This window comes from Homarus americanus, unplaced genomic scaffold, assembly GCF_018991925.1.
Source record: "Homarus americanus isolate GMGI-L3 unplaced genomic scaffold, GMGI_Hamer_2.0 scaffold19318, whole genome shotgun sequence".
Lineage (NCBI taxonomy): Eukaryota > Metazoa > Arthropoda > Malacostraca > Decapoda > Nephropidae > Homarus > Homarus americanus.
This window is the reverse complement of record NW_024732238.1, coordinates 4,787,104-4,846,858: the sequence shown is the minus strand read 5'-3', so window position 1 is coordinate 4,846,858 and position 59,755 is coordinate 4,787,104. Positions and strand designations below refer to the sequence as shown.

The 59,755-nt window shown below is 37.5% G+C and overlaps 5 protein-coding genes across 7 annotated transcripts in view; 2 read left to right on the top strand and 3 right to left on the bottom strand.

Annotated features, from left to right (window-relative positions):
* Positions 1–4,758: 4,758 nt before the first annotated feature.
* On the bottom strand, positions 4,759–26,587 carry LOC121868358 (ubiquitin-associated domain-containing protein 1-like). Of its 3 annotated transcripts, none has more exons than XM_042368874.1 (9): positions 26,516–26,587; positions 24,938–25,276; positions 20,512–20,773; positions 19,118–19,278; positions 18,430–18,641; positions 17,452–17,674; positions 16,784–16,882; positions 15,952–16,084; positions 4,759–14,022 (listed from the first exon to the last, which is right to left on the bottom strand). In XM_042368874.1, the coding sequence occupies exons 2-9, from the start codon at positions 25,067–25,069 to the stop codon at positions 13,256–13,258; spliced, it is 1,989 nt and encodes a 662-aa protein (XP_042224808.1). In that variant the 5' UTR covers positions 25,070–25,276; positions 26,516–26,587; the 3' UTR covers positions 4,759–13,255. The 3 variants fall into 3 exon arrangements, with proteins under 3 accessions (XP_042224808.1, XP_042224807.1, XP_042224810.1); XM_042368873.1 differs by lacking the exon at positions 26,516–26,587 and adding an exon at positions 25,646–25,762; XM_042368876.1 differs by lacking the exons at positions 24,938–25,276; positions 26,516–26,587 and adding an exon at positions 26,276–26,297.
* A 2,644-nt stretch (positions 26,588–29,231) lies between these two features.
* Positions 29,232–35,808, top strand: LOC121868357 (DNA-directed RNA polymerases I, II, and III subunit RPABC5). Its single transcript, XM_042368872.1, has 4 exons — positions 29,232–29,452; positions 32,424–32,518; positions 33,804–33,939; positions 35,457–35,808. Exons 1-3 carry the CDS (start codon positions 29,408–29,410, stop codon positions 33,910–33,912), a joined length of 249 nt encoding a protein of 82 aa, XP_042224806.1. The 5' UTR covers positions 29,232–29,407; the 3' UTR covers positions 33,913–33,939; positions 35,457–35,808.
* A 4,410-nt stretch (positions 35,809–40,218) lies between these two features.
* On the bottom strand, positions 40,219–44,365 carry LOC121868220. Its single transcript, XM_042368531.1, has 4 exons — positions 44,128–44,365; positions 43,454–43,583; positions 42,992–43,145; positions 40,219–42,814 (listed from the first exon to the last, which is right to left on the bottom strand). The coding sequence occupies exons 1-4, from the start codon at positions 44,363–44,365 to the stop codon at positions 41,477–41,479; spliced, it is 1,860 nt and encodes a 619-aa protein (XP_042224465.1). The 3' UTR covers positions 40,219–41,476.
* A 3,779-nt stretch (positions 44,366–48,144) lies between these two features.
* LOC121868356 lies at positions 48,145–52,834 on the top strand. Its single transcript, XM_042368871.1, has 6 exons — positions 48,145–48,295; positions 49,432–49,573; positions 50,071–50,176; positions 50,771–50,955; positions 51,557–51,656; positions 51,905–52,834. The coding sequence occupies exons 1-6, from the start codon at positions 48,220–48,222 to the stop codon at positions 52,040–52,042; spliced, it is 747 nt and encodes a 248-aa protein (XP_042224805.1). The 5' UTR covers positions 48,145–48,219; the 3' UTR covers positions 52,043–52,834.
* Positions 52,835–56,550: 3,716 nt separating this feature from the next.
* LOC121868355 (WSC domain-containing protein 1-like) overlaps positions 56,551–59,755 on the bottom strand; it is a 4,181-nt gene continuing 976 nt past the window's right edge. Inside the window, exons 3-9 of the mRNA XM_042368870.1 lie at positions 59,357–59,499; positions 58,890–58,980; positions 58,605–58,741; positions 57,983–58,142; positions 57,508–57,596; positions 56,969–57,122; positions 56,551–56,859 (exon numbers count right to left, since the gene is read on the bottom strand). Coding sequence (XP_042224804.1) covers positions 56,664–56,859; positions 56,969–57,122; positions 57,508–57,596; positions 57,983–58,142; positions 58,605–58,741; positions 58,890–58,980; positions 59,357–59,499 — 970 coding nt within the window. The 3' untranslated portion in view covers positions 56,551–56,663. The remainder of the gene's footprint in view (positions 56,860–56,968; positions 57,123–57,507; positions 57,597–57,982; positions 58,143–58,604; positions 58,742–58,889; positions 58,981–59,356; positions 59,500–59,755) is intronic.

Genomic DNA, 59,755 nt, shown 5'->3' with positions numbered 1-59,755 from the left:
CACTTAGTGCATGCTGCTCTGTGGAAAGTGTGGCTAGGATTTACTTGGCAAAATAAATCTAAAATAACAGGATAGGTCAGGCCATGTGTTGTGGGGGTAACAATATTTTATATTAAAAAACTAGTGTCAAGAAGTTGAGAACTCAAATGTGTTCCTCAGATTCTTAATCTACAGTGCATTACACCTCTTTTGATTTGCACTGAACAAAATACAGTAAGCTATTATGGAATAAGCACACACACTATTCAGTTTATAGAGGGTACTGTAATGTGCTTTTGTTGTGTTGATGAGCTACATTTTCTAGAAAATGGACACAATAACTGCAAACAGTTCATAAATAGTCATTTACCAAGTTGTCTTATTGTATTAAAGTGAAATCATCTAAAAAAGAGCAAATATTCATCGAGACACAGACTGCTTATTTTCTTGATCTACAAACATGAATTAAACATTAATTTCTCTTAAAAGATTAAAATACTGTATATGAGTACAGAGGTCTGAAACTGCATAAAGCCTGTTGATACAAAAATGCTGACAGCCATATTTTGTGAGATCAACTGAAAATCCAGCACCAAGCTACATTGATGACAGCCAGTGTCCATTACTGTAATAACAGATGTAACAACACATATTACTATATGTAACTCGGTTTTGTGATGATAATTTTTTTGAGTGATGACTTGTTTTTATCATAATGATCCCTATCACTAAACAGGTCATTAATATCAACCTCAAATTATTCGGACATCAAATATTGTTGGTTACTTCTTCCCATAGGCCTACCATGAGTACAGGAACACCCCGGTTAACAAACAGGATAGGGACTAAAAAGAAATCCCATTAAAGCGGTTGATCAGAACAATGTAATTATTACCCTGTAGGTTCCGAACTGCCTCACAAAACCCCAATTTTACTAAGATTTCCCCGACAATAAAAGTATATACTGTACACAACTGTGACTATCATAATTACTTTACCTTGGACCCTCTTGTTGCTATGCTCACTGAGCATGGTGTTTGTTGGAGCATTCCCTCCCAGCAAGGGGGTTAGTCAGTCTCTTGCTACTTTGAATCCAGGCATTAACTTTTCCTCCCAGGTAATGAAGGTCTTTTCTGGCATTTTCTTATAGAAAACTTGTTTTGTCCACATTAAACACTTGGTGAACACTGTAACTTTGTCTGAAAATTGTTTGAGTCATCAACCAGTTAAATCCTAAGAAACAGCCAATCTGTGTTGAAGTCTCTCTCTTCTCTGCTTGCTTGATAATGTCCACTTCTTGTTGCAGTATCAGCAGCCAATGCCGTTTCTTGGCAACAGGTGTATCATCCATACTTATTTACTATGCACTGTACAGTCCCCTTCCCTAGTACAGTGACCCCTCGGTTAACGAACTCAATCCGTTCCAGAAGGTCGTTCGTTAACCGAAAAGTTCGTTAACCGAAACCATTGTTTCAATGGGTTTTTGGGTAATTGGTTCCAGCTCACCGAAAATTTCCTAAATTCAACAAAAATGGTAGAAAAGTTCACTTACTTTGAGGTGTATGAAGGCTCCTGGATGATGATGATGGGAATTAGAATGGGGGTGGAGGAGAAGGAAGAAGAGAAGGCATTGGGGTGGAAGAGAAGTCACCCCATGGCACCATTTCACCCATAAAATTTTAGTTCTCTTGGTGTAATTCAAGATTATTTTCTTTAAATCAACACTGCACTGCATTATATATTGTCAATATGTAAAATATATTTCAAAATGACCAATAATTAGCTTGGAAACACAGAAAAAAAAGCGTTTAGTTGAAGCGAGTCTCAAGCAAGATGTTACCTCCAGTGAAAACAGAGAGACTAACGCCTGTTTGCTGTGTTAAGAGGCTGGATGCCGCGCATTAAACTAGTCACTTTACCTTCAATTATGTTCAATAATTGTTAAAATGACTAAAAAATTCAATATTAAACTTTTAAAATTATTGAATAGTATAAACTTCTTGATATTTACTAAAATAGTAAGGAATTTAAGCCCTAGAACTGATTAATGTATTGGCGGACTGATACTAAAGCTGGTTGCCCGGTCAGTGAAAGCAAAAACATGTTGAGGTCGGTTCGCAAGAAATTCGTTAACCGAATTTTTGTTCGTTAACCGAATTGAAGATCCATATGGAAGGCAGTTTGTTAACCGAAATTTCGTTAACTGAGGCGTTCGTTAAACGAGGGGTCACTGTAAGTTTACAGTAGCTCATCTTAGAAACATTTCACAAATCATTACATTGAGATATTTGTTTTAATATTGTTTAACTTTGATTCAATAGTATTGCGAGTTTCCTTTTGTCAAATGTAAACAAACATATGGCTGCGACACTGCACAAAGCCTGACAAAGCTCTGTAAATGCTCAATCTATCCTTCTGAAGCTTCAACACATCCAACCAACCAAATACAATATGCTAGTGTTGATCTGCTGGGGCTCATGGTCCAGCTCACAGTTCCAGAATGACTGCTATCATAAATTGGGAGATGAAATCCTTTATATTAGACATTGAAGACACAAATGGTATTAATATGACATTCAACATATTTTAAGCAGCTCTAAAAAGAAATAATAATAATTGTAAAGTAGATACATGATTAATGAGATTAATCCAAATCAAAATGTACTGTACGGTATTCTTCTTGCAAGAAACTAATAATCAGTGCTTAAGTTGATGGTGTGATGGATATAGAGTTAATGGGAAGATGAAGTATGTTCCGTATACCGTACTGAAATAAAAGCAAAGTAGAATCACCTGAATCTGGTTCAGAATATTCATCAATTTCAGGTTTCTTTTTACTATAAATGAAGTACAGGTAGAGCTCGGTCATCAAATGCTGTCTCTTATCCGGGTGTCACTTTGACACCTCTCAATTTACGCAATAATTATGTTCTTGAAAATGGTCGTGTAAATAAAAATCATGTACTGTAAATCAAACAATGTAAATAGTAGAGATTAAAGGGTTTTGTTATTAAGAAGAAAGTATACCCATTATTATACCCGTGAAAAACTATACAATATACACGTACCAGGAAATATAAATACTCCGGGCCTCTGCTTATCACAAGCATGCTGATGAGAAAATTTGCGTGAATTTGGTGTTCGATTCACGTGCTCAACGTTAATTTCATTCTCTATAATCAAACTTCAGGAATTTATAATCTTAGATGCACTGATTAATGTTACACTCTTCTCTGTACTATCACTTACTGTAGTCCATAAAATAGATACACTAAGTCCAAGGGAATGCTTAATATCAGTTGTTCGTTCAGCTCTCTCATGATGTTTGAGCACATGCATCTTAATCTCAGTGGTGATGGCCTTATGCTTCTTAGCTCTGCTGATACCAGGAGAACTTAAAAGGGTGCTTTGGTGGCATGATGCAAGGGGAAAAATATGTGCAATACAGGGGGTATATAGTCTCTCCCCGACTTATGACATTTGTGACTTACGGCGGTCAGTCATTATATTAAAATATTTTACATTATTTTCGAGTCTAGACTTTGGGTTGTAATGTCTAACGACGCCTTACGACAATTTCGGCTGGCACACTGCCACGAGTGTACAGCCTTCACATCGTATCCCGCTCAGTATGTGTATTAAAATGGTAAAAGTTTTACAATTATTACCTGTACAGGGTCCTCGGTTAACTAACTCAATGCCGTTCCAGAAGGTCGTTCGTTAACCGAAACGTTCGTTAACCGAAACCATTGTTTCAATGGGTTTTTGGGTAATTGGTTCCAGCTCACCGAAAATTTCCTAAATTCAACAAAAATGGTAGAAAAGTTCACTTACTTTGAGGTGTGTATGTAGAAGGCTCCTGGATGATGATGATGATGATGGGATTTAGAATGGGGGTGGAGGAGAAGGAAGAAGAGAAGGCATTGGGGTGGAAGAGAAGTCACCCCATGGTGCCATTTCACCCATAAAATTTTAGCTCTCTGGTTTAATTCAAGATTATTTTCTTTAAATCAACGCTGCACTGCATTATATATTGTCAATATATAAAATATATTTCAAAATGACCAATAATTTGCTTGGAAACACAGAAAAAAAGCGTTTAGTTGAAGAGAGTCTCAAGCAAGATGTTACCTCCAGTGAAAACAGAGAGAGACTGACGCCTGTTTGCTGTGTTAAGAGGCTGGATGCCGCGCATTAAACTAGTCACTTTACCTTCAATTTTGTTCAATAATTGTTAAAATGACTAAAAAATTGAATATTAAACTTTTAAAATTATTGAATAGTATAAACTTCTTGATATTTACAAAAATAGTAAGGAATTTAAGCCCTAGAACCGATTAATGTATTGGCGGACTGATACTAAAGCTGGTTGCCCGGTCAGTGCAAGCGAAAACATGTTGAGGTCGGTTCGTAAGAAGTTCGTTAAGCGAATTTTTTTTCGTTAACCGAATTGAAGATCCTTATGGAAGGCAGTTCGTTAATCGAAATTACGTTAACCGAGGTGTTCGTTAAACGAGGGTCACTGTACTATGTATTATTTTTGTCGGTTCAACTTACGACCTGGTCCTCGGAACGGAACCCCGTCGTAAGTGGAGGAGAGACTGTACTGCAGTACAAGATACTGTAGCAATCCATGACTATAGACTGCATCCATGCAAAGCTGCATACCCACATCATGTGTGCTTCTCATACAGTGCTAGCAATGCCACACCACTGCACTGACACCCCAATAATGCAAATGGATCACACACACATTACAAGGATATTCTAAATATGACATGAAACAAATACACTTAATCAAGAGGTCTCTAAGGTAAAGTGTAAAAATGCTCTTCAGAAATAAAGGTACACACATCATGGGTCTAGACAACACTGTTTACTGTCTTTGTTTAGCACAGAATGCTCCCAAATGTCTGTCAGCACCTCAGCATCTTGTGATGTTACAAAGACCGCAAGAAAAAATGTTGAAGCTCCGCAGTTTTCATTCATAAATTAATGCAGAGGATTTTTTTCTTTGTATTTTCATAAATTTATTAATACTGTAATGGGCTACCTGTATCTATAACAAATACTGTGGCCTTATTACACAATACAATAATCATTGATTTGCAATAAAAATTTAAACAGAGGATGCTAATGACATTATAATGATATTCTGCTTTAACAATTAAGCAAGTACAGTATACAGTACAGGTACTTCACATGTATTTGTTCAGTTTTTAAATTAGTCAACCCATCTGACTGTCAGTGTAATGGTTGAGCTTATCTGTACTTCTGATGATCAGTTTGGTCATGCCAGTGTATTCAGTTTTGGACCAACGCATATGCCAGGCAATATAATGAATCTCTCTTGAAGTTTCTCATACTGTACATTAAAACCTGGTAAAATTGTAACATTATGTTCAATACCCTGTATGTGACATCTTGAATTTACAGTTAGAAATTATTAAAGTTATGGGGTTATGTCACAATAAATACAAAAACTAACATACAAACTTCAAATAATCTTCTCATAAATCAGTATTGGACAATTTTACTAAAACACAATGCATGCAAAACATTAAATACTAAAAAGAAAGGAGGAGAAAGAGGAAGAATTTATGAACTGTATTTATTGACACGAAACATTTTGGCAAGTAGGTTCCCCAGTTTTCAATAAGTCTAAAACTATATACAGTATTGAACTCCATCATCAAAACTTTCTTCCTTCCATCATGATGTCACCATAATTCCAATATACAGTATCAAGAAAGTCACAAATCTATTATTACCTACCTTATGTACATAATGGCCACCCACTAGAGTTGGCCATGCTGAGGGAAGGAGGCCAGTGACTTGTGTAGGATTCCTCCATTGCTCTTGATAATTTTGTCTAGGGCAGGTGTCACAGTAATGTTAGCAGGGTTTACACTGGACAGTGTGGTTCTCTCTCACCGAGTGTAAAGTTTGGCTATGGCTTGGATGGTTATTAATTCATGTTTCAGTCAGAGCATATTGTTGTAATTTTATAATTAAAACTTTAAAACATGTAATTAAACCTTTAAATGTGTTAAAAAAAAATTATAATTACAACTTTAAATTTGTACAGTATTATAAAACATCAATAAACAAACCATTATTTACAGTAACAATAATTTATGGTGAAGTCAAAGACAAACACAGGTAATTGTACATGCTGTCATCATACAGAACAGTCGTAAAGCCAATATATTATAATTTAAGCACTTTTTGTTATCTTAATACGAAAACTTAGTAAGCCTCTGCTTTATCATGGTAATACGTCCCAATGGTTACTGTAACGTAACCAACTGCATTACTAGTGGAACTTAATCCTGTGGAAAAGCAGGACTAAATTTAAAAGTCATGAAATCCCTGCTATAATTAAACATATAACTTAAGGGAAATTTAAATCACTATCAAAGGCGGACATGATACTAACAAGTCAACCCCCCCACCATAAGTTACATTCCTCAATTAGTTTGCCGTGATATAGCAGAGAATTATTGTCCCTGTATTTCTACTTAAGGATTTTCTATTTAACCATTTCTTTTGTTTTTCACATTTTAACCTAATTCTGTACATAATTACATGACAGACGTTTTGCTCCAATAATACAAACTAAGGATCTCAATCTTGGCATTTTGGTCACATTATAGCAAGTCACAAACATATGAATAGCAATTCTCACCAGCACAATTTTACCAGGTTTTTACTGTACCACATTGACAAAACAAAGAACCAAGGTTGTGTATTTCAAATTGCTTTGGTTTAAAAGAATGTGTCATGTTACAGAAAATCTGAAAACAAACAAAAACAGAACTTGTTTACATATATTGCATCATTCACATTTATAATCCTGAACTTAAGCATTTTCCCAACCTACTGGATACATTACCCATACAAATATTGTTCCTGAATTGTAATGGACTTAATATTTCCTTATTATAAGGTTGTCATAACTAGTGAAGGAAAAAATTACTTCTAATTTTTAATGTTAGTACAGTGCAGTACTTACTGGGAAATGCCCTTCTCTATTTTGTTTTTTCTGATACTGTGTGCAGTACAGGTAAATAGTCAGGTATGAATAATAAAGTTAAAGGCGCAGTCACACTCGCATGTTCCGTTATCAAAATCATTGAAAAAGTTTTGACAGGCAATAAATTGGCGATTTTGTCGACCCAGTGGTCACACACCCAAAAGATCTATTGTACAGGCTTACCGACTGTTTCAGCAACCAAAACAAACAAAGGCATGCAAGTACTAAATGACTACAGCATTATCACTGTCTTAACATGTGCAGTTTAATTAAAGAAGTTAAACACAAGAAAAACAAGGTGCGGTTACCTTCATGGCTAGCAAAAGGAGACAGCTAGTGTGTGTGTACCATAACATAGTGCAAGAAGTTGGTCTGGGAGATCCCCAATTGTTCTATGATTTTCATGGCATGAGCAAGGCCAAGTTTTAGGAATTAATATGCCAAGTAATGCCATTCATAGCTAAGAATCCAAATTTACTTGGAGAATGTAGAGTTGAAGATCATATTCCCATGTTGTCGTTTCGTTGTCAAATGAGGTCTCTTAGTAAATTCTATTTTCGCATTATTTTTGTAATTTTAGCTTGTACAGTATTTATTTACACAAGTAATACAGAAAAGATGTTTCAAACCAAGACAAATTTCAGGCATAAATCAGGATTATTCGTGAAGGATATATTCTGAAATGATACAGGTATCCCTCGTTTAATGATCATTCACTTTGCGATTTCAAATTTTTACATCATTTATTATGTAACAATCTGCAATTTTAAATTTATCAATCTTCGATTCATGGGGAAAATTTCGGGAGGGAAGTGGGAAAAATGGGGATTGTGTGGTCCAAGTGTGCCTCTCTTAATATTACCACTACTACTGTACTACACAGTTTAGGGTGTATATTAACATCCACTAAGGTAAGGGACACCCAGGTTTAGGGCATACATCTACTTCCTTGAAAATTTTAAAATTCCCGCTGTCTTGTAAATAGTGTAAATACTATACTGTATGTAATTTGTCATTATTTTAGGGTTCAACATCGGCATAATATGGTGTTTACCGCTTGTCGTTTGATTGTTGTCTTCCGTATATTATTGATCGCTGGGCATTGTATGCATTACTATTATTGTTGTGACTTTTATGGGTTATCGAGAACTGTACATATACTGTACTATTGAGATATTGTGTAAAGTGAGTGAACTTTGTGATAAAGTCAGATAAGCGTGCAACTGTTTTGCCTTCCTCATCAGAAAAGTCCAAGCTCTCCCGCAAGTCATTGAGCTTGGTGAGGGGGCAAACTTCATTGCGAAAGCGCTTGGCCTAGTGCAGTCAACAATGTCGACCATCATTAAGAAAGCACTTGCAGTGAAGGCCGTCGCTGAGCACATAACCATGGCCAGTGCTGCTAGACTTACAAGGGTGGACTTGGTGAGTGTTACTTTCCTGTAGTTTATTATTATTGCAGATTCTACATATTTTCCCTCATTTTGCTAATTGGCAATCGTTTCACTCCACACGGAACACGAGACAGCTGGGAGATCCCCACGCCACCCCCCCCCCTCCACTGCTCTGTGGGCTAACTGTCGAGCACATGAGAAATGTTTATTACCTTTATGCTTTTGACCTTATAATTTTTTTTTCTACATTCTGTATGAACAATTGTGTATGCATGTAACAGAGTAAAAGAAAATGAAAAAAATTACATATATCTACCTAAAATTACGAGTTGAACAATAACGAGTTGAACAATAACATATCTCAGCTTCACCCACTCTCAAGTGCTACGGCGTGGCAGGTCCGAGACTGGGCTGCACAATAACGTACCGTCTTCACAAATATTACTTCTCGTTAACCCTCATTTAGGATATTTCCTGTTTAGCGATCATTTCATTTAGCATTTAGTTTATCAGGAACGCATCCCGATCACTAAACAAGGGATACCCTTACTTCAGAATTTCAAAAATCAATACAGGTGACCAAGAATCATCCGAGTCAACAACTTTCAAATGGCGAGAACCGTCGACTATTCTGAGCGTAAACTGTCACTATGGCGATGGGGTGTTGTCTGTTCTGATAGACAAAGTTGCTGGAATTGTTGATTTCCCATCAGTATTTGGCATGTGTGACCACGTCAAAAGTTAAGGTCATACCAAATACTTAAAGTGAACTATGGCTGTTAGCTTCTGCAAAATTTGTACAACTCTTATTGATGTGATTGGTAAAGCTATAAGTTTTAAATTCTGTAGTCATCTAACTGAATCTAAAAAAAAAAAATGAAATACACCACACTTTTTCATTATGATACACATTTTCACTGTTTCTGGTTACTGAAAGAGTCATAATTAACATCCAAAAGCATTTCAATCCAAGATTTTACCAAAAGGAATGCTCCTACCAAGGTTCAACAATACTGGACCTAAAGGAATTGTGGTATTTACAAGATCTATGTCTATAGAGAGCCAGAGACCCACAAACACCCAGATAACCAGTAAATTCTCATCATATAATTGAACTGTTTCACATTAATATAAAAAGAACTTTAACTAAATAAAAAAAAAAATAATCATCAAACAAGCAAGTCAACTCTTATGGAACTTTCATTCAGGTTAATTTATTGGAAGCTTAAAACTGATTCAATGCACTATTTGCCAAAATTGTTCAGTGTAGTACAGTATAAGTTTTTGGCAAAATAATACGTGTCCCCTACTAGGGTATGTCAGTCATTTTAATTTAAACCCATTTAATGTGTATAATCGTCTTGCTTTCCTCTAATGTTTGATTACAAAAATCTTCATTGGCTTCTGCGAAATAGCCAGGACTAGAAAATGAGGACAGACAGACAGAGATAAATCTTGTTCGTTCCAAGGAAAATTAAAGAACTAGTAATTAAAACAAACACAAAGGAAATGGATACTTGACACAGGGAAGAAAATATATAGGTTGGACTAAACATAAACGGATTAACTTACTGTAATGAAAGTCAAAACATATGGATTAAGCGAATACTGTACTGTATAATGACAGGTTAGTTATTATCAAAGATTATAAATGGTTAACCTCCAAGATATATGTTGGGATTCTCCTGTACATGTCGATGTTCAACAAATGTAATGTCTCTCAAAATATAAACAACTGTGTTCAAAAAATAATTCATTTATATTGAGAAGTAGTAATTTTAATGATTTTACCAAGAGGTTTTTAAACACACATGAAAAGAACAAAAACAACATAAAACCAAACTATAAATCCCTAATATCATCTATTTCTACTACAGGTACTACTATAAAAGCTACAGTGCAGAACTATAAATTTTGCATCCTAACATGTGGTCACACAGACCATTCAATATCTAAAGATACTTTCACTCACCAGCAGGTAAGCTTTGTCTGTCATGCTATCGAGAGATCTGCTCAAAACCGAGTATCTTGAACAATACTCTTGGGTGGTCTTGGAATGTGAGACAGCTACATTATTAAACACTCAAGTACAACACATATTTTGCACAACACAAATATTTTTTCACTACGTTACTTGTTAGTATCAGGTTAGCCAAAGTTCACACCCACAAAACTCAATACATCACAACAACACTCTTGAGAGTGAATTGTAAAGTAATACTTCCTGAAGAAAAAAAAATTATATATATATATATATATATATATATATATATATATATATATATATATATATATATATATATATATATATATATATATATATATATATATATATATATATATATATATATATATACACTGCAGTCATATACGATATCAATGCGTGATACAAAATTGACCCTTAAACTTTCCATTTTAAAATTCATCCAACGGTTACATCCTACCTGGTGGGATGCCCCTCCACACACAGTGGGATATGGTATAAAGGATTATAGCCTAGTTGTTTCTGAATGCCTAGTTTTAAATGACAAAAAACTCTTTTCACACAACATGAAACACTGTAGTGAAAAATGTATCTCAATATGCCATGGTTCATTCACTGATCAGTTGTCCAAGTGAAAAAGTAGCCAAATCGAGCCATCATGTATCAATTAATTTTAAATAGAAATTGGAAATCTAAACATTATTATACAAGGTTTAATAGTTTTGTTAATGTGTACTGTACTGTGCAAATACATTATCTCGTCACCTCGCCCCTTACAGCATCAGCTCCTCGCATTGTTTCATTTATTTGTAACTGTACAATTTATTTTATTATTACTGTATGTACATTATAAGTATATTATTTTATGTGACAGCTAAGGCAAGGCGCAAAAATTGAACCGAAAACAAATGAATAATCGAACAAAAAAATTCGGGATTGTTGAATAATGTCAAAATATTCTGAACTCGGTTAATTCGTAATTTTCAGTAATTTGAGTAACTCGGAGACCCTTTTTTTTTTTGCATTAACGAGGGTATAATGTACCCACCACAGTGTCATACATCATCTGTCTCTGGACAATTTGTCAGAATATGTCTAGTTCCGGCCTTGGTGTGAGCAGACCCTAATGCGATTTTTTTATTTGACGGTACATCTCCTAATAAATGTATTTGCATAATGCACATTTTATCTCAATGTCATCTATTCTTAAAGCAGGGTGGGGAAGAGCGCTAACAAAAGAATACGTTAACAGATAATTTCTCACGAATCAAATGAAATTTAGGTTTCCTTTTTCATATACTGTACTGTACTGATCTCCATTATACTTTACCCTAACTTACCAAGCCTGAATTTTCAAACAAATTCCAGCACAGTAATCATACAACCCATATACAGTAATGCACTTTTCCAGTCTTCATCAAGAGCTGTACTGTACTTCTTATCACATATCCAGGAGATAATCCAAACATTAATTGTAGTCTTCATAATGTCCATCACTGAACAGGGAGTTTGCATTCACTAGATGTCTTCTTTTTCCATGTTTATGCTTCATTCATTTCATTTATCTTCTTGATTCCAATGCTAAATCCGTAGTCAGTCTTAAGACATTACTGTATGTTCCTTGGATAATTATACAGCAGATTCGACCATTCACAAAGGTTGGGAACAGGCCTCCTACAGATGGTTAATTTCCATGGATTGTTGGACTGTGTAGTAGTGAAACAGAATGACAAGTTAACAAAATATTAATCACATATGCTACTGAACCTTTCTAAAGGATATGCTTCAACTTGAGTTAATGGCAAGAAGTTGAAGGCATGTATGGGTGTTGCATGTCATCTTGATGTAGGAGAGAGATACTTGTTGCAGGTAGGCAGGAGGTACTGTAGATGATTCATTTACATCAACAATCTTGGGACAGAAGTTATGGTGTTCAGCCAGTTTCTATAAATCTCGTGTAAATGTCAGATTCTTTTACATTAGCAGAAGCTTACCACTTTGGTGTGTATACTGAGCTGCACCCAACACATCACATCTTCTAGCTAACAGACTGGACTGATGCATAAATGCTGCAGATGTTTAATTAAATTGTGGCCAGGGTTGGGGTGGCCAAAATCCATGGATAGGTAACATTTGTTTGTTGCAGACAATAGTCTACAATAGCTACCCCAAAATGAATTGGTGTCTTTCTAAGTTTAAGTTCAGTACAGTACTCTCTTTCTCGGAGAGAAGTTACATGCTTTTCTACTTATAAAAGTTCAGTATAATCAGCAACTTGTAGGTGAGTAAGCTGCTACATAGGTACCACTATAAATGACTTTAGCTCTGAGATTATGTGTAGAGGAAGAAACAGATGAAGCTAATCAAAGCTATTCCAGTCAAAGTGAAAAATAGCGTCCAATCCCACTTGTTGTGCCGCCTTCAACGAATGATCTATCAAATTGCCCAGATGCTTCTCCTTATCGACAATATCCAGGAAAGTGTTATTAGCAGAGTACAGTAGTTGTGATTTGGGTTGTTGTATCCTACATATAGGGTCTTGCATTTTGTAATGTTAAAGAGCATTTGCTAATCTTGAGACCATTTGACCAGCTCATTCAGGTCTTTCTGCATTATTGTTACTTCGTCTTGATTTGCTACTTTCCCAAATATCTCTGTGTTGTCTGCAAACTTGACAATGTAGTATGAACAATAAACACCTTTCACTTCACACTATCTAATAATTTTACACTCATTTCACATATTTCTTTTGCTATATTATCTCTAAACCTTGTTTAAACATTAAATTATTAATTCTGAATATCTTGAATCAGTATAACGTATTTTTTATTCTACCCTTCAAATGAAAGTACGGTGATAGTGAATCTATGTTTCCATATCTTGTGCATCTATCCCCGGTTCACCCATTTCTACATCAATACTAACAGTACTCGGTAGTGTGGTATACTGTTCTAAGGGCAAACCATAAATAGGGGTCTGGCCTGTAGATGATGAACCTAAAGTCATTGTTAATTCTGGGGTAACTCCATTAGGGATTTCAGTAGTACCCCTGACTCCTACTGTTCCTCTGATGGGAGAGCCAGAGTGTGACATTGGTTCTTCTCTATTTAATGGTAAATGATGTGAGGGTATTGGTGAAGAGTTTGGAGATGCATTTACTCGAGGTGTTGGAACTGGAGAAGAACTAGGTGAAGATCTACGTTGAGATTGTGCTGATGAGGAATTACTGGGAAGCCAGTCTGTGAATGAAGTGTGATCATTTCCCGAATTTCGCAAATGAGAAAAGGGCGAGTACATACTCGTAGGTATGGAGGATAACTGGGGGCGAGATGGACCATCACTGTTAACTGGGAACATGGAAGAGTTAACAGATGGGTAAGAACTAGTTCTGGATGGCAGGCCCGGCCTTCCGAGAGTACGACATATACCAGTCTCTGATGACGATGTTGATGACCATGATGATGTGGATGTTGTTGATTCTGTAGAACCTGAGGAAGCAGGTGGTCGACTTTGGCTCAGACTGTGCTTCTCAGCATGATAGATCCTGAGCACTTGACTTACAACAGGATGGGTGTCTGGATCACTCAGCCACATATTTGCATTATTTGGACTCTCATACAACATCATCAGAGCTGAAAAATAGGAGAGAAAAGTCCAGTGGTATTGCATTTTATGAAGTAAACAATATAATACTCTTTTACATGTCAAACACATATCATAACTTCAATTGCAGTCATTAAACTAGAAGCAGATTGGTTTTAAAAAAATAATGCTGGATAAATTTCCTTTAAAAGGTGAATAATAGTAGTTATAATAACAAAGCTTCAGGAGTCTGCCCATAAAGTACAAACCTTTCATCCTTGAGTACTAAAAAGGCCCCCCTAGTAATAATAACTACAGTAGGTTGCAGACCTCATCACCAATAAACATAATCAGTACGTCACCTTGTGACCTTATGTACTGTGGGTGATTAGAACATCAAAAGAATAAAATAATGTTTTTTAAAGTTTTTCAAAACAAAACCTGGGATGGTCAAAATTCAATAAGATAAAAGTTCATAACTCTAAACCCCTTTAAAGGTCGATTTTTTCTATTACACAATTTTATATGGGAGGCCTCCCAAACAATACAGCAAGGTGCAGACCATATACAGTCCTGTATTTTACACTTCCATTCATTCCCCATACAGTATATAAATATGATTCATGAACAATATGAATGCATTTTTTTCTTCATAACAGCTTCATCTCCAATAGAATTGATAAAAAATTCAATAATTAATAATATGAAATGCAAGTTCATAACTTAAACCCCTTTAAAGGTCGATTTTTTCTATTACACAATTTTATATGGGAGGTTACATTCATATTTTTTCAAGGTAAAGTGTTAAATTTACTGTATGATTTCATTATTAGATATGAATGTAACATTTATTTAGACTGTGCTATCCTTTGTGTTAGGCTAACTACTAAATTTTTTCGATTTCAAATCTGCACCTAACCCTATTTTCTCCATAAGCCCTGTTATTTCTATTACGCTAATTTCTATAACACGATATTTTACAAGAACACAATTATCGCGTTATAGCAGAATCTACCTTACTGTACAGTATAATCATATTTCAGAACATTTATTCGCTAACTACTGCACATTACTAGATAATGTGAATACTGTATACATAACAAAATAATATAGTACTGTGAAGTTGGCTTTCGCAGAATTATAAAACATAAATCTAGCAAGGATGGTAATCTCTCTGTTCCTTGTAGAACACTCGAATAAGGTGGGGTACCACACCAATTCCAGTGTCCACGTGAAATGAACTCCGGTTAAATAATCCAAACAGAATTTGTAGCAGGGGATCCTTAAGGCCTTGGGACAAGTTGGAAATAATGCCACTACAAGGCTTTAAAACACACCTTATCAGAAGGAAGCACCTGTAGCACAGCTCTTGCATAATCACCTTTTTACCCCAAGTTAACAACCTAAGTGTGGATGGAACACCATACATTTTATCTCACTCAATTTCAAACCCATGCCAAGGAAACATGGCATGTACTTGCAAGACGTGACCTGCACTTGGTAACACAGCTCAGATGGAGTGAATCGACTACAGCAGGATAATTTGCGAGTAAGACACTTAACAAAGCGGGTATATTGTGTAATACTAAACCATGAAGTTTAATGAGACAACCTCTTGGTGAATTTAACAAATACATTTTCAATATACAGTACTGGCTAAAACTACATTAACTTCCTGGGTGTAGTGGAAATAAGAATGGGATTCCAAAGGTCACTCCTACCAAAGGTACAATAATTGAACAGATTCAGTTTCTCTGAACATGTTTACAGATATACAATATGTGTTTACCTGTTTAAGACTGATCTAAATGCAAGGTCTCATTTAACAATGAGATGACAATGATATCTATTCCAGGGGAGTGAAACCAGCTCTCTAATTTCTACAGTAATAATACCAGTAATAACAAAAATAAGCTAACTGAAATTCACCTGTATAATCCAAAACTACCAGTCTAATTAATAAGAATTAAAAATCTTACCAAGCAGAGTCTTAGGCTTTGGCAGGGCAAGTTGTATAACTGGGGAGGCGAGGATGGCCGAGATAATAGGAGAGTCACGGTCAAGGCCCTGATCATCGGGTACCAAAGGTCGATCACGTAGCAACAAGTCACACTGAAAGGAGTATAGTACATTCCTGTAAATATATTGTGTGCCCATAATACTGCATAGTATATATTTGTTAAATCCAATCACAGGCATAATTTATCCAATCAAATGTAATTAATTTAGGTATAATTATTCCAATTATAGGTACATTATAATCAATCCAATCACAGATTTAATTAATCCAATCACAGATTTAATTAATCCAATCACAAGTATAATTAAACAAATCAGGACTTTGTCCAAGCTTTTAAGGCCTTTAGTCATTTTTGTGGAACACTGAATTGTTCATTGGATTGTACAGTCACCTGTACTTATACCTGGTACCGTGGCTGGCACTATGAGATGTGGCAACTCTGTTGAATGCTTATCTAGCATTCATAGCCCCTGATCTTATGACCACCAATAAGCTTCTAAGGATGTTTCAGCAATGAATCTTAACTAATTAATGTAAAATTTCTCTAAAAATTGGCAGTGAAAAAAATAAGTATTTCTGAAAAGCACCAGCCACCATTTGTATGAAGTTCATTCAAACAGCTTGAAATTTTTAAACAGAAAATCCAAGAAGACATAAAATGAAGCCTATCAAGTTTTTTACTCTGTACAGAATATTATTTGAGGTTATCCTGTTAATGAGCTTGGGTGGGTAATTGTGTAGTAGTTTTAAAAATCAATTCCAACAATTAGATAAAAATAATTACAACTTACTGCTGCACTTTGTTTATTCCCAGTGACACGCAAAGCATTTATTATGTCTTCTTCCTTGAATCCCATTTGAAGGAGTTTCTGCACAGCTTGTGGATTTGGCTGGAAGAAAAATACAAGAAAGTTCTGAGGAGCTGTACATGATATGGCAGATGATGAAAAGAGAAGCCCATTACATAGTTCTTAGATGTTTTCATATAAGATTTATCTTAGTATTCTAGAAGAAAAAAGCACATCTGAAGTGACAGTATTGTATGTTGGGTGAATAGGATGTAGAGAATATAAAATTCAGAAACAAGAAGATATGGAAGTGAAATAAGTGTGAGAAAAAGAGTTGACAAGGGTGATATAGACATGTTGAGAGAATGACCAGAGAAAGATTGGTAAAAAGTGTAAAAAAGAGAGGTGGAGGGTAAAACAAAGGAGATGAAAGGAGGGGATAAAGTCTGCATCTTAAATGAGGGAAATGGACATCCATGAAGTAGCAATATTAGTGGGTGACGGGAGCACAGCATCTAGTAGCTTTTGGTTGACTATATATATACAGCTAGACCCCGACTTACGACTGCTTCGACTTACTCCGTCGGGACTTACGACCATTCTCTCTCTCTCTCTCTCTCCAAATGACACACGCATTTTCTATATATATATTAAAAAACGGTAATACAAACCTGAAACCATTTCTTCCTGTACTGAAGAAAAGTGTTAAGAACTTTCTCTGCTGGGTCCTGAGGATGGTCATTCGACATATTGCTTGCAGAGCTTAAATGGTCGATGGTACCATTGTCTTTACTGTCAGTGCTGGCTCCACTATTAACACCAACTATGCCATCACTTTCACTATGTTCCACGTTACCTTGAGCTAAAAGCCATTCCATCGCTTCCATAACATCTCTAGAAAAACAAAAATAACCTTAAGCATAGAATACACTCATTGATACAAAAGTGCAGTTTTTCAGGACAATGATGTCTCACATGTACCTAACAGCAGATTAAGTCATTAGTTCTTGTGCTTAAATATACACTATAGTCTTCCCCTTTTTTTTCATTCGGTAAAGCCTTTCCTGCCATATTACAGGGTGGCCGCAACCAAGAGCAAACATTTGCTATAATTAATTCACTCCTAATGCTTTACAGTAAGAGATATGCTCTGTCATGGTGTCTGACTTCCACAATTTGGCCCAAGGATACATATCTAATCTCATCCCTGTCACTTCACACTAGGTAAAATTATCCAATAGCATAATGAGTTTCCCCCCCAATAAGTTAATGCCATGTTTTCCACTAATGCTTACCACTCCTTCCTGGACAGCCATCCCCTTCCTATTTGCATTTTCTATTTTTATTCTACATCTCATATACAGTCATCTATTTTTCTTTAATTCTCCTAAGCAGTCCTTTCTCAATCCAATATTCTTTTTAAGTAACTACTGTATTGTACTATCATCCTTGGATACACTAGTTACTCTCCAACACTTAAGCAATAACCCTAGATTATTGACTGATGGTGAAGAGGATAAAGTAAAACATGGCATTCTGAGATCCCACACTAGTCCCAATATATTCATCTTTTCATATTAAAAAAATAAATATAGTAAATAAATAAACATCGTTCTATAGTAAACTATTGATACATCATCACATCTTACCTCTTGTCCTGCAAAGCCTTAGTGGCCTTAGCTTCTGGGAAACCCATTTCAGTAAGTTGTCGCAGAGCATTACGGTCAACACGGGGACGATGACGGCGGTCCAATTTGTCAAGTATCTGATTGAACACTTCATCTGACTCTGGATCAGCGCTGATAAGGCGGACTGATGCCTCAATCATTGTAACTAAGATCTGTCGAAACTCTGTCTGGAACTAAAGTAATACAGGATATTAATCACTTTGAAGTATTATTCCAGGGATGAGAATGAATGGCATATACAGAAAACCTGCAATAATCCAGACTAACTGGGGGGAAAGGTCCAACCAGGTAATATCTGGAACCATTTTAAAGCCATTTCTAATATACATTTTGGGTCATTTTATGAAAAATTACAATAAATTCTCAGAGTTTGAATGTGCAACAATGAAAAATTTGAGTAATTTAGAGTGCCACACTATATCAAAAGTGCAGTCCTGTATTGAAACACACTATACAGTATCAAGGGTCTATTGTAACTAAGGTACATGTAATGAATGAATTGTTAGTGATGAGGACTTGGAATTGTGGAAGCAAAAACAGAAAGAAGAGAGGTAGATATGACAAATGATGGAGGCAGTACAGTAATATGCACACATTATCAATTTCTACACCCTTTAACTAACATTAAACAATAGTGTACAGTACTAACATCAACAGATGGATGTGAAGCATCTGGGTCACGATTGTCATTTTTCTTTGGAAGTTGTGTTGTGGCAGTCGCAATTTCTTCCTTAGTTGGTGCTGCAGTTTCTTCAGCTGTTGGTTCTTTAACTGGTGGTGGTTCTCGTCTCTCCACAAGTAGCAGTTCATCTGTTGGTGAACAGTTTTATAGGTTAAAACATTCACTTTATTATTAATATGTAATAAAGGGAGATGTATATCATGATGGCCTTGCAGCTAAAGTGCAGGCATCCTGTCCTAAGGGTAACTAGTTGGCCCTCAGGACACCCTAGTCAACCCAGCTGTGAATGAGTAACTAACTTTAGACATGGGAAAGTGAAAGTTGAGTGCAGTCCCAGCCAAACTGATTCCTTGTGTGCCCAAATTTTGGCTTAATTTACACGGTGCTGTATCTTCACTACCCTAGTGGGCCAGTAGGCCTATGAGACCCACTTCCAAACAGAGATAAATAAATTAAGTGTGATATACTGTACAATGATACAAAACTAAGATTCATATATTTAAAACTTCTCTTCCACATTTTACATATAGAGCTACTGGTATATGGGCAACATGTGTTCAGGTACTGTATATACTTTACAATAATAAACTGATGATTAAATGTACCCAGAACATGAGCATGACAGATAAAAAGAAAATATGATAAGTGGGAGGAATACTAAAAACCCAGTACAGTATCTGAAAATGTTCATGGATTTTTGCATTTCATCCATCCTTCATTAATCCTCCTTCATCTGAAAGCACTGCTTTAGTTTCAGAAGTGGCCTTGTTTGCTTCCTAATATAGTAACTACTTGGGATCAGCCACATTGTGTAGGATGCTATTCTACACAGTAATTGCTGATCCCAAGCATTTTTCACCTATTATGGATGATGGTGATTGTGATCATGATAATTAGCAACAATAAATATAGTAAACAATTACCTGCTGACAATGATGTCTCTTGAAACATCTATGTCCAATAAGTCTCTGGCTAAGGTACCTCATATTCTGTTGCTCAAAATTCCTGCTACTCCTGAAGATGCGTTTGTTTTGTTGATACGTACTGTATTATACATTTCTGGGATTACCTGGAGATTAGGCACCCCAGCTTACTGGTATATCACCTGATGAGTGAACACACAAATGACAACCTAACCTACCCTCCCTCCCCACCAGTTTGCATTAGGATGTTAATCAAGTGATATAAGATGGGGTATTTAATTTTCAGGTGATCCCAGTAATTTATATAATCTTGATGGACATAATCATTGACTCCAGTAACTTATGAACTGTCAATGTTGTTGACTTAAGTTAATAGAGAATTTAAAAAATATGTATATACAAAACTTAAATTAAATAAACTTCAAATACAGTACTTACCATTATCCATCAACTGCTCTAACTGGATTGAATTTGTTTCAGCGAGGGGTCTAGCTTCCCTGACTAAAACTAGGCGATAGGTGCGATTTCCAATAGTAGTCTTAGGGCCATCCATAGTGGCTCTTTCTTCCCCTCCACTGCTTCCCACTGCCTCCTGAGGAGTGAAGAAGTGGCATACAGCCATCTTCTTGACTCTTTCTACAGTCATTTCTGTGGGAACTTCCAAGGAGTAGTCCCGTCCTTCACTATTCAGAACAACCAGCTGAGGAAGACAGTCTTGTTTAACATACTTGACAAAATTTAAGAATATTTTTCTATGGGAGATTTAGTTTCAACAGAAGTGCATGTATCCCTGACAATTCTGTCCTGGCATGGGGCAAATGTGGGAATGGTGTTAGCCATCCAGTGTGACCCTATTAAACATCACAAGTTTTTCCTGTATTAATACTGGACAATAAAGTTCATAACAAAGAACATGACTGTCTGTCTGCATGATTAGTCAGCTATTATCGTGAAAAAAAAGCTAGTGGGTTCCCCATCTCCTTGGCAAGAGGCTAGGCTGCCAAATTTTTTTTTAACAAGTGCGGTACAGTATTATCAAATTTAAAGGATAGAGTACTAATTTAGTGCCGAGTGCTCTAGATGGGAGAAGGCCATAGAACAGGGAATTTCAACATAGCAACAGTGCAAAAGTAAGATTAGCAATTGTTTCCCTTACTTTGACAACGCAACTTACATACAGCTCCTCCGACTTACAACCACCGGCACTTACAACCTGCCTCAGTCGTACGAAAATTTGGTCAAATTACGTATTTTCGAGTCCCAAAGTCAGTACACAGACAAAATTTTCGTTTGTAATTCACTTTAAAATGGCTGGCAAGCTTAAAAGTGAGTGTTTTGTGGTGCTGAGAAGAAAAAGAGACACCCATTTTAGATTTTCTATGTACAGGTATTATTTAAGCATTTCCGACTTACGACCTGGATTTGGGTCCCTAACCCCGTCGTAAGGCTCATGGTATCGAGGGGAAAGTTTTAAATTGGATAAAATCATGGCTCACCGATAGAACGCAGAGGGTCAGCGTAGATGGTGTTAAATCTGAGAGGGGTCGTGTAACCAGTGGGGTTCCCCAGGGGTCAGTACTAGGCCCACTCTTGTTCATAATCTACATAAACGATCTAGATACTGGGATCAGCAGTGACATAAGCAAGTTTGCGGATGACACCAAAATAGGGCGGCAGATTAATTCAAGGCAGGATGCAAATGCATTACAGGAGGATCTAAATAAACTGCAGGGGTGGTCTGAAAAATGACAAATGAAATTCAACACCAGCAAGTGCAGCGTACTTAATATTGGAAGAACAAATACTGTCAATGTATACAGCCTTAACAACATCAACCTAGAGAAGTCGACTTGTGAAAGAGACCTAGGGGTACTTGTATGCCTGGACCTACGGCCTAAAAAACAGTGCGTTAATGTTCGAAATAAGGCAAACAGAGTATTGGGTTTTATATCTAAAAGTGTAAGTAATAAGAGTGCAGAGGTCTTATTGCAGCTATATCTTGTGCTAGTCAGGCCGCACCTCGATTATGCGGTTCAGTTCTGGTGCCCTTATTATAGAATGGATATCAATTCACTAGAGTCGGTGCAGCGAAGAATGACGAAAATGATTCCGGGACTTGGAAACCTTCCATATCAGGATAGGTTAAAGAAACTAAACGAAGAGTGCGGGGAGATATTATAGAAGTATTTAAGTGGGTGAAAGGAATCAATAAAGGGGATATAAAGTTCTTATAATATCCGAGCAGGATAGGACTCGAAGCAACGGATTTAAGTTGGATAAGTTTAGGTTTAGGAGGGAGATAGGAAGGAACTGGTTCACAAATAGGGTGGTGGACGAGTGGAACAAGCCTAGCAACTACTATGTAGTGGGTGCTGGAACGCTGGAAAGTTTCAAAAGGAGACTGGATAGATTCATGGATGATAGAGAGTGGTAGTAACTCTCGACAGGAGCTGCCATGCACAGGCCAACCGGCCTATTGCAGACTCCTTATTTTCTTATGTTCTTATGTTATATCATTTCTCACTCTTGATTTTTTTTCATTTTTGTATTTGTTTATGGTTGTTTGTTATTATTATTATTGTTACCTGTATCATTACTATTTTATTTTTATTTGCATATTTTTATTATAAATTCTATTTACTATGAATTATTATTATTTTTATTATTATTACATTTTTGCCCCCCAGGCCCCAATGTGAGTCAGTGACCTGTGCCCAGGTGGGGTAAGCCCTGTAAAAAAACAAAAAAACAAAAAAACAACACTAAACCTTTACGTTTCCTGTTGACACCAGCCCGGTGACATAAGGTTGTGTCTGTTACCTTCAAGATGTTACTGTACTTATTCAAGAGTTTCTTTAGTACATAATGTTTCTCTATTAATATGCAACACTTTATCTTATTTCTTTAATGATTAAATAAAAAGAAAGATATACCTGGTTATAAAGATCTGGAAGAACAATATAATTTACAGTAAGTAATGTTATGCATACAAGTTGAAAAAATAATGGAGAACTGATTTCATAATTTTATACAGGTCATACAGTTTATCTAGGTCTTTACTTAGCTTAAAAGTATATATATATAAATATATATATATATATATATATATATATATATATATATATATATATATATATATATATATATATATATATATATATATATATATATATATATATATATATACATATACAGTATATATATATATACATATATATATATATAGTATCCATGTAGATCCACAATGAAAACGTGGATAAGATAAATCTTGATAAATCACACGGAAAAAGGGAAACAATGTTTTACGTTTATTCAAGACATCTTCAGCTGCTCTGAAGATGTCTTGAATAAAGACAAAAGCTAAGGTGCTCCGTTGTCTCCCTTTGATATATATATATATATATATATATATATATATATATATATATATATATATATATATATATATATATATATATATATATATATATATATATATATATATATATATATATATATATATATATATATATATATATATATATATATATATATATATATATATATATATATATATATATATATATATATATATATATATATATATATCTTTCACTTACAACCTTCCATTCACTATTTATACATACAAACAAGAAAACACATGCATTGTATACAGAGAAAGCATGTGTGAACACATGGGGGCAGACACATAATACAAAGAAAAATGAACACAGGATGTACACGTATGAGTCATAATTATTCCGTTGATAACTTGGAAGGCTTTAAGTAGGACTCAGAGGACTTTAACATTTTACTTTCAATTCGGAGAATCCTTGAATGCTTTGAAAAAATATATACTCTAACATTTAATGATACAATTACTACATTAATAAACATATGGTGAATTAGTACTGGTATACATAGGGTGTTAGTGGTACTGTACTGTTGAGCAGTAATGCACACATCTCTCACCACTGTCCTGGGCGTGTTATCCAGTGTGGCCCTACCAAACATCACAGGTTTTGACTAATATATGACTAGTGACTGTCAGCGGTTCAGTATTTATGGGGGTGTTTAAAGACAGTTTAGTATGTTGATTACTTTCACTACTATTCATTTTCTTGTGTAAATGCTTAGTTTTCTAGATATGGGCTGGTTAAGATATAGGTTTAGGTTAGCACATTATTTCAGCCATGTTTATATTTTTTCTCAACATAATGCAGTATCCTCTAATAAAATCAGTGAAAAATTAGTATTTTAAAAGCCATTTTCAATTTAAAACAGCATATGGTCACAATCCGAATAATTAGCCAGGTTTCTTCCAGGTACTCCAGTTTCCTCCTAAGCTAACAATGGAAAATAAAGGTCATAACAAAGTATCAGAAACAGCTTGTAAGCAGCTGATGTGATATAGTGAGAAATATAAATAAGTAAAATAAATAAATGCATGTAATCAACAACCTGACATAAATATTACAAACTATACAATGGCCAATTCTAAAAGTATAGAACATTGACCATGATATCAAATTTATTTATTTTGTTGTTTATCCTTGTTATTCTTTTACCTCAGCTGACTTTGAATATTGTAATGATTTGCACTCTCAAAAATAAGCATATATAACTATTTGGCATTTAATAACAGTGCAATACTCATAAACAGCTTCAAGAATTGTGAAATATATTAGTAGTGTACCAGGAAATTTATAAATCAATGGGTGTGACAATTTGTTGACAATGAACACAATATTGTTAATGGAATAGTGTGGAACTCTGGTCCCCATTTCTTTTATATTTTTAAGAGGAACTAATCTAAAGGAAGGAGATTGTTTCCGTATGTTATGAATGAGACAAAGGTATGGACAGAACTGTGAAGTGGCATTACCTTGAGAGAGTGGTTGAGGATACATTGTACTGGCTCGGCAACAAACATGTCTGGAGATATGTTGCGACGTAACAGATTAATATAGCGCGAGTTGATGGTCACTCTTGCCCTTCTCTTCAGCCAGCTAAGCATGAATCCTTATAACTAACAACCATCACGGATATTCACCGTGTCTTGCGGAGCCACAAGTCTAATAGTTGGTTCTGGCAATGTTCGGACTGCCCCATGAGTAGGGTCGTTCTCAGCGTTCCACATAAACGTTCCGGAGTGATGCAATTCGTTTAAAACGTTTTGTTGAGAGTCATTATTCGTTAATAGTTTCCAGTGATAATCATATATCTGTAATAAAACATATTTTCTTTTGCATTTGTTGTTACAAGAACTCAATCACACTGTTTCGAACCGAAATAAAACAAAGAAAACGAATTTATATTTTAAGCGGACACTAAGCTGTCCAAGTGTGTAGTGTGGTGCAACATTACATTACTTTTCCTGATTAAATGTTTTCTTCATAATTCATCATTTCACCACTTCTCAGCTTACGTCTTACACTGCTTACTTCAATGTCCAAACTCTTCTGGAGAAGTATACCGTCTTATTTTCTTACATCCTGTATCATGTTATCATATCAGGCTTTTCCGTTCACTTTACATATTCCAACTTTGTAACTCACACGTATCACTCTTACGTTCTGAAAAAGTCACTTACAACGATACAACTTCATTAAACTTATTAAAGTAATAAGATTAAGCACAGCTACAACTTTCAATGGATTCGCGCAGACTCTTGCTAACAAAGCGTTTTATACTGCAGAGGAGTGCGGGGGGAGTGGCAGGCAGTGGCTGTGAATCATACGTGTTCACTAAATTCTGTCTGGGAAAGCTCACTCAAGTCGAAGCATAACAAAATGTTAATAATAACACATACATATTTCAGCCTGTCTAATATGGCAAGGGAGTACAATTAACATGCAATATAGCTATAAACGCCTTAATTAAGGACGTTCAGGTGACGGACAAGTCGAAGGGAATGATTGAAACCCGTCTTTTGACGCATTCAATATTTATTGATGGGGTCAAAACCTACAGACAACAAGGCGTTCATTAGTATTACATGATGATCTATCTGATACATAATTAGTTAGTCTCACGCAATTTATCTTAATTATAATTGATTATTGAGCATAATGACACGATCCAAAGTTCATAACTCTATTAATCTTAGCTACAATTCATTCCGCGTTGTCTTATTGTTCTAGATAAGGTAGGTACGAGTAGGCATAATTAGTCCACAATATTTCAGTACTGCGGGGTATGCCATTGCTTTGGCTGTACTTACAAGTGCGGGTCAATGCGAACCAGTATGGTGTTCCAAGGGAAGATAGTACTGTACTGTGTAAATTGTTCCAGCACAAAAAACTCGGCCAGGATTGGGAGTTGTTGTTCACCACTGCTAGCAGAGTGCTGGTCCTCACAGCATCACTCTAGGGGGCAGTCTCCTAGAGTCCAGGCGGCCACGCCGCCTTTTAAACAATACATTTAGCAGAATCAGGACCTCTTGTCCGTAAACACAGCTCACCCCTTAATCTTTGTTCGGGTAAGGCAGCAAGGCGCCAGTAATCACACGACAGCGCTGACGCCAGCGGCGATAACACTCCTGGCGGTGGTAGTACTTGTCTGGCAGGGTAACAGGTTGCGTGGGAGGGGGGGGGGATCACTCGAGAGGGCGATCTGCGTCACGAAAGCCACGCCACCCTCTCAGCGTCAACCGACTCTCACACCTTCTTTCACCACATCTTCATTTGCCCCATGACCTCCTCCTACAGGTCCCCAGCCGTTACCAACACCTCTTCCCTCCCTGACCAGATATCCCTCCTCCTAGTGACAGGCCTGGCACTTGACATCATTAGGGACCTGCCACACTTTTCCATAAACAGATAAATTGTACCGGGAATTTTCCCTCCCACACACTCATCATTCTGTCACTTTATGTAACTTGCTGACTAAACCCATGACCCTTCAGGCCTTTACGCCTTTAATGCATGAGTCATAAAGGCAAGCATGAACTCCGCATGCTTCCCAGTTGGGCACTGTAAACGCTTCTGCACTTCACCATGCACAGGATGTAAGGGGGTGCCCAATAAACAAGCTCCCTCGTGGGCAATCTGTAATCTGTAAACCCTCTCAGCGCTCACGCCAGAGGTTTTTTCTTTTTTTTTTTTTTTAGAAAGGAGGGTTAAAGAAGATTAGAGGTGGGGGAAGGAAGATATAGTTCGGAAATTGAAGAAGTTTAGGAGGAGGTAAGAGAGGGCGGGCTGACCGCCTAGCTGAGCTAATAGTGTGTTAGGGTTGTGTCATGGGTAAGTTATTGTCTGTCGGTACAGGCACTAGACATCCTACCCTATCCCATACGTGGGTGTTTTAAGGGCCTTATTTCATATTCCGCCGATCCTACTGGCGGATGTTGGTCTAGGGAGGTTGTCTATTGCCTGGCCGTGTAGATCGGGGGTGGTAATGGACCTTTTGAGATTTGGTAACTTTTTGGGAACCATGTATGGTTGTTGTCGTTATCTGGTGGGAGTCTATGAAGGAGTTCTTGCTCTGATCGTTCTATCTTTTGCCAGATTCTGCTGGCCAGGGTGTGCAGCTGCTGGTTGATGGGTTTCATTCTCAGGTCTCTATGTATCTCGGCTGTGGTTCTGGTGAAGGGGTATCTTTCGCCTGTGACGAATCTTAGGGCTTCATTTTGAACCACCTGTAATTTTAATATTTGAGTGGTGCTCATAGTATGAAGAGGTATTGCTGGGTAAGTTAATATCGGTGCGATAAATGATGTCACCAGGCGGAGTTTTCAGGAAGCGCTTTAAAGCGGTATAGTTTTCTCAGCTCCCTTTTTGCTTTTTCCTTCTTGGTGTGGACATGATGGGAGTAACCTGTCGTGGATATATGCAGGCCCAGGAGGGTCCCTCTGCTTTTGTATTCTATCTGGGCATTATTGGTTACTGATGGGTGAGTTTTCCTTCTGCATAAGGGTATCACTGTGAATTTCGGGAGACTGGTTTGGATTTTCCATTGTTTTTCGTAATTATTTACCCTTTCTAATTCCTGCCTGATGCTGTCGCCCTGTAGCGCTCGCGATTTTCCTTGATGTGTTGTTATTTGAGTGATGTCATCTGCATACATAACATCTTCGTTACCTATTCTAGTGGGAGGCGGAGTGTCACTTGTGTAGATAATATATAAGGTGGGGGAGAGGACGCTCCCCTGAGGGACTCCACTCATGAGTGGGAAGGTCTCTCCTGTGTGCTGTTCTACCCTCAGTCTGGCATTTCTGCCGTCAAGAAAGTTGCAAAGCAACTTTTCAATGTTGGTGGGAAGTCCAAGTTGGAGGATCTTATATTTTAGACCGTCGTGGGGGGGGGGGGGCACGTGGTCGCAGGCTGAGAGATCTAATGTTTTGTCCGGGTAAGGCAGCAACACGTCAGCACTGGCACCAGTAATAATAAGCCAGCGGCGATAACAATAGCCATCATCTTGAAAAATAGTCACAATATTCGAAAAACTTAAAAGCAAAATAACTGCTAAAGTATTAATTCTATCGCAAAATAACATCCAGTCAAAGTTGTTCTAAATAATATATAGTTCCCCATTAACTTGAAATATCGTTATGTTATTAATGCAATTTTGAAGGATATTGGGCGCCTTATAAGGTCGTTCAGATATCTAGACGGTCCGTCCCTCGTAACGATCTTCAAGAGTGAAGTGCTTCCCCATCTGGAGTACTGTACTGTCACCCCGTCTGGTCCCCGAGATATGCTAGGGACTGTCAGTTGGTTGAAAATGTTCAAAGGAGGGCCACCAGACTGGTGCCTGCCCTTCGGCACCTCAGCTACCCTGAGAGATTGGAGCGCCTGAACTTGCCTAGCTTATACTACAGACGGGCAAGGGGTGACCTAATTGAGGTGTATAAACATCTCAAGGGGCACTACTCAGTCGAGTGTCCTTACTTGGAGCTGGCGGACGCTCGCCCCACAAGGGGTCACAGCTCAAGATTGAAGAAGCCGCAAGTCCAGAAAACTGTGGGGGCAAACTTTTTAAGAGTGAGAGTTATGAACTCTTGGAACAATCTACCAGAAAGTGTTGTGACGGCACCGAGTGTAAGCTCTTTCAAGACCAGACTTGACCAACACTGGAGCAGATTCAGGTACATTCAGGAGCAGGTGCATGCCCAGTACTTGCCAACAGTGCGTAACAGAGACGTGACCGATCGCCCAAGCGGCGAACGAGCCGACAAGTGGTGAAGAGGATAAAAGTAAAAGTAAAAGTTATGTCGTGCCGTCAAGATTTCGGGAAAGATGTAGAATAATTCCATTTCCTGACCACACGATACAGGTCTTCTGAACTAATCTTTTTGAAGATGAAGCTGATGAAGTTCAACGTCAAAGTTGCCTGCTGAAGTCCGTAACCAGGGATGCAATTGATCAATGCTACAGAGTTAACTGGGAAATACAATATTGTAAGTACAGTACGTCTGATTATTATTATTATTATTATTATTATTATTAGAGTTTAAATAGTTTGTGGTATTTTCAGCATTAAATAATGAGGTTCATGAGGCTGACGACAGATAGCAGGATAGTCATCATAATAAACTGCCTTCATGTGATTAAATGTTAAAATATTACCACAAGTATGATATATGAATATTATCATTTTGCTCTTTTTGAGACAGATGACCAAAATCTATTCTAAATTTTCATAAAATTTTGGTCAGAGTGTAATTTTAATTAGTTTGGATATATTATTTTATTTTATGCAGCCTAAAAACATAAATGGCTTCACGTTCCTGGTTGTGGTAAATTTTTAACAGGGAACATCTTCTCGAGTGTGTGACTGGAGAGTGAGAGTCAGGGAACAGCTTCTCCTTTTTCAGAGAAGCGAATAGTTCTGTAAGAGTATCAGAGAAGAAGATTACGTAGAAGCTAGATCTTTTCAAGGTATTATAAATTAATTGTTTCTCAAATATATCAAGGGACGAAGGGACGGTAAATATTCGTTTTGGCGTCCGGTCAAGTTCGGCGATGAAGAAACATTTTTTGGTAAAATTGCAGATTACAGCAACAGTATCTGATAAAAAAAGTGTTACCAAACCTAACCTAACCTAACCTAACCTAACCGACTCTCATCATATGATGGAATCACCTATTTCTTACCTTATTGGCCTGGTTCTTGTTCGTCGTTGCATTCTGGAATTCTTACCCAACTCCACATATGTTGGTCTTTGCAATATTTACATTGTCTTGTTCTTTGTACACTTTACTGAGGTTGGAAGAACACCATGCGATTGAAAAAATGCAATAGTTTCTACTTTTTTCCTCCAAAAACTCGCAATCAGTTCCATATACTAAAAGTGACACCCATCGCAGACTTCCATGGTCGGAATTGAACTTGAATTTCAAAATATGAGAGACCCAAAATAAAACTCGAATTTGATTGGGCCAAATATACTGCGAATTAAACCCAAAATCATTTTAATTGGTTGCAAAAACTAAACCGTTTTTGATTGGATGCGTGACGTGTACGGGAATGCATGCCCGTGAGTTTTATGAAGGAGACACGCAGTGTTGGAGGTGAGGCAGGCGATAATGGAGGAAGATTAATGGAAGAAAATAGAGAAAATTTTGGATATGCTATCTCCGTTATTTTACATTTCCGCCGGTAATGTAATAGATGAAAATTATCTTATAATTAGACGTCTTATTCGAATATGATAATAGATTAGTGGTAGGAATGAACGGTGTGTAAACGCAATAATACCAAAAATAGTTATATCGATTGAGTAGTGAATTTCCGGAATTCTGTGGTTGCTGTTTACTGCAATATTACCCATTCTCATTTTTTTTAGGGTAATTGCGAAGTGTTGCGGATATTTTGCCATGACTGGCTAAGTTCCGATAAATTTACAGAGTATAGTAGTTCACACAACTCTGTTAGAAAATCAAAACTATGTTTGGTCATTATATAGGACTAACCCGAGGGCAAAATTGATTGAAAACAATTATAAAAACGCAGAATTTTCATTGTTATATTATAGTGGACACGGTTGTAGTTTGTGGAAATATGTTAAAAACGGATCTTTTTAACATAAACGCTACTTAACATTTGTGGTTATGAAGAACAGACCTAACCAACCAAACCAAACCAAACAAACCGACCTAACCTTACCTAACTTGCCCAGTATATTAAACAGAAGAACTTACTATGATATGGTGAAATTTGAGGCATTTCTGGACGTGACATGATATAGCCGCATAGGCGCAATGCAGCCCGGCGGGTTAGTCCTATATATTAACCCTATGTTTTACTAGTGTATTTCCGTCGGAAATTGCCTGTTTATTAGTTATCGCCCCCCTTCTACTGTCAACAAGGTAGGGGATCCTGTTGATCCTGTTGGCTGAAGGTTAATGGAATAAAATAGAGAAAGATTTGGCGTGCGCTATCTCCGTTATTATACATTTCCGACAGTAATGTAATGGAAGAAAATTATCTTAAAATTAGACGTCTTTTTTGTATATGGTAAAAGATTAGGGGTAGGAATGTTGTGTGAACTACTATAAAATACCTAAGTTCCTACTATTGCTATCTTACCATGAGTGGGCTCTGATTGGCTAAGTGCTTTCAGTTTAATATAGTGGGTCGAGGAAGTTAGGTAAAGTTAGGTAGGGTTTTTTTTTTTTTTTTGGTTAGGTCAGGTTCTAATAGGCTCTAGTAAATGTTGCCTCTTTTATAATTTTAAGAACATCTGTGGAAAAAATGAACAAAATCGAACAACTCCTTCTGGTGCCTGGTGGTAGTGGTGTTCTCAGACATTACCGTATTTTTAACCATTTTACAAGTTAGGTAATGTTTTCAAAGGCTTGTTTGCTGTTCCTTTTAGTATTTTACCTCACATTTTCCCTCTAATGCCCATTTTGAACAACAAATATTGTTGGTAATTGGGGAGGTCTTACCTGGTTAAAAATACTCGAAAAATATAAATTTGCGCTGGAAACGTAATGTAATTTTTTTGCCTTCTCCCTATATAAATAGAAATATGAAATTCCTTTTAGTAGTTTCCATGCATAACAGAAATATGCTTAGGTATGTTTATAGCTACACAACGATCGACTCATGGTGAAATAAATGCCAAATGCCACCAGTGTCATGGTCAAATATAGTTCTCGCGTTGTTCACCGGTAATGGACAATTAACCAGTCAGAGCGCACTCTTAAATTAGCGTTAGTAGGAACTTAGCCATTCACGGCAAAATATACACTGCTATTTGGATATGCTGAACATAAATATGCTATATTTGTTCTTGTGTAAATGCATAGTTTTCTAAAAGGTAGTTTAATGTTTAAGAAAAGGTGTCCAGGTTAAGGAGCCTTAAACTGGAATTCCACGGAGTTGTCTGTATACCTGTACACTATCTTTACATTTTCTTACAGATGATAATCCCCATCCGTTGCTTTACCTGTGGGAAGGTGATCGGCAACAAGTGGGAGAGCTATCTTGGACTCTTGTCAGCTGAGTATACTGAAGGGTGAGTTCTTCAAGTCAGTCATGATTTTCTTGTCTGATTACTGTATTAGTGTTTGCATATGCAATTTTATGGGTATCATTATCATTTCGTTCATCCAGGGAATCTTAGGAATTTAGGTTAAGTTAGATATAGTTCCTTGGTTTTGCGGCTAGGTTAGATTAGATCAAAATCATTCAAAACTGTCTGAAAAACAAAAGGATGACTGAAACAGTAATTTTACCATTTTATGATTGTGTAATGTCTTGATTTATGAATTTTTTTTTAGAATGTATTTAAATTGTTGGTGTGGTAAATTTACTGGATTGAGGAATACATATTTAATTTTGTATTGTTTTTTTTATACTACTGTAGTTGACGATTCTCATACAAATATAGTATTTTATTGTTTGCTTTGCTTGTGACACATCAGCAAGTGACTTGAAATAACTTAATTTTTATTTTTTATTCACATTTGTTTTGGAATACATGTATGTTTAATTTTGAATAGCGACTTATTTGTGTCACCAGACTTGACTTTTAATCAGTTCTTATTGTGTATTGTCTCTCCCATTTCCTGTTTTTGCCACTTTTCATTTACCCTTATCTGCCTTATTGTCCCCCTCATCAAACCAGGAGGGGGATGTAAAGAAGTATAATTTCCTTCTCTACGTCCTTGAAAGCTGAGCATGGTATATTGACCACTGTGTGATGGATTATATTTAATTATAGTGTGTGGTTATACAAGATCCCAAATTATTTTAGTATTGTAATTAGTACTGTAACATGAATGGGGATTTGCTCATTTTTAGTGGCAATACAGTATGTGAATTGTCATTTCCTAATCCTTTACCAACATCAGGTAAATTCCTCTCCTTCTTACGCTATGTTCCTCACACAAGATAATCTCCATATTCCAGATCCAGCACTGTTCTGACCTTTTGTCTTCCTGTGGTTGCCAGAAAATTGTTAAATTATTAAAATTGTTTTGCAGATTTTATTAAAGTTTGGATTTTTACTTTCTACTGTATTTCAAAATAGTTTATTAAGTCATTAGAAATTAATTTTGATGATAAAAAACATGAATTCAGCCGCTTCTACTGCAACTTACCCTCTTAGTACATTAGCATGATGTCTAATACTATTTCAGTTCTATTGCTTTACTATTAGAAATACAGTACACATTTAACCACTGATCATGGTAATATGCACTCATTCTTACCAACACATTCACCTGAAACAAACTCATTCACTTCCACTAACACATGGCCACCAACTCTCATTTCATAAGGTTGTTTATTCCTGTCAGTGATGCACTGGATGCCCTGGGCTTGAAGCGGTACTGCTGCCGAAGGATGCTCCTTGGCCATGTGGACCTCATTGAAAAGCTTCTCAACTATGCCCCACTGGAGAAGTAACTGCATTCTTCAAGTGAATTAAAAAAGGTGAGCCCAACTCCAGTCTTCATTTGCCCATCCAAACTAACCTGGATAGAGTCATTGCTCAAGGAGAAGTTATGGCATCTGGTAAGCACTAAATATTGTAATAAATAATGTATTGCAGCAGTTCACCTCCGAGTAATCTGAGTAAATGATGTATAACTCATCCATAGGCCAGTGGGTAAAGATATATGGTGTACTGTATAAAATACTTTTACACGCTCGTCTGCCCGCGATCCTTTTATAACTACATTACAATAGGTATGCAATTTCTCCATAATTCCCATACAGTCTTATTTAGGTTCATTTGTTGCTGGGTTAGTAAAACATTATCACAAAATAATCAGTTTTCACAAAAAGAACACCACACCCAATCCTAGATGAGTTAATGCACAATATTAAATTCTTGGCGGCTTTGTTTACATAGCCCAAACAGCTTACCACAACAGCTGTGAATTGAATAATATTGAAGTGTATTTATCAGTACTTAATCAATAATATTGTCCAGTAAACCCTCGATAACTCGGCATTTGATAACTTGGAATTTAATATAACTCAGCATGGATATGGTTTCGGAATGTATTTTAGTATAACTCGGGAAATGCTGAGATATCTAAAATTATCTGGCCACCTTCATCACCTACCATGCCTCTGTGTCACCTACCATGCCCACCATGCACTTGTGTCACCTACTATGATGCTTCATTCTTTGCCTGCAGTGCTGGCAAGTGTTACTTTTTTACATTTAGTAATTACATGAACACATATATGGGTTGGTAATTTTTATTGTATTTTTGTAAGGGGGTGGGGGGGAGTGCCTCGATAAGTCGGAATTTGGGATAACCCGGCAAGGCCAGAGCTCCATATGTGCCGAGTTATCAGAGGTTTACTGTAGTGTATTATGCACCTGCATATACCATGGTTTATTAGTTTATCAGTTGTCTTATTATACAAGTAGCTAAATGGAGCCATCATGTATTACTCAAAGGTAACAAACAATATTGTAAGGAATTTATATCCCCACATCAAATACTTTACAGTACAGTATGTTAAAATGCCCCCATTGTAAGTTGATTGTGCTGAAAGCTCTCTCTAGGAACACATCCTGAGCTTTCAACGGCTATTACTGTACATGTTGGAATGCATTAATTCATATGGGGAAAAATTCCTCATTATATAATGTTTAACTATAAGTTGCATTTCTCTGGAACACATCCTTGATGTATAATGAAGACCCCCTGCATTTCCCATTTGTTCTCCGAGTTGAAATACAAAATTTCACCTGACGAATAGTTTCCAGGAATCTTACCCATTCATTAATTGAAGGGTACCTGAACTGCATGTTTATAATCATTCTTAAAAATTAGCATGTTAATAAAAGTCATGTATTTAATCTCTTGATATATTCAACACACTGTTCATCATATCAGTGGAGTGGTTGATTGTGAAATGATTATACAGTACTGTATTAGTCTATGCATTTACATATTGTTAATTTAGTTGTTTTTCTTTGTATCTTTTAGATTTTGGAGATTGGAAGGATTTCATATTTTTATTACTTGTCATACTGCAAGTTTAATGAAAGACTCGAGGAAGAATGTTCCGGTACACAAGGCCTGAAAAGGTTGATCTGTTATCTATCATTCACTGGCAGATTCAGGACTACTCAATGGGTGGGTCACAGATCCAGCAGACACTAGGGTGATCAGTGATGAGGAAGAGAAGGATGAATAATGATGACAAACTCGTACTCTTATACAGAATTAGTAGATTACGTCAAAATTTCATGACCAACCTCATATTTTCTTTGTTTGTATCTGCCAGTGTCATCATTTCTCATATGGCAGTTTAAGTTATAATAAAATGAAACCAAAATTCTGTAGTTTTTTTTTGCCAATTTATTCCAGTACAGGTACAGTTGATTTATAATGTTAGATTATTTTGTTCAGAATATGAAACAAACACACTCAAATTCTGCCTTCACCTACTCATTCTTATTGTTTTAATAGATGTTTCCTGTTTTGGTATTTCCTTTCCAAAGCAAACCTCTGAGTATTTATCTTGTTCAGCCCTGTTGCTTCATACAGGTCAACGTCACCCATTAGCATCACTTTTACTTTTAGTGCATCCTTTTTAACTAGGTTTTCGATTCCTGCTAATTATTTTCCATCATAACCAATGCGTTAATTCTATAATTCTTCTTATCGTCTTATATTCTCCCACATATTAAAAAAAATATATGAAAAGTGTAATCAGAGAACAGTACAGTATACCACAAAAATAGCCCATGTAATATGCAGGACTAGATAATAAAGTAGACAACAAGAATTTAAGGAGAACTTGAACTGTGCCAGTCATGCGAGAGAAAAAAAGGCAAGTAGAAAGGAAGTACATTACATTATACTCTCGATTTAATGGAATCCAATTTAATGAACTCTTGATTTAGCAGAAGGAATATTTTCCATTATTTTTAGCTCGATTTAGTGAACTGCTGTAGTTTGTTAAATTGAGATTAATTCTGTTAAGCTCACACCTGCGGAGACACCTCAGACACATGATATTTACATAGAAACATTAGAAACATTATTCATGGCTTAGCTTATACTAGGGGGTTTGGTGTTTGTTTTAAATTTGTCTTATTATTTCCAAACTTTTTTCCCATTAATAGCTGCACTATTTTGACTTTCTCCCCTACACCAGGACACAGACTGAGTGAATGTCAACAAACCCCACGTGCCAAGCGTCGCATTTGGCGTGGAATTTAACAGAATCATGCTCACAATTTAGTGAACTAGTTTGCTAAATCGAGTCAAAATAACGGAAGTTCGATTTAAAGGAAAGGGTGGCTCAAACTAGTTCGTTAAATTGAGAAAATACTGTATATGACCACTAACTCGAGAGCCCTTCTCTTAACAACTGTGTAGACCGTTCTCAAGCAAAATCTAGCACTTAATCCAACAAACCTAACCCATAACTACATCATTGTTTACTGTAATGACCTAACACCAGGTATACTGTACATGGTTCCTCTATGATGTCAACATTATAAAGATCTTACCCGAGTCGGCCAGCCAGGCCTAGCCGCCAGAAAAATTGTCAAAAGTAACCTCTTTCCACAAGTGTCCATTGAGGGAATGTTAAGGAAAAACCGTTCCCCTAAAAACTTGTAATATTGTACACATGTGAACAAGGATTGTGGAAGAAATGAAGGGCTGCCCTGTGAAAGATCAACAAATGGCTGTGTGCAGAAACTTCACATAGTACACATTTGATGTTTCCCTTTCATGGTAAGCTTGTATGCAACATTTGTTTCCTCAAGTATGGAAAACAATGGATAATAAAACTATTTTTACAGATGTTAACATTCAGGGCTAATTACAGTTTTCTTGCTAGGGTGAGCTCCATGGAATCTACTTGATGTTTGACTTGCTGATACAAGGTACCAGGGCAGAATATGTTCGGATCACTTCATCCTCGCTAAGTGGTGAAAACCGAGTTGTATACTTGTATTCGTAATACTGTATGGTACTTTCAGGACTTGATTTTAGAAAAAGGTGCTGGGTGACCAGCATCGGTATTCTTCAGGTTACAAGACAAGTAGATTCTGATGACACTGAATTTATCTTCCTGTTGCATTTCTTGTACTGTAACTATACTTCAGTATTTTGAATATGCAATATTTTCATAAAACATCAATATTGTTAGAACTTCTAATCTTACAATAATGTATCTGCAGTTTTCCCATGGAGAACGTACAGTAGCTAAAAAAAGTATCTGACGCGATGGGTCGGAAGACATTTGAAATTATACGTACAACTCGTGATGTCTCGGGAGGGTTGGTATGCGTGTCTTCACCCCACCGCCATTCAGTATCCAACACAGAGGGTGAGTTGACATACAGGAATAAAATAATTGATTCAGTGATTACTATCACATAGTATAATGAGACAGCATGCATATCCCAATACCTATCATCTGTGGTCTTGTATTGTTTCACACAGAGTATGCACAGATACTTTTTTTTAGCTACTGTACATGTGAAAGGACTAGTTCAGTAAAATATTAGCATTCAAGAGAACTAACAATTTATGAAATGTACTGTACTACGTACTTGAGCAGTAGAGTCGCCCTTATACAGATGTTCAGGAAATAATATACTCGAGGGATTAAATCATTGTATTCAAGGGATTAAGTCATTCTACTCAACAGGCTAATGAGTTATATCCAGGGGATTGTCATCATACTCAAGTGGTTAAAACAAGTTATCGGAAGATATTTTCTGTAATAAATAACATCTTTGCTTACAATATCAAACTTTTAAAGAACCTGAGACGATGTCAATCCAGAACGGGTTTTACCAGGATGCCCAGACCAGGTGAACTACATCACCAGGAGAACTAAGAAACCAAGAGAAGTAAGAGTGATGGTGAACTAGGAGAAAAACAATATGACAATCCAGAAGACAATGCAGAAGGAGGCGATGATGAAGGGGTAGATGAGGCAGCGACTGAGGTACATGACTCTGCCAGCAGGTACCCTGCGGAAGGTGGACAGTGTCAGCTGGTGGTGGTGTGACCAGGTGTAGATAAGCTACGATTAGGATAATGCATTTTTCCTTACCAGGTTACTGTATCGATATTAAGTTAAATTCAGTCATTCATAAGAGACCTACCAGTTAATAAAGTATAATATGCCCATTTGAATAACAAGTGATATCAATAATACAGTTAAAGGGAGTTAATTACATTACATTAATTACATATATCACATTCAAGAGTTATTACATTTTAGGTACGGTATTGTATTTAAGGAAATTATATTTAAGTTTTCATATTTAAGGGTTATTACGTACAGAATATGAATTATTACATTTAAGGAAGTTATTGCTTTGAAGGGCATTAGTAAGGTGGCAGCTCACTTGATAGTGAAGAAGGTAGAGTAGTCAGGAGCCTTGTTGCCCAGGAGGGGTGACACCTGCACCACTCTCGTCCCATGTCTTTCGGGCTCCTTCTCCAGGTGCTCTACTGTAACATGGATGATGATGATGCTGAAGATGACAAAGATGCAGAAGAAGAACCACAAGTCAAGCATCTTAATGTAGGCGGTGTCTGGGAGGTCACTCGACACCTGGTTGAAGAGTGTGTACAGCACCAGCAGCGTCGTCAACGTCATCACGGCTCGCACCTGCGACACTACTAGTTCTTAAAATTCCTCCTTGAACATCTATTTTAGGGCTCACACTTGTAACACGTGTACATAACTCCCTTCCCGGACAACCGTATTACAGTTTTTGTACATGAGGTATTAATTAGTGAACAGCTATGAACAAGGGTAACTTAAGAATTGGTTATGAGTTGCATAAGGCATGAGTAGTTGGACAGCACAAACCTGAGGGATGCTTGTGCCAGGGATGGGTTGGGGGGTATGGAAGAATTTATCCCAGTCGGTTAGTCAGTAAGAAAAGGAGCTCATAGAGCTGTATAACACAGTAGATACAAAATGCACAGAGGAATAAGATTTAAAGAAATATGTGTGATTTAGTTCGCGTGTACTTGTATCATTTAAACGAGGACTTATTGTATTTCCTAGATGTACCCGGTAATTGTTGTTGACTAAAGTAATTTTTTTTATAGATAAACATTTATTGATACAAGATATTTGCATGATAAGAATTTAGAGGCACTTCCAGCTTGGAAACTTAAGGCAGGACCAACACATTCCTGAGGGCCCAAGGGAAAATACTGTACTCCACTTTAGGTCACGGGAGGTGACCCGATCACCAAAAGCCAGGGAAGTGACTCATACTTACTGTCAGCCATTATATACTTGTATTGTCTATGTATATGCTGAGCCAGTGAGAACTTGTCTGAAAGTTTTATTGAATGTACCGGGTATCTATTTCTATATATCTATATATTTCTATCTATCTATATCTTTGTATATCTATTATCTAATCTAATGCCAAAGAAGACACTCACTTAGGCCATTGGAGGTGTGGGGAGGCACTCATTTAGGTCCAGGGAAGGCACTTACTTAGGTCCAGAGGGGGCACTTACTTAGGGCCAGGGGGATAACACACTTAAGTTACACAGAAACTGACCTGGAAGGCGACCAGTTTGATGTACAAGGTGCCATAGCCAATGCCCAGCAGGAGGAAAGTAGGCAAGAAGATGGTAAGCATTAACAGGCTCCACCGCCGCTTCAGCTGGAACACCACCTGCAGGATGTGTCACTGTCATACATGAACCTTTGGCATAATTGTCATTTTGCTATACATGACCCATGAGCATGATTGCCATTTTTAATACATGACCCTGTATGTCTATGGCATATAATCCTGTGTGTGTGTGTGTGTGTGGGTGGGCGTGTGCGTAATGGACTACAGTGTACTTTACTTGAATATTCATCGACTCAACACTTGTTTGTACTGCTTTATATAAATAGATCACGACTCAGTTTTCCTGACTTAGTGATATATAGTGCCTTAATCATGAGTTTTATGTATCTAGGAATACAGTGTGTGACTCCATTAAAACTGGACATACATCCAGGACAGCATAGCCGGAGTGGGTCTTGAGGGAGATGTGTATGTCCTGGACGGTATATTTAGATAGCTGGGCCATGCCACTGTATACCACGGATGCATTCTGTCGGAGGGAGAGTCAGTTGGTTAGTAAGTTAAATTAGTTGGTTTGTTTGTTATTTAGGGCACTAATGCATTAATTTATTTGTTTAAGAACGTCACTTTAACCTCCATCATCATGTCACCTTAATCTTCACGTCACTCTAACCTCCAGCAACATGTCACCTTGAGGGCGAGGACGTTGGTATCAGCCGAGGCCAGCTTGACAATGATGAGGCATGTCTGTGTATCGAACGGGTACTTGAAGAGCCTGAAGTGACAGTTGAAGCTGCCGTAGTACTGACGCCGTTGCACCAGACGTCCACTGTTGGCCTGGTAGATGGTGTCTGTCGGCCAGTGAAGCTGATCATTGAAGCTGGTTACTGCTAGTTAGGCTGATCACTGTGAGTTATGGCCAATCACAGTAAGTGATATAGGACAAAGGTAAGTTATTGTTTTGTGTTGATTAGATACTAATTCCTTGATTGTGGTGACTTGACCCCTTGGCTGTAGTTACTTAATGTAGTTAGGATGTGTGTGGCTCTAAATATTTTGATATGTGATAGTTTTATAGAGGAGGTGTCTAGGCAAATGGGCCCTAGCTCTAATGGGCCCCCAGTCCCAATTGGCCCGAATCTTGATAGGTTTCAATCCAAACTGGCCGTAAGTTTTATGGTTAAGTTAAGCTGGGTACTATTAGTGCTGGGCTCGATTTGTCTTGCAGCCTTAAGAGGATGGAGAGATGAGGCTTTATTGTACTGAGAGGAGAGAAAGGTGGAAATTAGAACATATATTATAGAGGAAACAGAGGAAGGTATAAGTCATGTGCTTATCAGGAATTAGTGAAGAAGAGGAAGAGGTGAAGATGTAAGACCGTGCCCATCTGAATGCCGTTGAAGAAGAATGTGCCCGTTGTAGAAGTCAGTAAAGAAGAGGAAGAATATATGCACAGAAGGACATACCCATCTGGACATCAGTGAAGGCGGGCGGGTCAGGGGTGCCAGTCTGCTTCACATATACTCCGCTCTTCAGCATCTTCAACTGGCCGTCGTTTACGTTCAGAAACTCAACCTCAGGCGTCCAGATCTTCTCCTCCTCCTCTCCGCTCAACATGTTCTTTCCCTCCTCAGTCTTGATATTCTTGAATCTGAGGTTTCTGTCAGTCCAAGAGAGAGAAATTTCAATCTCCATGTGGAAAGCGAGGTTAATGTCGTCTATTTTCGAGAATCTGATGAGGTCTACGACAGGTACAATCTGTAGAGGAGTATTGAAAATGACTCCTGGTGGCGGGCGGTGGTTGTGGTACCTGTCACTAAAGTAGATGATTGTACAGTTCTCTTCGTCACTGCCATCCAAGCAATCATCCCGGAGGTTGCAACGCACAGAGCGGTGCACACATGATCCATCCGTGCACATGAACTCTTGTGTCGTGCACGCTGACAAACCCAACACCACACTGCTTCTTGGCAGGAGGTCACAGAAGGAGGTGATGACATGCCAGGTCCGTCGGCCAATTGGATATTCCGAGGGACGCATTAAAGGGAGAGTGGCCAGGGTGACATTGCTCACTGTATCTTGTAATATCCACTCCTTCACACCCGAGTGATAAATTATCATGCCATAATAACCTCTAAAAAAAGGTCGACCATTCATGTATCCATCCAGGAGAAAGCGTGTATTGTGCTCTCGTTTCTGGCACATACCTCGCAACTGCACGTAATCCAGGTTGGTTCTACTACAGGAAAAGCAGAATTTGTCAGTACAACCGATATCGCCCCACTGGTCATCGTACTTGCGTAACACTAAACAGTTCGACTTTTTCCCACTGTTGGGCTCTCCAGGGCTCCAGGCAGTATACGTCAGCAGTTTTCCGTCAACTGTCCTCCATTTCCCTTCTTCGGCAGCGTCTGTTGCTCCAAGGTAGAGAAACCGGTAACTCTTGCCAGCACAGACGTCAGTGAAATGCTGTTGTGCATCTTGGAATAGCTGAGAATTGGCTTCTTCGTCTCCAGGAATATAAAACATGGAATCTGTGAGCCTACAGAAGTTCTCGGCATCTGCAGGGACCGTCTTCTGTGGTATGATGACAACCTTCTCCCGTGCCTTACAGAAGGTTTTGATATGAACTGTTTCAGTCTTCACATTGGATTCTTGGATAGAGGTGGTGTCTGTTGAGAAGACGTTGCCACGGGGATTGGCTGAACAGGAAGCGATGCTCTCTATAATGCTGGGGTCCACCTCATAATCCCAAATGTTCACCTGTAAAGATATGAGAATTGGTATAGTAAAATACGAGTATAATAGGAGAGATTCAAAGACATTTAGAGTCAGTACACCAAGCCACGTCAACCCTCCCACATGTTCCTCATCCAGCAGGGGAACACACATGTTCTTCACCCATTCATCATCTGTTCTTCAGTCAGTAAGAACACAGACCTGGGTGATGTAACCGCTGAGACTCTGGTCAGCATCCAGGCCTCCATCAAAGGTGTCCTGTTCTTGACCCAGATAGAGCGTTCCATTGAGAGGGATGAGGGTGGCCTTGCTCTCCAGGACGCCCTCCATCAATTTCCTCCCGTCCACATACACCCTGCAGGAGGTAGTTGATGAATTGATGGATAGTTAAGAGTTTTACAGTATGGGGAAACAGTTGAGACTATTGACAGTTTTTTTTGTGATATTTGACAAATAGTTGAGAAGTTGTTGAAGTACTTACTGAGAAATTTGGGAGATATAATTGACAGTTTGTGAGAGATTATTGACAAATTTGAGAGATTATTGACAGACAGTTGAAAGATTGTTAAGACTCTAAAAAACTATTGAGAGATAGGTTACTGGTGTAAGGAATGGAGTATGGTATGGTGGGTAGGATTAGATTGGTGGGTGATAAGCACCAACCTGAAGGCGGGATGGGTGAACACGAAGCAGTGGAGATGCCATACTTCCAGGGTGTCGTCTACCTCAAGGTGGACTCTGGCAGACTCCTTCTCATCATTGTAGTAAAAGTTGAGATCGTCCTCACTTTGAACTGTGGAGGAGATGAAGCTGTCACATCCAGACTTGGACTAATTACATTATTGAAGGTCAATTACAATTTCAATTACAATTACTCTTCTAATGTTTAAAATAAATTTAAATTACAATTGTCTTTTATTTTCAAAGTTCAATGACAAATATTAAATCAATTACTCAAAATATTGTAATTAATTACAATCAGTTTCAATTACAATTACTAATTGATCCAAACCTGGTCAAGACACACTGCATTTATATGTCTGTTTATCTGTCAGTTTTCATACTCCCCACATCATCACACCCTCTGGCTGCACGACACGTGATGGATCTCTGTCAGCATTTTTTTTTTTACTCCAGAACATTTGAAACATTATTATCTTAAATGCCCAATGATAAGCAAGGCAGTGAGTGGGTTTTAATAATATTAAAAAATGGGAATAAGAATAAGTGGGTGGATTTAAGAGGCCACAAAAGAGAAAGGAAAATAAGTGGGTCTCAAGTACTCAGTGTTGGGGTGGACTCATTTACTCACAGAGAGGGTGGACTCAGCTACTCACAGAAGAGCAAGGCATTATCAACCTCGTTAGAGTAGGCGTAGGAGAGGAAGGCCACAATGTCCCTCCTGTAGGCAGTTATCCAGAAGCGGTAGCAGATGGTGACATTGTCCAGGGGGGACAGCAAGGGACCTCCACTGAAGTTGTGACGAACGAACACCTCTGTTGACCCGGGGTCATACACTCCCGTCTGTAGTCCGAACACCTTAGTCTCCTTATCTTCTGAGGGGTTAAAGGTCATTACATCAATCTTCTCATCAGTTATGCTCTGCACTTGTGGTCAAATGTCACGAGGTCAGTCTCCATTAAGGTGCGCCTTAGATGTTTCCATTGTTTATGAAGACAATTAAGATCTAAAGAGTTCACTTCATGAATTATTTAGGCCTTCTATTTTTACCTGACTAATTAACGACATATGTGAGAGAGAGAGAGGGCACAGGTTAAGATGAGGTACTCACGTGAGAGCCCTGAAGCAGTGTGAGCCACACACAGCACTACCACCATCCACCCGCTACCACCCATCACGCCCAACTGACCTGCTCCACCTCCATCCCAGCCTTTATGACCACCACCACTACTCCAACCATTGTCATCCACCTCCACCATCTTTACCACCACCACCACCACCACCACCACATACTATCATAGATATGTTAGTTGATGTTGAATTCTGAAATCGAAGTATCTTGTCACACATGCAGTTGATGTTGGCAAAATGGCATTGGAGAAGGTACTGAAGAAAAACTCCGATTTGGTCATATTTTTATAACATGCACACAAGATCTCTAATTACTTGTCACAAAATCATCTGTGATAATAAAATCTGATGATGAAATCATAAAATAAATACTGTATTCACTAATATCATTGATTTGTAAAAAAAAAAAATTGTTTTATAGGTCCCTTGATATATTATTGCATTACATTACTCTCCTTGATGACTATAATAAAAATGAATACATTAATCCCACCTTTGCTCGTTTCACTGAGGATTCATTTCATCTTTTCATGAATTATTAATGATGATTTGTAGTGAACTGTTCCACAAGGTGGATGTGAAGTACATGTACTGTACTGTACTCTCAGGGTTAAGTTCCGTGGCTTGCTTACTGTTATGATTATTTTATGCTGACAGGTTTATCATGCTTGTCGTGATGAATGTTATACCATTGGGTAAAAATTTTAGCGTTATGGAGCGATTTCTTGTTGATTAATCTACATGACGCTTGGTGGTGTGAGTTATGAAATAGCAACACTAGTTTGTTCTTTCCGAGCCTATATAAAATTAATGCAGTACTCACATGTATATTGTGAAGCATTATGCTGTGTGTGTTTTTAAATATGTATATGCTAATATTAACTCTCCGAAGAAAAATGATCCATATTGCTACACACAAAGACAGTGACAACACTAAACCTATTGTTTCATGGTGGGAGTTAGTTTTACTGCACAAAAACCACCACATAATGGCAAATTCCTTCACTGTCTTTGTTTTGAGTAAATAAGTTCAGTTGAAAACATGGACTAAAAGCTGCAATTATAGGTCCGTAAATAATCAGAACTATCAACCCTCTATGAATCTCATACACCCCCTTGGTGTAAACATTACATGTAAAATGTATCTCAATATGTTTTTTATTGTTCTGATATGTAGCTTTGATATAAGTTATGATATTGCTCTTTACAATAGTAATTTTTTTGACTTGTTTGACCATTATTTAGAAGACAAAGGAGTGTTTGTGGGTGCTACGACTTCATAACTTATAGAAAGGCTGCACATACAATGTTGGATCAATAATTGAGGCTGCTTGTCAGACACTACGGAGGTAAAAATATTTTCTACACAGCTAACATAAATCAATCTAATGATCCCAGGTCAGGTTCTGCCTTTCCCCCTTACTTATTTTTATGCAAGTAAGTATTATTATAGTATTTTACTTGCAAACACTTGATCTGATTAACAATAGGTTACATAGATACCCTGCCATCCCCACCTCCACTCTCCTGTGATCAATCCTCAGTTGAATTAATTGAAATCAATTGACTTACTTTCCTATTCATGATAGTTCTTTAATAATATTCTCAGTATTGTGAATAAACTGACATTTGACACATCTGTTTATTGCTTATATTACTGACAAAGCCATATGCTATTATTTTGTTTAGGTGTTTCAAAATCTAAGGTTATGCTCATCGTAAATAACTTTTATTTAAGGTCCTTCATCTACAGTATTCATATTATTCACACTAAATAACCTTGGTTTTGGTACTTTTCATTCAATACATATTAACATTCATACTGAAGTCACTACAAGGGTCATCTGCACTTGATCCTCATACCACAGAGCATGAATTTCAACTCTATATTGTTGACTGCCACATTGGTTCAATCCTGGAGCACTCCCAGCCTACCCAATTGCAACTGGATATCTGTATTTTAAGTTTGGGAAGTAAAGGCAGACGAGTGCAATGCCGGCCACGCTGCCTCTTTGCAAACTGAAGGTTATAGTACACAGTGTACTCTATCCTTATTGTCCCTAACAGGCAGGTATGCCTATTAGTGTATACTGTACTTGTTATGATTGTGTTTGGATTTTTTTAATCGATATTTGATTAATATGCTGTAGGTAGTCAGTAAACAAATGTGATTTTATTTATACAGTATCTAACATGTGTACAAAGGTGCTGATCATTTCGGTTTACATTCACTGCACAAGTTGTGAAGTTATTCCAAAAGTTCCACATGTGGTCTGTGTACATTGAAACCTTCATGTTTAATTTACATTTACTGTAGATACGTAATATGTACTGAATATCTCTGCTGCCATGTTGCTGCCCCATGACCGAATGAAAAAAAAAAAATATATATATATATATACTGTATATATATATATATATATATATATATATATATATATATATATATATATATATATATATATATATATATATATATATATATATATATATATATATATATATATATATATATATATATTATTTTTTATATTTATATATATATATATATTTATTATCCATTACATTTTATGATAACAAGAGGCATGAGATATATATATATATATATATTTTATTTATTTATTTATTTATTTATTTTTTTTCCATTACATTTTATGATAACAAGAGGCATGAGAGTGACTCCAGCCTGTGTTGTTGACACCCACCCCCAACAGCACTGGTGGTCCAATACCACTTCCACTGACCACCATTATCAATACTTATGGTCACTACCACTGCCAATAACCTTCAAAACCAAATTAGCCATTGTCCTCGTCTGTCATTGCCACAAACTGGCCACCATCATGAATACCTCTGGCCACCACTCCCTGGCATCCACTCTTACCACCACTCTTACCAATCTGCTATTACCAATTCACACCAACAATAAACAGTTAAGATGAACACACACTGAAATACTTACACGCCAAGAATTTCCTGTATAGACATGACGTATCTCAGTGCGAGTGTCGTAAATATCTTGATAATTTGTTTGATATGTGACGAGTTATCCTCTCACACCAAATGGACAATAAAGTATCACATGTAGATACTGTATTTTCAGCAGCAAACTGATTTACTCTTGAGTATTCATATGTGAGGACAGTTTAGGTTTTATAGCAAACACTATTTTCTTTTAATTGTAATACATTTGCACTTAGTCAACAGTGCTCATCTGTATGTTAATGAAGGTACCTGGACAATGAGTCAGCCCACTTATATGTGATAACATTTTACTAATAAGTTTTCCTTCATTTTTCCACGGTAGTAAGGAGCACTGACCTCCGTGTGACCGTATCCCGCCACCTACCAACAGTGCCAATAGTCAGTACGTAGCAGACTTTGGCACCGTGCCTTGCTCATCACTTGACTACTCTTCCTTCCCTCCCTCTTACCACAAGAATATTGAAGATTTAATGCTTGAATCAGATGAGATGAACAATACCCAAAAAAAGAAATGATTTGAGATCCTGTTGTCAAGTCGTGGGTGTATAGTGCAGGTGGTGTTATCTGCACTGTTCCCAGCTCTTGGTAGTGACTCAAGCCCTCCACCACTTCACCCTGGTTATATAAGAAGGATGCTGGCTGGTTATCCCATCAGTTACCTCCATACACATAACATGAAGCTTCTACTCCTCACACTTCTCGTCGCTGGTATGAACTGGAAATCTTGTTATTATTATTGTTGTTGTAATAATCTCTTCCCATTACCCATTTATTTCCTCTTATAAGTGAAGGATTATTTTGCTAAGTATTGTTAATCTCTTCTCAACAAGTGTTTCTAATTCTTTGGTATTAATGAAACTCTTGCAAATTAACAAGACATGGTTAACACTCCTGTTGCCACACTCATTGATTGCCAGAACTGGAAACAAAAGATCACCTAATGATTATACATCCCAGCTTATTTCACCTGAAAATTAGGCACCCCAGCTTATTTCACCTGAAAACTAGGCACCCCAGTTTATTTCACCTGAAAGTTAGGCACCCCAGCTTATTTCACCAGCAGATTAATCACCCCTAATTAACCTAACCTAACTTACCTGAGATACTCCTGCCTGATGATGGATTAAGTTGCTCTGTCAGGGTAAAGAGAAAGGCACTTAATTTTGCTGTTTTTATCCATACATAAACATTAGGTAAACAGATATTTATTAAAATTATCATACAAGTTTACAATTGGTTCAGCAAGTATATACCGGTAGGCACAGTATACAATTTATCATTTATAAAGACAATGCAGAGATACAGTTCAGCATGTATATAGACAATTCAGGTATACAGCTTAGCATACACATAGACAATGCATGTATACAGTCCATAACAGATCACGAAATTTTTTTGTTTTTTTCTTCGGTGTTTATACAGAGTAATTTTCAGGTTGTGAGGAAATGTTTTTGGTGTTTCTGTATTTTTTGGGTGTGGTGGAAGGGGAGGGATGACTGTCTCAGAGTACTACATTGGTATAGTATTATCTTTACTTTTAGCTACTGAGAGATTTTCCCGGTCAGAATTGTGTGTGGTCTGGGTAGTGTCTCGTTGTAAATGTGGAAAATAAAATTGGAATTCTGTGTTATAATTAATTTGGTATTTTGTGTTATTTATCAATGTTCTTGGCATAAATGTACTGTATTTATCAGGTGCCTTCAAGAGAGCTGCAGGACTTGAAAGGTTGTTTCTTACTGTTTGTGTATTGTTCTAGCTAAATAAATTACGTATTTCTATTTTAATATGGAATATCAGTGTAACTCACTACACGGGTAGTGGTACTAAGTGTGTCTCCTCCCCAGGTGCCAGCGCGGGCCCCTCCTACACCACAGTGTTCAGCGAGCAAAATGGGCAGGGCAGCTCTCTCGACATTTCTGACTATGTCCCCGACCTTCTTGTAGCCAATTTTGACAATGTCATTGATAGTGTCCGACAAACTGGGATGTAAGTATACTGTACAATAGCTTGTATGTCTTATTATTTTACACACATCCAATGAAGGCTACTGTATGACTTCTTTTGTTTGTGTTTTTCCTTATACAGGTATTCATCCAATATGTTAGCTATACTATGACCTTTTATCAATGTGATTAATTCTGCAAGCATTCACTGCGCAGAATATGAATTTGTAATAAAGATTTATCCTTTATATCTGATTGTTTGGCAAACTGTGATGCAGGGCCACACTTTGGAGTGACCTGAGAGAGCTAAGAATACCTGAGTTACAGAACACAGTAGCTACAGGTAAATCTCATGAGGGCATGACTTCGCTACCAACACGATCATGATGACATATTTTTGTAGGGATGCCGCAACACATGTTCACTGTACATATAGTTACGTGAGACAACTCTTGTTACAACGTGAGACACAACTCTTATTAACATGAGATGCAACTCATAATGAGAGACATGTATGCTAACACATCCTTATCCCCTCAGGTGGATATATTACGATAACATCAACTACAACATTGATGCGGGCAAGGTTTATTTTGTCCACGGAATCGATATCTCCGTTAACTTCCCCGCCGATTATGTTGACATGGTGAGTCAGAATGATAAAGAAAACGTTTTAATAGAGATTTCCATGAACTTTTAAACAAAGGATGCACCTACAGGACATTTTTACCAGTTATTTAATTATATCATCTTTCTCCTGCCCCTATCACTTCCTCCAACACATTTCAGCAGTCAAACACCTCAATGCTTGACCAACTCCTTTCCAACAGTACTGGGACACTTCTAACACCCAACCTTAATATATTGTCACCACACTCAGAGATGATGGAATTAGCTGGGAATGGAGACGTGAAAGAATACTTCTAGGGGTGTAAGAGAGGAAGTGGTTAGCTCAGCAGCGGGGAGAGAGACACAAACAAGCCACTGCTGCAGAGAAAATCACACCAGACATTAATCTACTTGGCAAAATCTCACCAACATTTGAGTTACTTATAAATTTAAAACTCTGTTTGGTTAAGTTAAATTTATGTTAAGTTAAGGTTAAATTTTGTTTAAGTTAGGTTATGGTTGATATAACTTAATGGTAATTAGGTGGAGTGTGACTTTATTGTAGAATGATTAATTGTCAGTGATCACTATAGGGGTGACCACATCTTACTTAACCCACACCCTCCGTCAGAGCTCATCGGTGAGGTTCGCGGGCAGTCCTTTCCACATGAACGAGGACACATGGACGTTGTATGAGGGGAAATCGTTCACCGGTCAAGAGTACTATGGCAACGAAGACAGTGCCACTTTAGGTAATTTGGCAGGCAAGACTTTCTCCATTGTCCTCACCGGCACCAGCCCCTGGACTGTCTACTGGTAGGTGACAGCTAACTCACAATTGTAACCACGACTTTCAGTTATCATTTGAAACTTGTCATCAGTTAACATAAGAAATTATATATTACTATTCCTGCTAAGAAATAACAAACATTAGTCAGTCTAAAGACAGAATATTCGTTGAAGAAAAGGGTACATTAAGACTCATTTTGTTGTCATTTTGTTCCAGGTTAGAGAAAAGATTCAGGAACTGCATGTGTGTTTCCTTGATCAGTGGTCACTCACAAACAATGGTCTTAAGATTTCAATAAACCTACCTTGCTTATTTGTAAATTCCATCAGTGGTTTGAGCTGACAACACATCAAGATATGCTGTAAATGACAATCTTCTTAGTGTTTCTCACATATCATCATCTAAGAAAACCAAACAGTGAGATGTCTTGACTTTGGACTCATTCTATAACATTTTGAAAATTACAAATCTATGCTGTAAAAGACAAGGTTGTGTGGTGAACCTACGACACTTAAGTCGTGCTTTTCTCAGCACCAGAGATAGGTTTGCTTCCTCTCACACACTCACACACACACACACACTCACAATACATACACATTCCTGTAATTATCTTCTTTGTGCTTTCAGCGGCGAGAACTGGGTTGGAATCAGCCTGTGTATCTATCCAGACACCGACCACGACACAGGTGCCGATGGGTCCGTACTTGACTTCGGCATTTACCCTGATGTGAGTCTGTCAGTGTTTTTGTAGGCATGTATGGAGTCCTGTAATAGTTGTGTATAAAAGAAATGTGTAGTGCATATGTTCATGTAAGGTACTGTGGCAACAGTGTGTAAGTTGTAGAAAGGGAAGGAAGAAAGATTCTTGGGTGTGAGCAGTGAGAGAGAGAGAGAGAGATTGATTTATAAACAAATATATAATATACATAGTGTTCATTTTTGTGGAAATTTTGACATTTGATGATATTGCCGCAGGTGACGGCGCTACATATTCCAGAGTACTCAATCTACTCGATTAAGAAGGGTTGCTGGTCCAACAATGTGGCCACGCCCCCTAAGATACAGGTTGATGGCAGGCAGGAGAATGGCGCATGGGGGCACTTCGACCTCTAAATCTCTACATCTCCACACCTAACCTTCTATTCAGGGAAAGCAAGGTGATGCCATCCTTCCCTCAGCTATATAAGAGGACCTCCATCTTTCCCTCATGGTTCACCTAAAGGGGAGGAAGACACAAGTTGTCTACCAGCTGTAAGGGGAGACTGTACCGCTTTTCATATCTAAGTGGAAAATCAACTTTTGACTTTTCTTCATATCTGTCATTGAGAAATAAATGGAAACCCTCTGAAGAAATATTAAGAGCATATTTATGTCATGAACAATGTTATCAACCTTCAATAAATCTTTTCGTCAATAAGATTATTGATTTTGTGACATGTATTTAAATCGACTACAGTACATTAATTGAAAAATATACAGTACTGTATTGTATATATTTTCCGTTTTATTACTAACATAATTTAATATGACAAACACTTATAGTTACATAAATAAACAAACACTAGTTACATATAATGGAATGTAAGATTTTGACAACAGTGTAGATAATGATGATAACAATGATAACAGTAACATAATAATATTCATATAATAAAATCATCATCTAGGATTACATTTGGTTTAACAAACCCAGAATATCCCGGGTTCACACAGCGGCTTAATTTTATTTTTTGCATGAACAAATTTAACTATAAAAAGAAACTCACATGAACCATGAATTGACAAGTGATACTGAACCACCGAATTCTCCAACCCTCGAACTCCGGGAGGTAATGATGTCTTTGATCTAAGTAAGGAACCTTAATTTGTTTGATAATTTTGTTATTTAAATAAATTATGACTTCATACAGTATAATTATTTACATACAAAAGACTGTACAGAAATTCAGCTGGTCTTGGAAAATGTTAGTGTTGTAATGCATAGAGGAATTTTCACTAATATCTCCCAAACAAAGTACAGTACAGGTATTAGTGTTCATAGAATAATTTTTATACAGTATTTAACAGTAAGATGGTGTCGGAGTTATAATCGTTATAAATATCTACAACGGTTATAGTTCTAAAAACAATCTCATAAATCAAAGAAATAGCACTATTTCTTCAAAAGTAGTCATATTATATTTATCAAATACAAATTTTCCACACTACATTTTTTTAATTGTAGGGAATTGATAAATTTATTTTAAATATCGAACACCCAAGAACTGTCAATGCTTGTGACCTACAAAATCTAACCAAAATTTTCTGCATGAGAAAAGAACCGTGAACTTGTATATATATACAGTATGCAAGTAAATCACTGTAGGTGCGCGTGATCCAAGTACTCTGTATATGCTGATAACCACAAGGAAAGAAGAGAACACGAAGTTCCCAAGCGCTTTCGTGTAATTCACATCTTCAGGGGTGAGTACAGACTAAGGAGAAGTACAAAACAAGGTATATATATATACAGAGGAGGGTGAGATCAAGTCCACAATGGTCAGGTATTAGGTAATGACCCTACTAATCTTCAAAAAGCACCGCAGCAGTCGGTAGTCAGGTCAGAGGGTAAGCTGACCCAACCTTCTCACCTGGTTACAAATCATCTTAATTACGAAATTATCCAGTTTGTACATACCGTTACTCAAATTCATGTTGTCGGATTCGGTATGTTTAATGAGACTAGATTCTATAATGTTCCTACTGTCAATTGAATTACAAGGTAATATTGAGGAGGCATTATCCCAGTCAGTGCAATGCTGATTATCCCTCAAATGAACAAACAGAGCATTGGATTCCTGGCCTGTCTTAACACTATATTTATGTTGTTTAAGTCTAGCTACAAGATCTTTACCTGTTTGGCCTAAGTAAAACATATTACATATTACTTCCTCTCTTTCCTAATCTGACTAATAGTGTTTTTACACACATGAGGAATGATATTTGAAATGCAATTTAAAAAAAATGAACAATTCTTGTTTCCCCTTGTTTATACTGTACAGTCTCAAAACAAATTAACTAACTTCAAACTGAGGAACTGAAGAAAATACAATACTGTATATGAAAGCTAAATACAGTAAATGATATCAATAACCAGCTCGCTTTTTCACCCTAAGTGCTACAAATAACAGCATTAAAAGTAACAAATTCCCATATCAGAGAGATGACCTAAAATATCTTAGCATTCGTGATATTTTTTAAACCTTGTTTGCTTTGTTGACACGCTGTGTTGTGATTGTGAACACAAAATTGAGGATAAGAGAAGTTTTATATGAGTTCAGCCTAAAAAACTGCCCACCAGAAAATCATTATGAAGAATGTTGGTGTAGTCAGCATTTAACTTTCAGTAATAAGGTGAGTCATGTACAAATACAGAGATGTCAACCTCCTTTGGAGGTTCAAAATTGTAAGCAAGAATTGGGTGCTGCCATCTGTATTGCTAAGTAGCTCAAATGAATTAGATGGTTAGGGATTCTGCAAGGAAGATATTAGGAGAGGAACTATTACTGTATATCATTCAATTCATGCTTGGCCCTGACTATCGCACACACCATCTATCAAGATGCCCCCTTTTCATAAAAACGTACATTGTGCTTAAGAATAATGATTTTATTTTTACCAAAACTGTTTTAACTATTTACGGCATCAACACTCCCTCATCATTAGTAGGACAAGGCAACAAATGACAGAGGAATTTTTACTGGCATAGCCCTTGTCTTCCGAAGTAGGTCTGAGCAGAAGACTCTTGAGAAAGGAACTTAATATAGATACATCATGCATAACATTTTTGGGTAATTTGCAGTGAGCAGAAGCTTATGAATGAATTTGTAACAAAGAAATTCAGTTGTTGTCCATTTAAGTGAACTATACAACCAGCAACATATTTTTAATTGTCTTTAAACATGGAGTGATAAAGAGCACCACAATCTTCTCGTTATACCAAGACAGCTCACTGCTGAAAGGTTCTTGAGTAAGAATTTTTTTAAAACTTCAGTATTTTCGTTCCCTGGGGAATGCCCAAGATGTTAATAAGTTTACTTTTGTGTGATATGTATTTACTGTACTGTATTCATAACAGAACCAAAATATTGTACAAAGGGAAAGAATGTCTGACCGGTAAATAATTCCTTTTACACATAACACATGCTGCTACTAATCACAATCTAGCTGACTGTCGCTCTTTTGCCACACACGTACTAGTCAGAGTGATGTATGTGTGTACAGTGTGTGTGTGTTAAGACACCAGGGTACCAGCCTGAGAAGTAAACCCCTGTCAGATGATGCTTCCCTCGCCACCACCTGAGCATCTTCCCACGAACAGAACCATCCATTATCATTCCTCTTCCCCCCGTCTGTCTCCACACACCTCAAATACTTTTAGATATCAAAATTTTTTGTTGCATCAGGAATTTTGTGACTTTTTTTTACTCATCATTTTTCCCTTCTTTTGACATTGAAACCTGGCTGATTATAGTAATCATGTAGCGGGTATTTCCTCAACACCTGCTACATGTATGTGGTTGATAAATATTCCTTGTCTGTCTTCGTTCAGCTCTGTTCTTGTCCTTACATAACCTGGTGTGCTGGGATGTTTGGTAGCCAGGTAGTGTAATGTACGTGGGTCTGGTAGAAGCCTGCACTGAGGCTTGGTAGTTCAGGGTACTGTACTGTATTTCCTGTTGGAATTATTTATTGTGAGACCGACACCTGAACGTCCTCTCACCTCTTGAATTATTCACAGGAAATGAGGCAATAAGGTTTTACCGCCTCTTGAATAATACGACATTCGTCTAGGAAATATCTTACCAATGCTGAAAGTGTCAAAGGTTACTAGTAACCATATGTTTTATAAATCATACAGAAATTGATACTTTACCTTGATATGGTGGTGGGGGGAAGGCGCAAGTGGTGTGGGTGTGATAACTTTCAGGACTACCATCATCTGCTCACTCTTATCTTCACCATACCACCTCCCTTGACCTTCATACCATACTCCCTACCCAACATCTGTATACTCTTTATAATAGCGGTTGGCATTTCCAGCATCTGTGTCGTAATGGCATAGGACATGGCTTCCCTGAAATTTGAGATTAGTCCAGTGTTCGATGAAATTCTCACGTAGTGCAGTGTGTATCCGGAAATCTTGAGGTGGTTGAGTGAGAGGGAGAGGGGGGGCTTCCGTATCTTCCTCATGGGTTGGTGCTTTACTCCCACACCCACAAATGATTTATATTATTATTTATATGATTATTATTATTATTTTTGTTGTTATTATTGACCCTAGGAATGATGACAAACCCACCTGTTAGATTGATTTGTATACAGTATTTGTGTTCTTCATCACTAGGCTTTTACCCATATAGCATGTCTAAGATCTTTAGGAATGCCAAGGTTAGTTTTAAATGTGACCCACAATGCTGCTACTTTTACCCTTGTATTCAGATTACTGATTAAACCCCTTTTTAGTACCTTATTTACGTAAAACCATATTGAAAATAATTAATTATAACTTCAAATAGAGAAAACAATTAAGGTGGTTAACAGGTGTCTGGTAATTTACTGTGCAGGGCATAAAAAACAGATTACTATTTAACTTTATTAACAAATTCAATAGAAAAATAACATAACATAACATGAAGATATCAGCAAGCAAATAAACATTAATTGTTATCAGTAGTTGCAGCAAGTATAGGGGCTAGGGTAGCTCCTCATAGACAGGAGGTCGAGGGTAGCCCAGCACCAGTAGTAGCCGGTTGACTCTTTGGACAGCTTTGGATAGTCTTTGTTTCTCCTCTCGAGTGAAGGGGTCCAACGTCTTGTTACCTCTGCGTTTGAAGGGTCCAGTGAGGTGGGAGGAGACACATGCCAGCCGCCCCTCGTCCACAGGTACACTGAGGGGAAGTGTGTTATTACTGTGGTGCAGGAGAGTGGTACACTGGTTATTACTGTGGTGCAGGAGGTTTTGGTTCACTGGTTAGGACGATGTTGATATATCATTACCTCAGAAAGTGGAGAAGGCGTCGGAGTTGATGGGTGGTGTTTTGGAGGAGGTGCTCATAGTGGAGTACATACACTGGCTTGGAGCTCCACAACAGCCTGTCGGTCGCCATCTCCTCCCACAGGGACACTGCCTGGTCAACGTAGAACCTGAATACTGACGGATGGAACAAGTTGTGTTTACACTTAACATTAGTCATACCAACTCTTTATTTTCTTTGATATGTGACAATTAGGAGCTTCAGGAGGACCTGTCATACCTAATACAGTATTGTATTGGAGTTTTTGAAAACACTGAGACACGCTCGTAAATATGTTGTGAATTGTATTATAACATCTCCTTTGTCATCTTACAAGGTTGAGTCATATTACTACAGATCATTCTTTATTTAGATCAAGTGAAGATTAAATACCCAGACATATTTCACCTGATGATTGGATACCCTAACGTTAACCTAACCTAATCTTTACTCGAGTCCTTTATCCTTGTCACATGATGTATATGTTGCAACATAGACCAGAGAAAAACATTTCAGACTTACAGTTGGTGTTGAAGGTACTGGGGTCGACCTGGGCCTTGTGTCTGTTGCTGCCTGACTGCAGTAGGAGGAACCACGAGCTGACTATCGCCCTGTGTGGTGTTTTGTGTTAGTGTTGTGGGTTCACATGAAGCTAATCCACCCCTTGCTTATTTCACTTGATTAGGCCCTGCAGTTTATATCACCTGAAGTTTAGGGACCCCAACTTATTTCATCTAAAGATTAGGGATCTCTGCTTATTTCACCTGATGATTAGGCACCCCATCTTATTTCATCTGAGGATTAGACATCCAAGCTCATTTTAACACTAGCTTAATTGTACTTAACCTAACATAACACCCCCCCCCCAAGTAGCATTAGTAGGTTTAATCATCAGGTGAAATAAGCTGGAGTGTTCAATCATCAGGTGAAACAAGCTATGGTTGCTACCTAATCATAAGGTGATCCAAAAATTTAAAATAGGGAAATAGGGACAGACCTGACTGGGTTTCGAAGGAGCAGGATTGAGGGCAGACTAGAATTGATGTGGTTGTAGCGTTCGGACAAGTCGTTTCGCTCCAGAGAGTGGAACATAACTCCGTGGGTCTTCTGTACCAGCGTCCGCTCGCTCCACACCTCTTCCATCTCCCCCAGGAGCCCTGCATGGAGACAGAAGGATTTTAGCCCTACATGACTTGACACAAATTTTTAGGCCTACATGGCTTGACACTGATTTTTAGGCCTGCATAACTTGACACATATTTTTAGGGTAATAGATACCAGTACACAGCTAACAGCTTCTGCATGTATACATAGGCTTAAAAAATGGTATCACCCTAATGCTGAACTCCTGAATTGGCCTCCTAATCTTCGGGAATACGTGGGTAGGCCATAGATATAAAGAGTAGCAAGGTGAGCCAGGTTTGGTTTAGAATAGATATGGGTGGATGGAAAAGTAATAACGATACAGTTCTTGGTAGCAGGTATTAAAGTTAAGAATGGAGGAATAATGATTTGTGAAATGGAGAGAGAGAAAAGGAGAGACAGAGAGAGTGGATGTGTATGTGTTAGGGAGAGAGAAAGTGAGTTAAAGAGAGAAAATAAACTGTAGCTTCACTCACCGCCTTCGTAGAGCGGCTTTTCCTTGTATAACGACCCGGTGAAGAAGCCTGTTGCACCCTCCAACAGGTAGCGAAGCCAGCTGTTGCCTGAACACGGGTACGACATGAGCAGCACCCTCGTCAGCTTACTGCCGAGCCTGTTGAACCACACACACACATATATATTTATTTATTTGTAAAACACTTATTAGGGTTATTAACTAAAATAATTTCCCAACACAAACAAGGTGAAAATTACCCTCTGATAATTAGAGGTCAGTCACCACTAGACTGACCTTGACTAACCTGGTTTCATAGTTGACGCAGGGACTACCCGGGTGGTCGTCTCCCCACGGCCGCCAGGAAGGCCCCGTCAAGTTCACATGTAAATTGTCCCCTGAGAAGATATAAATACCGCCTTAGGAGCCCGTTCATAAGTGAAACCTTTCCAGCTGAATGTAGAGATAATCTGCCTATTAATTCGTCCAAGGCAGTGTAAGCTATTGTTAAGAGAAGCCTCACTGTAAGAGCAAGGACAAATAATCTTCCGAGTGATGCAGTGAAAGTAGTGGGAGAGATTAGTTTTCCAAGTGAAGGCAGTTAATTAATTAATTTGTTAATTAATATATATATATATATATATATATATATATATATATATATATATATATATATATATATATATATATATATATATATATATATATATATATATATATATATATATATATATATATATATTATAAATAACGCAGCCACTGTTCGGAACGTACCTGGGTGTCTCTTTATTCTGGGGTGTGCAGCGCGGATGAGTAACTTGAAATGCTTGCCCTGGCTGCTACATCCAGGCTCTGCAACGGGTGAACTTTGCCTCACGACGCCTCCGCTCATCCACTGGACGCCGCTGGGTAGTGCGCTGAGACGGTAAAGACATCACTTTTGATTTAAGAGAACTACATTCTGTTCATAATGATCAACAGTGGCTCTTCTGCTTATGTATATTTACGAGCCTGTGTCTGCTCTTTGCACTTCTTTACTGCAAACTTTGTTTGCTAGGTGGATTTGTTGGCTATCCTAGTTCAGTGCATCAATATGATACAGCCTATTGTTTAAGTATATAACAAGTGCATTTAAATGACATTCTCCCCATGCGACAGCACATTTCGTCATGT

Coding starts and splice junctions, on each gene's coding strand:
- LOC121868358 (XM_042368874.1), bottom strand. CDS start 25,069: ATGCTTAGCTGGCTGAAGAGAAGGGCAAGAGTGACCATCAACTCGCGC. Junction 19,279..20,511: donor AGAGCAGTTGATGGATAATG/GTAAGTACTGTA, acceptor GTTCACCAACAG/ATGAACTGCTACTTGTGGAG. Junction 17,675..18,429: donor AAGGCTTTGCAGGACAAGAG/GTAAGATGTGAT, acceptor TTGTTTTTCTAG/AGATGTTATGGAAGCGATGG.
- LOC121868357 (XM_042368872.1), top strand. CDS start 29,408: ATGCAATTGATCAATGCTACAGAGTTAACTGGGAAATACAATATT. Junction 29,453..32,423: donor TAACTGGGAAATACAATATT/GTAAGTACAGTA, acceptor ATTTTCTTACAG/ATGATAATCCCCATCCGTTG. Junction 32,519..33,803: donor TCAGCTGAGTATACTGAAGG/GTGAGTTCTTCA, acceptor TATTCCTGTCAG/TGATGCACTGGATGCCCTGG.
- LOC121868356 (XM_042368871.1), top strand. CDS start 48,220: ATGCTGGCTGGTTATCCCATCAGTTACCTCCATACACATAACATGAAG. Junction 48,296..49,431: donor CCTCACACTTCTCGTCGCTG/GTATGAACTGGA, acceptor TCTCCTCCCCAG/GTGCCAGCGCGGGCCCCTCC. Junction 51,657..51,904: donor ACTTCGGCATTTACCCTGAT/GTGAGTCTGTCA, acceptor ATATTGCCGCAG/GTGACGGCGCTACATATTCC.
- LOC121868220 (XM_042368531.1), bottom strand. CDS start 44,365: ATGACCTTTAACCCCTCAGAAGATAAGGAGACTAAGGTGTTCGGACTA. Junction 43,146..43,453: donor TTCACCCATCCCGCCTTCAG/GTTGGTGCTTAT, acceptor TACCTCCTGCAG/GGTGTATGTGGACGGGAGGA. Junction 42,815..42,991: donor TCAGCGGTTACATCACCCAG/GTCTGTGTTCTT, acceptor ATATCTTTACAG/GTGAACATTTGGGATTATGA.